The following is a 72,089-nucleotide window of genomic DNA, read 5'->3' on the forward strand; positions in this document are numbered from 1 at the left end:
ATTCAATCTGCCAATTCTCATGGCAATCTCACTGGAAAACATGTTCACATACATATTAAGAATAATGCTTAATGAAGTATATGGGAAACTTCTGGTTCTGTCAGGTTGAAGTATTGATTTCATCATCACAATATTCTTTGAACTGAAAATATTCTATAACATGAGAAGGAATATAAAAGACCACATAAAATAGAGAACTGTGAACATACATGGTGACATTGATCTCATTTCAAAACTGCTTCCAAATATATTTCACATGAAAATATATTTTAAGAAAATCCAGTCTATGTGTGCAGTAACTTCTACAGCATCCTTATTCTAAAATATTTAAGGGATTGCAAAGCCACTGCCTTTACAAGTGACATATTTCATTTCCATAGCTATGAGGGTAGATATTTTTTCTTAAATCAAGCATTTTTTTTTTTAAACAAGGGTTCTGGAGATTGAGCTCAGCTCTTCATGCTTTCAAAGAAAGCACTTTGCTACATGAAACTATTCCCCTACTAAAGAATCTATTTTTATGACTGGGAATGGAACTCAGACCACAATAATAAGAGCGTCAAATTCTAATCACTAGGCTTCCAAAGAAGAAATTCACAGGACAATTTATAAAATTCATTTACAAGGAATCTACTCCAAAGTCCAATAATAAGAAGGTAATCTGGCTGAAGGTAGATGATGGCATTATGTGTTTCAACACTTATAACATATTAATATTATGTCTTTTGGTCTCATTGTTTTATTGAGGAAAATAGATAAATTTGACATAACCTTGAAAGGTGTAATATTTCTTAAATATCATTTAATTCTTCCTTGGTTGAAAATATCTTACTTAAGCCAGGTGTGGTGGCACACGCCTTTAATCCCAGCACTCGGGAGGCAGAGTGTTGCAGTCCGGTTCGCATTGCTGGTAGAAATCACCCAACCAAGAGCAGCTTCTGGGAAAAAGAGGTTTATTTGGCTTACAGGCTCGAGGGGAAGCTCCACGATGGCAGGGGAAAACGATGGCATGAGCAGAGGGTGGACATCACCCCTGGCCAACAGAAGATGGACCACAGCAACAGGAGGGTGTGCCAAACACTGGCATGGGGAAATTGGCTATAAAGACCATAAGCCCGCGCCCAACAATACACTCCCTCCAGGAGGCATTAATTCCCAAATATCCATCAGCTGGGGAGTTAGCATTCAGAACACCTAAGTTTATGGGGGACACCTGAATCAAACCACCACACAGAGGTAGGAGGATCGCCTTGAGTTTGAGGCTACCCTGAGACTACATAGTGAATTCCAGGTCATCCTGAGCCAGAGTGAGACCCTACCTTGAAAAACAAAACAAAACAAAAACAAAACAAAAAAAAAATCTTACTTAAATTATTCCAGACTATATAGTCTGAATAACTTTCTTGACTCAAATAGCTAAAATGTTAGAAAAATACTTTGAAAAATAACATTAGAATCAGTGTAGAATTGTCATTAAAGGCAGTCACATAGTCAAATACAAATTAAAAGCAAGAATCCCATGTGTAAAAAAAAAATCAAAACAAGATTTTGCTCCTGTTTATTTGTCTTGTTTCACTATTACTGAGGAAAATTTGAGGCTTGGTTGTATATTTATGAAGTGAAGGTAATAAAATGAAGTCTATACTGTGTCTAAAATTGGATATCTAACAAGAGAATGAAAACATTATGCTAGGATCACTAAAGTTTATATTCAGTAAAAGGGTAAAGATAAATCTGTCATAAGGAGTAAGATAGAAAAGAAATTGTTTATCTCAAATTTTATATTGTTTAAATGGGAAAAGTTCCCCTCTGAGAGAATTCAAATCCTTAAAGAAACTTTCATGGAAGTAGAAGTCTGAATTCAACTACTGGTATTGTCCTACACCTTCTGGCAAACAATTTACTTTAATAGGGGTATTGTGTTGTCAGGGCCCATAAGTGAGTGAAAAAGCCAAAGATTTTACTTAGAAGAGTATAATTGTAACACAATTATCAAAATAAAAACATATTAAAGGTGCAATAATGAATTCATATAACATTGCAAAGAAAAAACTAATAGTGCTGTCTGTCATATATGAGCAAATATATGTACATATTATGGAAAATATAAAACTTGCAGCAAGTCAAAAGAGCAACTAATGAGCCGGGCGTGGTGGCGCACGCCTTTAATCCCAGCACTCGGGAGGCAGAGGTGGGAGGATTGTGAGTTCGAGGCCACCCTGAGACTCCATAGTGAATTCCAGGTCAGCCTGGGCTACAGTGAGACCCTACCTCGAAAAACAAAAAAACAAACAACAACAAAAAAAAGAGCAACTAGTGTTCTACATATTTTAAAATTATAATTAAAATTTCTATAAATGAAGAATAATATAATTGATCAAACAGCCACTTCAGGTTTGACAAAATGTGAAACAGCACATTTTTTAACATCTTAATAAATAAAGATGAAGATAAAATTAGTAACTGAATAGAAGTCTGAAGAAATTAATCATAATTATACTTTAACAACTCAGAGAGATAAGAATTGAAACCATACCTAGTAGCTTCCTTAACTTGCATATAAAGAAGCAAAACAGCTATAAAACATATGGCAAATTGGTAAATACCTGGAAAATAAATAATATAGGCCAAAACAGAAAACTGAAATTATTACATTTGACCTGGACAATAAAATGTATGCTGTATCAAACAATATAGTGTACAGTTCAAGAAGTATTCTGTATGAAATGAATATTTTTTGAAAGTTTATACTACAGTGGAAGTTTCAACCTTAAGAAACAAGATAAAAGAGAAACACACAAATCTGAAAGCAAGCACAATATACACATGAGAAGAAATAAAGAACATACAAACAGAAATATCATAATATAAAAAGTCAATAAACCTCAAAACTGGTTAAAGATTACTAACATTCATTAAAAATGCTTTGAACTGGACTAGAAAGGAGAAAATACACGAATTACTGTGAAATACTTATCACAGCAATGAAAGAAGTAAGATCAGTAAAAATCCTACAAACATTAGACTAACATTGTGAATGATTCTGCCTTTGAAAACTAACATGCTTTGATAAAATAACAACATTCTTAGAAATGTAAAAAAATTGCCAAACTGAACTACAAGTAATAAATAGCTAGTATACACCTTGAAGAAAAGTAATTTTGTTATTAAAACTTCTTCAATAGAAAGATGAAGGAAAAGGAAATTTATCTGGTGAATTTGGAAAAAGTGAAGAGTATATAATGTGAGTTTTATAAAATGTTTTGCAGAATAGGAAAATTCATTTTATAGAGACAATAATTAAATATAAAGAGTATAGAAAGTCATTACAAGTAAAGAAAATTAAAAGGCAATTATAATGAATAAAATTTGTATATATAAATTTAGACACAGATATGTTCAATAAAATTTCAAAAAACTAAATCTAAGAATATATAAATCAGATAATACATCACAAAAACTAAGATTCATACCAGGAATGAAAGGATAAGTCAGTATTTGTTAATCAATAAATATGTAATGTTAAACTAAAAAAGAGAAAAATATGATATCATATTAATGATGAGTATTTTTTAAAAGAGTCAATAACTATTAATTATAAACCTATAAGGGAAAGTTGGAAGTTAGTTATTCTCATAAAGCAACTAGGAAAGAAAGTTCAACTGGATATGTATTTGCCCAATTACTATTTATATTCTTTGTAAAATTAGAAATAAGTTAAGGATATCTGGTCTCACAATTATTGAACACCATATTGGAAACACTAGCCACTGCAATAAATTAAAACATAAACAAACAAAAAGGAGTATACAAATTAGAAAGAAAATGTTATTCATGAGACAGTGACATTATATTTGTAGAAAATCTCATCAATCAACAAAAAAATCCAAAACTACGAAAAAGATTGATATAGAATATTTAAATGTATTTATATGTGTGAGTACTGGAATATTTAATAGTTAAATTTAAAATTTCTCTGAATTATGAATATTTCAATATGTCTAATACAATATATAATATAATATACCATATGCTAAAAGCAAAGGAAATTTCTAAAGTCCCAATAAGTGGAAATGTATTATACCATGTTGAATAACAGGGATTTAATATTGTTAAATATTAATTACATTCAAATAAACTCTAGAACCCCCAAGGAGGTCTGTATTTAAGAACATATAGTCTGGAGAGATGTTTCAGTAGTTAAGAACACTTTCTGTGCAACATGGTGCTCACCTGTGACCTTAAACCACAGTATTTAGTTCTCCTCCAGGACCCATATAAATAGCTGGATGTGGCTACATATATCTCTAACCCTAGTACTGCAGGGAGCAGATACAGATAATTTCAGGAGCTTACAACACCACCCAAACTCCCAGACTTAGTGAAAAACAAAACAAAACAAAAAAACTTCATCTTAAGGAACAAGTAGATGAGTAATGAACACTCAATGGTATCTGGTCTCCACATTCATGCAGAGTGCTACATACTAACATGCACACACACAACATACAATACCTAAATAACACATCACACTTACTACACATATACATGTAGAAGATAAAAATGTCATGTATTTAAAGATATTAATGTCAAGAGTTATTAAAGCATCCATTATTCAGAAAGTCATGCTGGGGAATTTATTGATTTTCAATTCAAAACCATGTAGGAGGATGGAGAGGAGGACTTAAAATGCTGTCATTTGGATACGGGATAGCCATCACACTCATGAACTGGTAGAAACTTGTTTACAACAGGAAATTGAGTTTTTAAATACTTCACTATCAATGAGGGAAGGACACTTGAGACCCCAGACCTCTCAGTGTAACGAATGGATGCTAAAGGTTGCTGGGAGAAGGGAGATTCATCAGTGTTTTAGCCACTGGTAAGTTGCCCTTTCTATGACTAACTTTCCACCTCAGACCATGCAAGCAATTCTAATTCAACTCATTGGGTAAAAATTGCATGAAAGCAAAATGGGGATTAGTAGGGATGAAGAAACATTTTGATGAAGGGGAAGGGAAATAAAAGAGGATATAATTGGTATGAATAAGATAATAATACATTAAATACATGTATGACAATGTAAAAGTGAGAAAAATAAATTCAAAGCTTTCTGGCATGGGTTTTAGATCCTAAGTAAATTGATCCTTACCTGAGTATTGTCTAGAATTTTATGTTAATTGTATTATATGGATGGTCTCAATTCATTTTTGCATACTGAAACAAACCATTTGTAATGGGTATTTTACTTATTATCATGACAAAATAACTGACAAAAGCAACTTTAGGAATGAAGATTTGCATCTGGTTCCATAGTTCAAGGTCATATAATCCATCATGACAGGAAAGGTATGATGGCAGGAGTTGGAAACTACTGATCATGCTTCCGGTTAAGATGGCGGCGTAGGTACCACGCCAAAGCAGACTAGGGGGGGAAAGACCAAAAAAACTCAGCAAAATACACACTTTTACTAAAAAGTGAGGTGTATAGGAAATTGAAGCAACAGCAGAGAAGTAGAAGAGTTCCAGAGCATCCAGAGCCTGCACAGGCGGGAAAAGCGGCTCCAGCAGCTCAGCCAACAGCCGCGGCTGCGGCGCACCAGAAAGCCGCCAGACACGGCTCGAGCCGCAGGAAAAGCCAGGTGCAGGCGCTTCCCCCACACCGTGCTCCCCACAACTCGGGAAACGTGAGGGGAGAGCGGCAGCAAGCAATGGAGGAGCAGACTGCGAGGTAGAAGAACGTTTGGAGCAGCGAGAGAACCAGAGCAGCTGCAGCTCCTTCCCGTCCCCCACCAACTGAGCCCAGCTCTGGCAAACAGAGCAGCAGCCCGGGACTGGCCACGCCAACTTGGTCTGACAGCGGGACCCAAGCAGGAGCAGAGTTCGGCAGCAACATCAGCAGCATCGGTAACAGCGGCCCCAGCAGCAGCAGACCCAAGAGTGGCAGCAGCAGCAGACTTGGCAGCAGCAGCTTCAGGGGGAGCAGCGGCAGTGGACATAGAAGCAGCAGCTTCAGCAGCAGTGGTGGCTCAAGCATTGGCAGCTACAGCAGCAGCAGAGGCAGCAGCAGTGGTGGGTCCAGCAGCAACACCTTCAGCAGCAGTGACTACAGACCCAGCAGGGGCAGCTTGAGCAGCAGCAGTTCCAGCAACAGGGTTGCTGATCTGCAGGGCCATACTTGCCAGGCTCGGTTTGCCCCGCAGGAAAAGCAAGTGCCCAGCTCCAGAAATCAGAACAGCAAGCTGACGACCCAGGCAGCAACTTGACTGAGACCAAAATCTTTCAAGGTAACTGGGATTACACCAGGGAAGGGTCTCACTTGGTCACAAGCTGACTGGGATCCCTCAACAGACCAGAAATCTTAACCTCTTTGTTGATAGAGGATCTGGTCGTTATAATAACTACTCTTGCATACATACTCGGGGCTGTTTTTGATTGAATGTGTACAGTGTTTAGTTAAAATTTAGAATCTACCTGTATTTTATTCCACTCAGCCTGCTTGAATACTCCTATAGCAGGGAAACTCAACCCCTAAGAACATCTTTGTAGATACTCTTAGAGTCTTAAGAGCCACACCTAACACGTTAAGGTCCTACCCTGAAAATATATTACATCAAATCAATTGATACAGCTAAGAATACACAGCTAGCTAGAAAATCCAAGCATTAACTTAATCCAAGATGAAAAAATATATACATTATAACACAAGAAACACTAAAAAGCAAGACGATATAAATCCACCTAAAAGTATTAATGCATCAGAAATGTCCTCCAGTGAGAAAGAGTTAGAGGAAATGCCTGAGAAAGAGTTCAAAAGAATGATTATAAATATGTTCAAAGAGGTCAAAGAACACATCAAAACAATCAAAGAAGAAATCAAAGAGGAAATCAAAGGAATCAAAGAGGATGCAGGACACCAATTTAATGAAATAAAGAAGACAATAAAAGACATAAATAAGGAAATAGAAATAATAAAGAAAAACCAGTCAGAATTACTAGCAATGAAGAACACAGTTAATGAAATAAAAAACTCTGTAGAAAACCTCACCAGTAGGATATATGACGAAGAGGACAGAATATCTAAGCTAGAAGACCAGGTGGCAGAACTAATGCAGTCCAACAAAGAGAAAGACAAACTTATAGAAAAGTACGAGTGGGAATTTCAAGATATTTGGGACACTATGAAAAGATCCAATATAAGAATTCAGGGCATAGTAGAAGGAGAAGAACTATACTCCAGAGGCATAGTAGGCGTCGTCAACAAAATCATAGAAGAAACTTGCCCCCAAATTGGGAAAGAGGTGCCAATGCAGATACAGGAAGCCTTTAGAACCCCAGCCAGACAAAACCCAGAAAGAACCTCTGCTCGCCATATTATAATCAAACTTCCAAACACACACACCAAAGAAAAAATACTGAAAGCAGTTAGAGAGAAAAATCAAGTTACCTACAAAAGCAAGCCCATCAGGATTACAGTAGATTATTCAACACAAACTTTTAAAGCCAGAAGGGCTTGGAGTGATATATTCCAAGTTCTGAAAGATAACAACTGTCAACCAAGGTTACTTTATCCTGCAAAGTTATCCATTCAAATAGATGGAGAAATAAAGACATTCCATGACAAAAGCAGGTTAAAAGAGTATTTGAAGACAAAACCAGCTCTACAGAAAATACTTGATAGAATCCTCCATGCTGAAGAAAAGGAAAAGCACACATATAAGGAACCTAGAAAAAACAAGCAATACTCAAATACTAGTTAACAAAAGAGAGCGCAGGTAGAACCAGAAACACACACACACACACAAAAATGGCAAACATAAATACAAACCTTTCAATAATATCTCTTAATATCAACGGCCAAAATGCCCCAACGAAAAGACATAGATTTGCAGACTGGACTAAAAAGCAGGATCCTACAATTTGTAGTCTTCAAGAAACGCACCTTTCTACAAAGGATAGACATTATCTTAGGGTGAAAAGTTGGAAGGCGGTGTTTCAAGCAAATGGGCCTAGAAAACAAGCAGGGGTTGCTATCCTAATATCAGACAGGGTAGACTTTAGTCCGATGTGTGTCAAGAAAGACGAGGAAGGTCATTTTATATTGATTAAGGGCACACTCCAACAGGAGGACATTACAATCCTAAACATATATTCACCTAACATGGGGGCTCCCAAATTTTCAAACAAACACTATTATAACTAAGGTTACAGATAACACCAAACACAGTGATGGTGGGTGACTATAACACCCCACTCTCATCAATTGACAGGTCATCCCGGGAAAGAATAAACAGAGAGGCATCTGGACTAAATGAGGTCATAGAAGGAATGGACCTAACAGATATATACAGGACATTTCATCCAAAGGCTGCAGAATATACATTCTTTTCAGCAGCACATGGAACATTCTCTAAAATAGACAATATATTAGGACACAAAGCAAATATTAACAAATTCAGGAAAATTGAAATAATTCCTTGCTTTCTATCTGAACACAATGGAATTAAACTACAAATCAGTAGCAAGAAAGGCTATAGAGCATACACAAAATTATGGAAACTAAACAATACACTACTAAATGATGAATGGGTCAATGAAGAAATCAAAAAGGAAATCAAAAATTTATAGAGTCAAATGATAATGAGAACACAACATACCAAAATCTCTGAGACACAATGAAGGCAGTTCTAAGAGGTAAATTTATAGCCTAAAGTGCCTATATTAAGAAATTAGAAAGGTCGCAAGTAAACGACCTAATGCTTTGCCTTAAAGCCTTGGAAAAAGAAGAACAAGGCAAACCAAAAATCAGTAGACGGGAAGAAATAATAAAGATTAGGGCAGAAATTAATGAAATAGAAACAAAAAGAACAATCCAAAGAATTAATGAAACAAAGAGTTGATACTTTGAAAGGATAAACAAGATTGATAAACCCTTAGCAAATCTGACCAAAAGAAAGAGAGAAGAGACACAAATTAATAAAATCAGGGATGAACAAGGTAACATCACAACAGATTCCAGAGAATTTCAAGAAATCATAGGGACATTCTATAAAAGCATATACTCCACAAAGTATGAAAATCTGAAAGAAATGGATGATTTCCTTGATCTATATGACCTACCTAAATTAAATCAAAATGAGATTAATAACTTAAATAGACCTATAACAAATATGGATATCCGAACAATTATCAATAATCTCCCAACTAAAAAAGCCCAGGCCCAGATGGATTCACTGCTGAATTTTACCAGACACTTAAGGAAGAGCTAACACCCTTGCTTCTTAAGCTTTTCCAGGAAATAGAATAAGAAGGAATTCTATCGAACTCCTTCTATGATGCCAGGATCACCCTGATACCAAAACCAGGCAAAGATAAAACAAAAAAAGAAAATTACAGAACAATTTTCCTCATGAACATAGATGCAAAAATTCTCAACAAAATATTGGCAAACAGAATACAAGAGTATATCAAAAAGATCATTCACCCTGACCAAGTAGGCTTTATCCCGAGATGCAGGGATGGTTCAACATACGCAAATCTATAAATGTAATACATTACATAAATGGGTTGCAGGACAAAAATCACATGATCATCTCATTAGATGCAGAGAAAGCATTTGACAAAATCCAACATCCCTTCATGATAAAAGTCCTACAGAGACTGGGAATAGAAGGAACATATCTCAATATAATAAAGGCTATTTATGACAAGCCTACAGCCAACATATTACTAAATGGGGAAAAACTGGAAGCTTTTCCACTAAAATCAGGAAGAAGACAAGGGTGTCCACTGTCCCCACTTTTATTTAATATAGTTTTGGAAGTCTTAGCCATAGCAATAAGGCAAGAGACACACATAAAAGGGATACAAATTGGAAAGGAAGAGATCAAGTTACCTTTATTTGCAGATGACATGATTCTATACATAAAGGACCATAAAGACTCTACTAGCAAGCTGTTAGAGCAGATCAAAACCTACAGCCATGTAGCAGGATACAACATAAATACACAGAAATCAGTAGTCTTCATATATGCTAACAACAAACACACTGAGGATGAAATCAGAGAATCACTCCCATTCACAATTGCATCAAAAAAAATAAAGTACCTTGGAATAAACCTAACCAAGGAAGTAAAGAATCTATACAATGAGAACTTTAAAACACTCATGTGAGAAATTGCAGAAGACACTAGAAAGTGGAGAAATATCCCTTGTTCCTGGATTGGAAGAATCAATATTGTGAAAATGGCAATCTTACCTAAAGCAATCTATACATTTAATGCAATCACTGTCAAAATTCCAAAGGATTTCTTCATGGGAATAGAAAGAAACCATCCCAAAATTCATTTGGAATCACAAAAAACCTCGAATATCTAAAATAATACTGAGCAACAAAAAAGAGGCTGGTGGTATCACCATACCTGATTTTAACCTGTACTACAGAGCCATAGTAACAAAAACAGCATGGTACTGGCACAAAAACAGACATGTAGATCAGTGGAACAGAATAGAGGACCCAGATGTGAGCCCAAGTAGCTATAGCCACCTGATATTCGATAAAAATGCCAAACATACTCATTCGAGAAGAGACAGCCTCTTCAGCAAATGGTGTTTTGAAAACTGGATATAAAGCTGCAGAAGGATGAAAATAGATTCTTCTCTCTCGCCATGCACACGAATTAAGTCCAAATGGATTAAAGACCTTAACATCAGACTGGAAACTCTGAAACCGCTAGAGGAAAAAGTAGGGGAAACCCTTCAACATATTGGTCTTGGCAAAGACTTTCTGAATACAACCCCAATTGCTCAGGCAATGAAACCACAGATTAACCACTGGGACCTAATGAAATTACAAAGATTTTGTACCACAAAGGACACAGTGAAAAAAGCAAAGAGGCAACCTACAGAATGGAAAAAATCTTTGCCAGCTATATATCTGATAGAGGATTAATATCTAGGATATGCAAAGAACTCAAAAAGTTAAACAATAAGGAATCAAACAAGCCAATCAAAAAATGGGCAATGGAGCTAAATAGAGAGTTCTCAAAGGAAGAAATACAAATGGCATATAAGCATCTAAAAACATGTTCTACGTCACTAGTCATCAGGGAAATGCAGATTAAAACTACATTGATATTCCATCTCACTCCTGTCAGATTGGCCGCCATCATGAAAACAAATGATCATAAATGTTGGCGGGGATGTGGAAAAAAAGGAACCCTTCTGCACTGCTGGTGGGAATGCAATCTGGTCTAGCCATTGTGGAAAACAGTGTGGAGGTTCCTAAAACAGCTAGAGATTGATCTACCATATGACCCAGCTATAGCACTCCTAGGCATATATCCAAAGGACTCATCTCATTTCCTTAGAAGTATGTGCTCAACCATGTTTATTGCTGCTCAATTTATAATAGCTGGGAAATGGAACCAGCCTAGATGTCCCTCAACAGATGAGTGGATAATGAAGATGTGGCACATTTATACAATGGAGTTCTACTCAGCGGTAAAGAAAAATGAAGTTATGAAATTTGCAGAAAAATGGATGGACCTGGAAAGTATTATACTAAGTGAGGTAACCCAGGCCCAGAAAGCCAAGCGCCACATGTTCTCTCTCATATGTGGATCCTAGCTACAGATGACTGGGCTTCTGCGTGAGAATGAAAATACTTAGTAGCAGAGGCCAGTAAGTTGAAAAGGAGACATAAAGTGTGGAGAAAGGAAGGGAGGAAGATACTTAATAGGTTGATATTGTATATATGTAATTACAATGATTGTAATGGGGAGGTAATATGATGGAGAATGGAATTTCAAATGGGAAAGTGTGGGAGTGTGGAGGGAGGGAATTACCATGGGATATATTTTATAATCATGGAAAATGTTAATAAAAATTTAAAAAAAGAAACTACTGATCATATTGCATCCAACCTTAGAAAGCAGAGATTAAAGAACAGTAGCTCTCAGCTTGTTTTACCCCCTCCCTATTTTATTCATTCAGGAATTACAGCACATGGAATGATGCCTCTCATCTTTGGGGTGGGGCTTCTCCCAACAATAAACATAATCTAAAAGAGACCTCACAGACATAATCAGTAGTTTCATCATAAGTAATTATAGAACCAGTCAAGTTGACAATTCTCATTAACCTTCTCAAGTATTTTCTTGTCAGTTTGTCATACATACATATCACATTTAAATCATAACTTATTAAACCTTGTCCCATGCACTTTGCCATTGCCTAATGCAAAAGGCACTCAGTCCAACTTTAAAAGTCCTCATAATACTTAAAAGTTTCACCACTGTTGCCAGTGATAATCCACTTGCCCCTACTGAGAACAAGCTTTGATAACAGATAATGAAAATCTCTATTTGGACTCAAATTCTTGGCCAGAAAACGACCCCATCACCTGTGATTCAAGACCACAAAACCACTCCAATTGGAAGTTGGAGACAAACCAGGAGACCCCAGAGCACTTAAAAGCCTGGTTTTGTAGCAGGGCATGTGAAGATACTGTGAAGATAAGTGAAGTTGAAGACCCGACCCCACATCATCACATTTTGCAAGTACAACCATAGCAAGATCATCCTGGGAAAGTTGAGTAAGGACTACATGAAAATTGGCATTGGCCTGTGTGAACCCTCCCCACACACAATAGTATCATATAAAAACTGTTTCCTGAACCTTTCCTGTTGTTTTCAGTGACTATGGCAGAACCAAACAGTATCCAGAAATGTCCCACCCTAGAGTCTTAAATGAGAAATTGTTGCTCTAGGATTACTCCCTCCCCCCCTAAATGAATCAAATCCACAAATGAAGAAGCCTATGTAAATAAATTCAAATGTAATACATAAGTAATAGTTCCAACACTATTCAAAACTGTAAGCGTAGTCTCTTTTGATACTCAGGTAAGCTCTTAACTGAAATTGTAAACATCAAACTATAATTTACATACTTCTAACATATAACAGCAGAGAATAAACAATCAAATTCCAAAATGTAGAAATAGGGAAATTGCAAAGAAACTTAAGACTAAAGAAAAACAGAAAATCAGCTATGAAAACACCAAATTCTTCAGCTTCATGTCCAGCATTGAGGTATAAAATGGATCACCTGGGCTCCAAAGAGGTCAAGCAGCCACATTTCTACAGCTCTGGTGTTTATGGATAGCCTTTCTTTTGGCAAGGACCAGTCAACATTTGCAACTTTCCTTTGTGCACATCCCATGGTCTTAGAATTTCCAACATTCCAAAATCTCCATAGAAATTTAGTCTTTACATTTCCAGCTTCATATCTTGGACCCTCAGGGCACACTTAAAGGGAATTCTACCTGGTTTCAGATCATTTGACCTCAGCAGTATTCTGAAAATTTGGCAAAATCTTCCATGACCCCTCTCTTCTTCTTGAATCTTTCATGCCAGTAAAACCAATATCATGTGAATTATGCCTCTATGTTCTGCTGACAGTGTGAAATACAACCTTAACTCTTGAACCACAGGCTCACATCAGCTGTTATGTGCCTATGGCCATCAATTTTGAGTTGTTGCACAAAGAACATGATCAAGTACAGCTTGTAGGGGCAAAAGGTTTATTGAGGTTTATATACTCACAGGAAATCTCCATGATAGAAGAAGAAAACCATGGCATGAAGAAAGCATGGACATCACCTGCTGACCAACATCAGGACAACATCAACAGAAGAGTGTGACAAACACTGGTATAAGGAAGCTGACTAAAATACCAATCACCCTGCCTCCAACTAATACACTGACTCCAGGAAACTTTAGTTCCCAAATTTCCACCAGCTGGGGACCTGGTATTCAGACCCCATAAGTTTATGGGGGACACTTGAATCAAATCACCACAATGCTTTAAAACTTGACACTGAGGAAGTGCTTCCCTTGTTTGTTTTTGTAAAAAGGTTTCCTCTGGGCTGGAGAGATGGCTGAGTAGTTAAGTGGTTGCCTGTCCTAAGGACCCTGGTTGTAAGTTTGATTCCCCAGGACCCATGTTAGCCAAATGTACAAGGGGCTGCACATGTCTGGAGTTTGTTTGCAGTGGCTGGAGCCCCTGGCGAGCCCATTCTCTCTCTCTCTCTCTCTCTCTCTCTCTCTGTCGCTCACAAATAAATAAACAAAAAAAAATCTAAGAGGATATAAAAAAAATCATATGGAAACCTACTTAAAAAAAAAAAAAAAGGTTTCCTCCAAGGCTATTCTGAGTTTAGCTTCATTTCTTTCAAATGAATTTAGAAGGAGGACATGGTAGTCCCCACTTGAAATACCAGCACTTGGGAAGCTGAGATAAGATTACTGTGAGTTGGAGGTCACCCTGCCTAGGTTACCAAGTAAATTTCAGAGCAGCCTTGGTTAGACTGAGACCGCGCTTCAAAAACAAAAAAAAAAAAAAAAAAAACAAAAAAAAAAAGAAAGAAAAAGAAAGAAAAGGATAAAATGAATTTGAATTTGTATTTTCAAAAGTTTGTTCCTTTAATTGGTATGGCCTTGCCCTTAAAGGATCCTTCCTTTTGCTCCAGGACTGAGGTTGCTCTTTATTTTTTTTTTTTTAATTTAATTTATTAGTTTTCTTTTCAGTAAATACAGGCAGTTTGGTACCATTATTTAGGCTCATCTGTGATCTACCCCCTCCCATTAGACCCTGCTTGTTATTGAAAATGGGTCGTGCATTGTGGAGTTAGCCCCCAGTTATTAGTATGATAAATGTCTCTGAAAACCATGACCCAACATGTAACTCTGACATTCTTTCCGCCCCCTCTTCCGCAAGATTTCCCTGAGCCATGTTGGGTTCATTTTTGGTCTGCTTCAGTGCTGAGGTGTTGGGGGCCTCTGAGGCTCTGGCTCTCTGATTTGGTAGGAGTTGATTTTTCTCTGCATTGATCTCCTTCCCCTTTGTGCTGGTATCCAGTTCACAGGAAAACATCACCCTTGCTTATTTCGCCAGTTGTCCTTAGTTTCAGTTGGGCCCCTTCTGAGGTATGTTGGGGCAGCTCTCTTCTTAGGATCTGCATCTATCTGGAAAAGAGAAGCAGATTCTCCAACGGAGAGTAAGTTAGCACCCAGAAAATTGAGATAACACTTACTTTTTTGATAGACAGTTTGATAGGTGTAGGCCCTCTTATACCCCGTGATTGATGGTAGCTTGATATTGTAGAGTGGGCTTGTGTTTGGGTATGGTTCTGACTTGTTTCCCAGCTCTAGCTAAGGGTCTAGTACCACTGAGTGGATCAGTTAGCCAAATCAAGAGCAATTGATTCCTCACCATGGCTGTGTACCACTATTGCACTTGTGTGGGTATCACATCCGGTTAATTGTTGCTACTTAGGTTAAACAATGTGTTGCTTGGACAGATCTTGGTCACTTCCCCCAGTCGCCTATGTAGCGCCTTCTGGCACTAGACACGCTGACTGTCTGGGGACTGACTCTCTCCTGGCTTCCAGCCATGTCATTCCATTTTGCGTGTCAGCTGCGTATGGAGTCTTCAGCAATAGGGTCTTACCACTGGCCTTTGGTGGGTCATCAATTACTCTGACAGAAGTCTGTCATTGTTTTGGGAAACCTTGTAGGTTTCTCTGATCAAAAGCTCATTGTGGATTGTAGGCCCAAGCTGGAAGTGGGGGTTACAGGTCAGAGGTTGCTCTTTAATAGTGCTATCTCCTTAAGAAATATTGGCTGCTTTTACAGTGACAATTTGGTCTGCAATTTTAAAATCCCACCTTTCCAAATCAAATGGTATGTTTTTCATATTTTTTGCCCTGCCCTTTCTCACTATAGACAAGGAAAGAACAGTGAGCAGTACTAAGAAATAGACTGAATAATACCCTGTATTCATAAAATAATATTCTGTCTATCAAACATAATAGTACATTGTTTTTAAATTTAGCCTCAGGCAAATTAATTCTAAGGACATGAGCTAAATGCATTCAGATTCTTTGCAAGAATATTGCATGCATCAGATCTAGCCCAGCACCTGATAAAGTCCTTATTGCACTCAAACCTCAGGAGCCATGTCTCCATTGTCTGCACATCTCTTAGTATTATGTTCATCCAAACTCTAACCAAGATGGCCCAGGAAGCTATGCTAAAAGTGTTCTAGCCATTTTCTAGTCCAAAGTTCCAAACTCATCCACATTCCTCCCACAACATGGTTCCAAATGCATATGAACCACATGGTTTCTCACTGCAATGACCCTACTTCTTGGCACCAATTTTTTCCTGTATTAGTTGTTACTTTCATTGTTGTGACAACATACATCACAAAAACAACAAAGAAATCAGACTGAAGACATGGCTTAGCTGTTAAGGGACTTGTCTGCAAAGCCAAAGGAGTCTTGTCCAATTCTCCAGGACCCATATAAGCCAGATGCACAAGGTGGTACCTGTGTCTGGAGTTCATTTGCAGAGGCTAAAGGCCCTGGCCCACCATTCTCTCTAATTCTATCTCTTTCTCTCTCTCCCTCTTTCTCATTCTCTCTCAAATAAATTAATTAACTAAGTTTTTAAAAAGCATGATTTATTTTGGCTCACATTCTGAGGTTCAATCCTTCATGGAAGGAAATTCATGGGAGCAGGAGGGAAAGGCAGCTGATCACACTGAGTCCAGATTCAGAAAGCATAGAGAGATGTATGTTTTTGTTCAGCTAGCTTTGTCCTCAGTCTAGGGCCCCATCCTAGGAAACTGAGCTACATACATGTATATGAAGGAGGTTTTAGAATGATTTAATTGGGGTGGTAATATCTACCTACCCTAATATTAAGGGACACAATGCTTTAAATATTTAAGTTATATACAGAATTCTTGATATGGATATACATAGTAAAATATGTATGTGAAAATTTGACTTTATAGCCCAGTACCCCCAACAAAGATTCCCAACTACTTGCTACAGTTTTACCTCATTCCTATATCCATTGTGCTTTTTAAAATTTTATAACAATGTACAACTTCATTGGTCTCTGATTGTTTCATATGTCTCATTCAACCATGCTTCTTTGCATTTTGTTTGTCATAATAGCTCAGAGCTACTATGGGCTAATATATAAATCAAGTGACCATTTGTGATAACTGAAATTGGTTCAAATTTTATATTACATAGAATTTATTTAACAATACCCATTTTGATGCATTTCAAAAATAAAATAAAATAAATACAAAATGCAGTTAAATACAGGCTCCAATGTAATTAATATTTTTCATCTTTGACAGAACCCTTTCAGGCAAATGGACATCATTGAATTGCTTCAAATAATTGTTTAATTTAATACACTGAACATATTACTTTCTAGAGGTAGAAACATTGAATGAAGGCCAGGTGTGGTGGTGCACACCTTCAATCCCAGCACTCAGCAGGCAGAGGTAGATGGATGCCAGATCAGTCTGGGCTAGAGTGAGAGAGACCCTAACTTGAACAAAACAAAACAATAACAAAAAGAAATATTGAATGAGTGGATTCTGTCTTACTGAATATATAGTAATGGCTGATGTTAAAAATAAATAAACAACTTTTTACCTTATGTGTGTATCCAAATGTGCTTGTAAACTTTTCCTAAAATTCTCACTCTCCTCAAACTGCAATACTATTCAGAAGTGTGCATAAACAGATTTAGTATGATAATATAACGTTTGCAAAGAGGCATTGCTGTACTTGCTCTTTTCTGATAGCTGCAAAATCACTGAATTGCAGCAAAATTATTTCATAGACAAAATAAAACATATCTTTTGTCTTTCCCATAACTCGGCAGCCAGTCCAATTGTAAACTTTTGTAATGAGCTTTCACACAGTAGAGTCTATTCTCTTGAAGTCTTTCTGAAACCTGCGGAGCTCAATCTCTTTGAATGTGAACATAAAAATTCTGGTTTGCTAGGCAATAGAACAATTCTATTGTTGTCCCCAGGCTTGCTTTCTCTAGGAGATCTCTTCATAGATGTAAAGAAAACTGATCAAATATTTGGCTTATAAATAATATTTGGAGACACCACATGCCACAGTATCAGTTGATTTGTATTTGTGATAAAAAGAAATGAAAGAGAATTTCAGACAAACTTCCCTTCATCAGGGTTCCAACTATTCTTTCTGGGTCTGCAGCTTATCCAACTGTTTTATCTTCATTTCATAAACATTCATGTCACACTGAAGGACTCACATTACTGATAGTATGTGTTAATCAAAAAATGGAGCTTGAAAGTTAAGTTTACAAACAAAGCAGAGGATTCACATTTGGATTCCTAATATAAAACTGCTAGTTTTGATCTGTTGCACAATGACAGAATATCTAGACAACAAATATTCAAAATACTCATCAACAAAACTAGGTGGGCTTGGTGTTAGAAACGGTTTTGGTGGATATAGTTGGCTTGGCTTTGATATCAAAATAATTTAAAATTTAAAATTACTACTCCTATCTATTGTTACATAGGATAAACATTGTTGGACACATTATAACATTTTCTGTTTAATAATTATTTTCCATATTGTATTTAAACACAAATAATGCTCATGATTCTGAAAATGCACCTTTATTGTATTTATTTTGTTACAAATTATGGCATTGGGAATAACATCTTTGGATTACAATAAGCTGGTTCTTATTGCATTTAAGAATACAAACGGGATTTATATTACTGATAATAATGAGAAAATAAAGCAGGTTTTAGGTGATCACAGCATAATTAAACACTAAATAAATTATTGGGCTCTTTAGATTTCCGTGTGATGATGATGATGATGATGATGATGATGATGATGATTATCAGTTTTACTAGGTAGGGTCTCACTGTAGCCCAGGCTGGCCTGGAATTCACTAGGTAGTCTCAGGGTGGCCTTGATCCCATAGCAATCCTCCTATATCTGCCTCCCAAGTGCTATGATTAAAGGTGTGTGCCACCATGCCCAGCTCCATGTGTATATTATTATGATATGGAATTTTCAAGGAGGATGTTTGCTATACGATAAAAAATTTTCAGGGCTTTCACACATATAACATTGCCAAGAGATAAGTAAATATTTGATAATCAGAAAATTGAGTCAGCTGAAGTAGTTCAAGTACAATGATGAAATTCATATTTTGGCTTATCAGCCTCAGCACAACTGTCAGTGAATTCAGATTTTAGGTAATTATATTGTATATTGTATATTACTCTCACATTATACTTTTTTATATTTCCTTAAACTCTTGAATAATAGCTCTTTCCCACATTATAGCAATAAGACATCAACAAAAATGCAATTAGGGAATGTTTTCTATAACAATATGACATTTAAAATGCTCCTGACAATGTTTAGAATAAGATGAAAACCTGTTGTGCTTGGCACGTTATTCTCTCATATCCTAACTTTCTTAGTGTACATGTGTATATGTGTGTGGGTTTAGACTGAGAGAGTGTAATGCAAGTGAACAGTGGAAAGGGAGACAGGAGAAGGTGAAACCTAGACATGAAATGAGGGTAATGGTGTGACTTCACTGCTGGTTTTAGCAAAATATTTTCATAGTAAAATATGCCCTCTCAGAAAGCATTGACAGATGGAGTAAAATAAAACAATCCACCATACCTGAGAACCATGCACAGTGCCAGCTGGTCCCATTTAGAGACTGTGAAGAAATGTCAGTCATTATTAAGGAAAGTCCTCAGAGACCAAGAAGCAGAAGATTGGTTTGCAAATGCCTCCCCTAAAGGGGCTCTGGTAATGTACTGCCAGCAGAACCTGTGACCATCACTCATTAACTCCCATGATAATGGGTCATTTTGAGTAATACAGCTCCAACTAATACTGATGATCCATTGCTTATATTTTGTCAACTACACGATTGGAAATGCAAGGGTGGATGTTTGCTTGAGGCATTATATAATATTTTTCTCCTGAGGATTAATCTGTTAGTATGTTGAAATGTGCACTGAAGATGAAATTTACTGTATAAATAATAGCCATTATCCTATAGTACATCCAGTAGCAGCTCCATTAGGGAAGCAGAAAAAAAAAGAACAGTAATATATGCCCATGATAAGGAGACAGACGAAGACTGGTACATTAACCATGCCCAAAACCACCAGCCACTGAAGGGAGTCACTTACTTTAAAATAAGTTGAAGTATACTAAATCATATGAAGGGAGCTCCCCACCCATGTGTGCATGTTGGTAAACAGTTGGGTACTCCAGCCCAAGCCTGGCCCACAGCCCAAAAATTGGAATAGCAAAATTTGCTCAGCTATTGCTGCTACCTCAGTACTATGAATGAAGGCCCTCACCAAAGTCACTAAGTCCCCATGTTTTTGGAATGATCTCTGATGCCATGAATGGTGAAATTAAACACAAATTTAAATTCTGGTTCACCCGGGATAAAAGTGCAAATTTACTTGGAAGCACATATGACAATATGTGTATCCAAAATGGCTCACTGACCTGTCTCTTGTACCATGAGTGAACCACCAGAAGGCTCTCAAGAAACCACTTAGGGCCTAAGCCTCAAATCTCAGAGAAGCTCTAGACTAAAATATATTTCCAAAGTTTTGTACTTAGATTTTCAAATTTCATACCACCTCAAAATGTTGACATATGTTGATCACATATTGAGGTAACCATTACAAAAAATACAATACAGCTAAAATCTGAGAAATAGGGCTGGATAAGTGGCTCATTATTTAAAGGTGTTTGCATGCAAACTCTAATGGCTTAGTCTCAATTCCCCACTACCCATGTAAAGCCTGATTAACAAAGTGGCACATGCATGTGGAGGTCATTTGCAGTGGTAAGAGGCCCTGGTATGCTCAATCTCTCTTTCTGAAATTAATTAATTAATTAAATAATGAATAAAATATTTCTTAAGCTTGAGAAATAGGAAAGACATGTAATGAATAAATGGACTGTTATAAGAAAAGGCACATGTCCAACATAGACCCACATATATATGCTTTATTTATATTGGATAATTTCCTAACTTAACAGATCCACCAGATTTTTAATATGCAAAAAGAAAAAAAGAGATAATATCAAGTGATATGATTAATAAAGGGATTAATTTTAAAGTTCTTAAACAGAACTTCATAATCTGTATTCAAGGCATCACAGTATAGTCTCTTTCTCTATCTTGTATGAGACCCTTATTAATTTTCAAAACTTATTGTTATCAAACCCTAGTGATGACATACTTTATCACTGAATACCTACATTTACATTTACATTTAAAAATACTTTCTATATGGTATGAAGTCAATCCCAATGAAGTAGTGAATATATATATATATATATATATATATATATATATATATATACACACACACACACACACACACACACACACACACACATATATACATATATATATATGTATTAAACAACACAATAGAAAAAGAAAAGAAGAAACGAGAGAGCATGGTGGCACATGTCTTTAATCCATGCACTTTGAAGGCAGAAGTAGGAGGATCGCCATATGTTCAAGGCCAACCTGACACTACTTAGTGAATTCCAGGACAGCCTGAGCTACTGTAGTAAGACCGTACCTCAAAAGAACAAACAAAAAAAAAAAAGGAGAAGAAGAAGAAGAAAAAGGAAAGTGAAAGAAACAGAATAAGAACCTCTGAATAGGAAGCCATTTAATATGCAGACTGTGATATAAATACATGCAATAAATTTCAGTAAGAAGCCTATTATCCAGAAGCCATAGATTGTTACTAGAAAATTTTCAGTCCTAGAGATGGGATACCTTCCAGTGAGTTGTAGGCCAGGGAGGACCCTGTTGTCTCCAAAACATTATAGGCTATTGCCAAGTCCTTGTATTCCCTTGAGAAAGAGATAGTAAAAGCCTATTGCTAAAGACTTCACATTTCTGGGCAGCGAAGTCACTGAGAAATCAAGCTGGTACTGAGCAGAAAACCTTCTCCCTGTAGACCAGCCACCTGAAAGCTGGAAAAAGCTGCACTGTATGGAGCCTTATGGGAGACACAATTCATCCGTGGTGAAAAGAGTGGACACTGGAAGCCTCAAGTTTGGCCAGACAGTCCAAATGATTTAAAGAGTTCAATCATGGCATGTCTGCTCTGGGGAAAACCAACTGCTCTCTAATTGGACTGAAGGCCCGCTTTATGAGAGGGAATGCATTACTGGTACTGAAAACCCAATCAAAATCTATGGCAGGAGAGGTCATCAGCCTTAGGGGTAAAAAGCCTGCTCTTGTCTGGATAAATGCATATATTACATTCACCAAATTTCCCTGAATATACTACACTTAATATTAATATTCATATATTAATGCTAATCTCACTTCTGGTTACAGAAGTTTCTCATTTTAGATGGCAATGACCAAGAGATGACCCAAAAGGCAATGTAGTGCTAGGAAGAAGGGAAGGAGGATTATCCAGCACAGAAACATCTCACGCCCTCCAAGGTTCAGGGTCCATTGCAGAAGAGGTGGCGGAAAGTGTGTAAGAGTGAAAGGAAGGGTAGCACTCTTTACATGCAACTGTCCGGACAGAAATTGCCCTTGATTTCCAAGACCTTGCAGTCCCTAGCACCACCTACACAAGACCCTCATAATAGGGGAAAAAGATGATGACATCAAATTAAAAGAGAGTAATGGAGACAGGAAGGGGATATGACGGAGAGCAGAGTTATAAAGGGGAAAGTGGGGGAGGCAAATACCATAGTTTGTTGTTTGTAAGTATAGAAGGTCTCTCTCTCATATATATATATACATATACATATATATATATATATATATATATATACACACACACACATACATACACACACATATATATACATATATATACACATATATATACATATATGTATATATATGTATGTATATTTAAAAAGTCCTGTTGTTAGAAAGATATATACTTAATAGTTGTCATATTTACATTGTACAGTATACTAGGTTTCATACAGCTATTTTCAAACTAATGTATGCTATATTATAATACTCTTTCATACCCCTCTCTCCTCTCTTTTTTCAGACAGTTATTTTATGCCATATATATATAACATGAAAGTGAACATGTAGGCTTGATTTTACTTATCAATATAAAATTTGAAATCCACAAAAAATACTTTCTCAAGTAGCATATTACAATAGAAAGTTCTATTTGAGTAATGGATTACTTTATAATAATTAAAGGCCTCAGAAGGAGAATGCAATTCTTTGGACTAAAAATGTTGATTAAATGATTATCAAGATATAAAATTTTCTCTATCATCATATCACAATTTGTTTATATATTACTTGGGATGAAGACATAGACAGCAATAATATGTTACTGGTCACTCACAGATTGAACACTTATAGAATTCAAATTTGTTTCCTCTTTTTTTTTTTTTTTAAATTTTTATTAACATTTTCCATGAATATAAAATATATCCCATGGTAATTCCCTCCCTCCCCACCCCCACACTTTCCCGTTTGAAATTCCATTCTCAATCATATTACCTCCCCATTACAATCATTGTAATTACATATATACAATATCAACCTATTAAGTATCCTCCTCCCTTCCTTTCTCCACCCTTTATGTCTCCTTTTCAACTTACTGGCCTCTGCTACTAAGTATTTTCATTCTCACACAGAAGCCCAGTCATCTGTAGCTAGGATCCACATATGAGGGAGAACATGTGGCGCTTGGCTTTCTGGGCCTGGGTTACCTGACTTAGTATAATACTTTCCAGGTCCATCCATTTTTCTGCAAATTTCATAACTTCATTTTTCTTTACCGCTGAGTAGAACTCCATTGTATAAATGTACCACATCTTCATTATCCACTCATCTGTTGAGGGACATCTAGGCTGGTTCCATTTCCCAGCTATTATAAATTGAGCAGCAATAAACATGGTTGAGCATGTACTTCTAAGGAAATGAGATGAGTCCTTTGGATATATGCCTAGGAGTGCTATAGCTGGGTCATATGGTAGATCAATCTCTAGCTGCTTTAGGAACCTCCACACTGTTTTCCACAATGGCTGGACCAAATTGCATTCCCACCAGCAGTGCAGAAGGGTTCCTTTTTTTCCACATCCCCGCCAACATTTATGATCATTTGTTTTCCTGATGGTGGCCAATCTGACAGGAGTGAAATGGAATCTCAATGTAGTTTTAATCTGCATTTCCCTGATGACTAGTGACGTAGAACATTTTTTTAGGTGCTTATATGCCATTCGTATTTCTTCCTTTGAGAACTCTCTATTTAGCTCCTTAGCCCATTTTTTGATTGGCCTGTTTGATTCCTTATTAGTTAACTTTTTGAGTTCTTTGTATATCCTAGATATTAATCCTTTATCAGATATATAGCTGGCGAAGATTTTTTCCCATTCTGTAGGTTGCCTCTTTGCTTTTTTCACTGTGTCCTTTGCAGTGCAAAATCTTTGTAATTTCATTAGGTCCCAGTGGTTAATCTGTGGTTTTATTGCCTGAGCAATTGGGGTTGTATTTAGAAAGTCTTTGCCAAGACCAATATGGTGGAGGGTTTCCCCTACTTTTTCCTCTAGCAGTTTCAAAGTTCCGGTCTGATGTTAAGGTCTTTAATCCATTTGGACTTAATTCTTGTGCATGGCGAGAGAGAAGAATCTATTTTCATCCTTCTGCAGATATTTATACAGTTTTCAAAACACCATTTGCTGAAGAGGCTGTCTCTTCTCGAATGAGTATTTTTGGCATTTTTATCGAATATCAGGTGGCTATAGCTACTTGGGCTTACATCTGGGTCCTCTATTCTGTTCCACTGATCTACATGTCTGTTTTTGTGCCAGTACCATGCTGTTTTTGTTACTATGGCTCTGTAGTATAGGTTAAAATCAGGTATGGTGATACCACCAGCCTCTTTTTTGTTGCTCAGTATTATTTTAGATATTCGAGGTTTTTTATGATTCCAAATGAATTTTTGGATTGTTTTTTCTATTTCCATGAAGAAAGCCTTTGGAATTTTGATAGGGATTGCATTAAATGTGTAGATTGCTTTAGGTAAGATTGCCATTTTCACGATATTGATTCTTCCAAGCCAGGAACAAGGGATGTTTCTCCACTTTCTAGTGTCTTCTGCAATTTCTCGCTTGAGTGTCTTAAAGTTCTCATTGTATAGATTCTTTACTTCCTTAGTTAGGTTTATTCCAAGGTATTTTATTTTTTTTGATGCAATTGTGAATGGGAGTGATTCTCTGATTTCATCCTCTATGTGTTTGTTGTTAGCATATATGAAGGCTACTGATTTCTGTGTATTTATTTTGTATCCTGCTACATTGCTGTAGGTTTTGATTAGCTCTAACAGCTTGCTAGTAGAGTCTTTAGGGTCCTTTATGTATAGAATCATGTCATCTGCAAATAGTGATAACTTGATTTCTTCCTTTCCAATTTGTATCCCTTTTATGTGTGTCTCTTGCCTTATTGCTATGGCTAAGACTTCCAAAACTATATTAAATAGAAGTGGAGACAGTGGACACCCTTGTCTTGTTCCTGATTTTAGTGGAAAAGCTTCCAGTTTTTCCCCATTTAGTAATATGTTGGCTGTAGGCTTATCATAAATAGCCTTTATTATATTGAGATATGTTCCTTCTATTCCCAGTCTCTGTAGGACTTTTATCATGAAGGGATGTTGGATTTTGTCAAATGCTTTCTCTGCATCTAATGAGATGATCATGTGGTTTTTGTCCTTCAACCTATTTATGTAATGTATTACATTTATAGATTTGTGTATGTTGAACCATCCCTGCATCTCTGGGATAAAGCCTACTTGGTCAGGGTGAATGATCTTTTTGATATACTCTTGTATTCTGATTGCCAATATTTTGTTGAGAATTTTTGCATCTATGTTCATGAGGGAGATTGGTCTGTAATTTTCTTTTTTTGTTCTATCTTTGCCTGGTTTTGGTATCAGGGTGATGCTGGCCTCATAGAAGGAGTTTGGTATAGTTCCTTCTTTTTCTATTTCCTGGAAAAGCTTAAGAAGCAATGGTGTTAGCTCTTCCTTAAAAGTCTGGTAAAATTCAGCAGTGAATCCATCCGGGCCTGGGCTTTTTTTAGTTGGGAGATTATTGATGACTGCTCGGATCTCCATGTTTGTTATAGGTCTATTTAAGTGATTAATCTCATTTTGATTTAATTTAGGTAGGTCATATAGATCAAGGAAATCATCCATTTCTTTCAGATTTTCATACTTTGTGGAATATATGCTTTTATAGTATGTCCCTATAATTTTTTGAATTTCTCTGGAATCTGTTGTGATGTTACCTTGTTCAGCTCTGATTTTATTAATTTGTGTCTCTTCTCTCTTTCTTTTGGTCAGATTTGCTAAGGGTTTATCAATCTTGTTTATCCTTTCAAAGAACCAACTCTTTGTTTCATTAATTCTTTGGATTGTTCTTTTTGTTTCTATTTCATTAATTTCTGCCCTAATCTTTATTATTTCTTCCCGTCTACTACTTTTTGGTTTGCCTTGTTCTTCTTTTTCCAAGGCTTTAAGGCGAAGCATTAGGTCGTTTACTTGCGACCTTTCTAATTTCTTAATATAGGCACTTAAGGCTATAAATTTACCTCTTAGAACTGCCTTCATTGTGTCCCAGAGATTTTGGTATGTTGTGTTCTCATTATCATTTGACTCTATAAATTTTTTGATTTCCTTTTTGATTTCTTCATTGACCCACTCATCATTTAGTAGTGTATTGTTTAGCTTCCATGATTTTGTGTATGCTCTGTAGCCTTTCTTGCTACTGATTTGTAGTTTAATTCCATTGTGGTCAGATAGAATGCAAGGAATTATTTCAATTTTCCTGAATTTGTTAAGATTTGCTTTGTGTCCTAATATATGGTCTATTTTAGAGAATGTTCCATGTGCTGCTGAAAAGAATGTATATTCTGCAGCCTTTGGATGAAATGTCCTGTATATATCTGTTAGGTCCATATCTTCTATGACCTCATTTAGTCCAGATGCCTCTCTGTTTATTCTTTCCCTGGATGACCTGTCAATTGATGAGAGTGGGGTGTTAAAGTCACCCACCACCACCGTGTTTGGAGTTATCTGTGACCTTAGTTCTAATAGTGTTTGTTTGACGAATTTGGGAGACCCCATGTTAGGTGCATATATGTTTAGGATTGTAATGTCCTCCTGTTGGAGTGTGCGCTTAATCAATATAAAGTGACCTTCCTTATCTTTTTTGACTAACTTCGGACTAAAGTCCACCCTGTCTGATATTAGGATAGCAACCCCTGCTTGTTTTCTAGGCCCATTTGCTTGAAACACCGTCTTCCAACCTTTCACCCTAAGATAATGTCTATCCTTTGTAGAAAGGTGAGTTTCTTGAAGACAACAAATTGTAGGATCCTGCTTTTTAACCCAGTCTGCAAATCTATGTCTTTTCGTTGGGGCATTGAGACCGTTGATATTAAGAGATATTATTGAAAGGTGTGTATTTATGTTTGCCATTTGTGTGTGTGTGTGTGTGTGTGTGTTACTTGTTCTACCTGTGCTCTCTTCTGTTAACTGGTATTTGAGTATGGCTGGTTTTTTCTAGGTTCCTTATATGTGTGCTTTTCCTTTTGTTCAGCATGGAGGATTCTATCAAGTATTTTCTGTAGAGCTGGTTTTGTCTTCAGATATTCCTTTAACCTGCTTTTGTCATGGAATGTCTTTATTTCTCCATCTATTTGGATGGATAACTTTGCAGGATAAAGTAACCTTGGTTGACAGTTGTTATCTTTCAGAACTTGGAATATATCACTCCAGGCCCTTCTGGCTTTAAAAGTTTGTGTTGAATAATCTGCTGTAATCCTGATGGGCTTGCTTTTGTAGGTAACTTGATTTTTCTCTCTAACTGCTTTCAATATTTTTTCTTTGGCTTGTGTGTTTGGAAGTTTGAGTATAATGTGGCGAGGAGAGTTTCTTTCTGGGTTTTGTCTGGCTGGGGTTCTAAAGGCTTCCTGTATCTGTATTGGCACCTCTTTTCCAATTTGGGGAAAATTTTCCTCTATGATTTTGTTGAAGATGCCTACTATGCCTCTGGAGTGGAGTTCTTCTCCTTCTACTATGCCCTGAATTCTTATATTGGATCTTTTCATAGTGTCCCGAATATCTTGAAATTCCCACTCATACTTTTCTATAAGTTTGTCTTTCTCTTTGTTGGACTGCATTAGGTCTGCCACCTGATCTTCTAGCTTAGATATTCTGTCCTCTCCCTCATCCATCCTACTGGTGAGGTTTTCTACAGAGTTTTTTATTTCATTAACTGTGTTCTTCATTGCTAGTAATTCTGACTGGTTTTTCTTTATTATTTCTATTTCTCTATTTATGTCTTGTATTGCCTTCTTTATTTCATTAAATTGGTGTCCTGCCTCTTCTTTGATTCCTTTGATTTCCTCTTTGATTTCCTCTTTGATTTCTTCTTTGATTGTTTTCATGTGTTCTTTGACCTCTTTGAACATATTTATAATTATTCTTTTGAACTCTTTCTCAGGCATTTCCTCTAACTCTTTCTCACTGGAGGACATTTCTGATGCATTAATACTTTTAGGTGGATTTATATCGTCTTGCTTTTTAGTGTTTCTTGTGTTATAATGTATATATTTTTGCATCTTGGATTAAGTTAATGCTTGGATTTTCTAGCTAGCTGTGTATTCTTAGCTGTATCAATTGATTTGGTGTAATATATTTTCAGGGTAGGACCTTAAGGTATTAGGAGTGGCTCTTAAGACTTTCAGAGTATCTACAAAGATGTTCTTAGGGGTTGAGTTTCCCTGCTATAGGAGTATTCAAGCAGGCTGAGTGGAATAATATACTGGTAGATTCTAAAATTTAGCTAAACACTGTACCCATTCCATCAAAAACAGCCCCGAGTATGTATGCAAGAGTAGTTATTATAATGACCAGATCCTCTATCAACAAAGAGGTTTAGATTTCTGGTCTGTTGAGGTATCCAAGTCAGCTTGTGACCAGGTGAGACCCTTCCCTGGTGCAATCCCAGTTACCTTGGGTGATTGTGGTCTCAGTCAAGTTGCTGCCTGGGTCGTCGGGCTGCTGTTCTGATTTCTGGAGCTGGGCACTTGCTTTTCCTACGGGGCAAACTGAGCCGCTGCCGCCGCGTCTGCAGCTGTTGCAGGTGCCACCCCCGGAGCCCCCACCGCTGCTGAAGCTGCCGTTGCCGTGTCCACCGCTGCTGCTCACCCCGAAGCCGCTGCTGCGGGATCTGTCACCGCTGCCGCTCCTGGGTCCGCTGCTGCTGGGGCCACTGGTACCGGTGCTGGAGCCGCTGAAGTTGCTGCCAAATTCTGCTCCTGCTTGGGTCCCGCCGTCAGCCCAAGTTGGAGTGGCCGGGTCCCGGGCCGCTGCTGTGTTCGCTGGAGCTGGGTTCAGGCGGCAGGGGAGGGGAGGGAGCCGCGCTGTTCTGGTTGTATCGTTTTCCACGTGTGCTTTTACTTCGCGGTCTGCTCCTCCCTCCGTTGCTCGCTGCCGCTCTCCCCTCACGTTTCCCGAGTTGCGGAGAGCGCGGTGTGAGGGGAAAATCCCGCACCTGGCTTGTCCTGCGGCTCGAGCCGAGAGTCCGGCGGTTTTCTGCCGCTCCGCGGTTGCGGCGGGTAGCCGAGCGGCCCGGAGCCGCTGTTCCCGCCTGTGCAGGCTCTGGATGCTCTATAACTCTTCCACTTCTCCGCTGCCGCCTCAACTTCCTATACACCTCACTTTTTAGTAAAAGTGTGTATTTTGCTGAGTTTTTTTTGGTCTTCCCCCCCCAGGCTGTTTTGGCGTGGTACCTACGCTGCCATCTTAACCGGAAGCCCCTGTTTCCTCTTTTTTCTTCATCTCTAAAACTTCAATCCATTAACAAGTTCTGTATAATCCATATACAAAATTAAATTTTAAATTTACCTACTCTCAATTTACAGAACAACCTGCTTATCCCAAGCCAATGTCTGCTGAATTTCCATCCAAATTGAGCTTTTTGCTTCTATTCTTGCCGTTTAAATCCATTCTCCATGCAGTAAACACAGCTAACTGTAATGAGTAGTATAAACTTTAATGTTTGCCCATGGCATTTATAATCTAATTCAAAACTTCCCTTACCCGGAATTATCTAGGCTTGGCCTTTCTCTCAGATTACAGAACATTATTCCCCATGTTCACATTGCTCCCAGAACATTGACCTTCATTATGCTCCTTATTGTAATTCTGTTTTTCTCTCAAGGAATTTAATTTGCTGTTCTTTTTCCCTGGAGCACTACTTGCCCATGTGTTGATGTGTCTTGTTTCATTATCTCATGAAATTCTTAGATTAAACAATGCTTCTTTAAACATGTTTTCTATCACTCACTTCTACTCTGCTCCTCTGACCAATATTTTTTATATAGCATGTGCCACTATTGGAAATGATTTTAGTTATTACTTTGTTTTTGTTTATTGTCCTGCCATTATATCTCAGAGGATGATTATATGAACTGTTTTGGTTGGCCTTATTACATACTACATTTTAATACTTAGAACAACTTACAATAATCCAATAAATATGTAGTGAAAGAATGACTCTTGTAATGGTCATTAAAAAATATATATGTATATATATTCATATGTAACCACATGACAACACTATGAAATAAATATGCTTTGGTCCTCATTTTACAGGTGAAGATGCTGATCTTGGAAATTTAATTAGTAAAAGCAATGGCAATAATAAATATAAATATTGGCACTTAGAAATGGGACTTCCTTCAAGAGTCCAGTCCTCTAATATCATGATGTACTTATCCTTATTTAAATTAATAAGGAAATCCAGATCAAAAACATGTACATGAAAGAAAATACCTTAGAAAGCTAGATTATAGTCCCAATAAATTGAAATGATGTCTCAAAACTAATCAAGTTATATATAACAAGTATAAATTTTAAACACTATTCCTAAATAATCAACTAAGAAATAATATGTGAAGGCAGCTTAAGACTTTAAAGTAGTGCTTATGAGAAAAAAAGAATTGGAGGTTTTACTTGACTTTAAGTAAAAGTGAGCCAACAGGATGATATGCCTACTATAAGTAAAATGTGTTAGATGCTATCAGTAGGTTTCACTGACAAGAATTTTGATTCCATGTTTACCCATACTAAACTTTTCATTGGTCATAGTATAACAATCAATCATGAACATAAGATCTCCAGATGAAAATATACAACTATACCTTGACTAATGTAATAACCAGGAAGATATGGGGTCTAAAATGATCACTCCTCATAAATAACAGTTGGTGGATCTAGGACTATATAACCTAAATCATGAAAGGATGAGGTTTATAAGAATTAAGTGATTCTCATTTCATTTAAGTATTGATCATCCATCATTTTTTTGGGTAACGTTGAGGTGCGGCCAGTGCACAGAAGCTAAAAGAAGCTATGTTATTGATCAATATATGAAATAACATTGTAATTTTTCTTTACCAGTTGACTCACAGGTGAGATTCTGTCACTAAAGTTTTTCAAACAGAGGCATGAAGGTACTTGACAGAAATACTATAGCTGCATTTCTTTATGGGGAGTGGACTGGGACTAAATCAGCAATTCCAATGTCAGTGAAAATACTATACCAGGTTGTTGAAAACAATACATATGCTTACATGTACCCAGAAAGTCTGTCTAAGAGACACAGTAGTATGCATTTTTCCAGAAAGATCCATAGGATTCCATGGAACCCTGGGTTGATACTAAAAAAGTCTTTAAGTCCTCATCACCTTTATCTATTATATTATAAAAATACCATTCACTTAAACTGTTTGATTGTGAATTCCTTTCCAATAAAAATATCATTATTTTCTGTTTGTTGTATAATGTATATTAGATGTTAAGTAAATGTTTGTTATATCGGTTAATTATTTACACAGAGATGAATCAAATTTCTCAGGTATATTTATATAGAACAAAGGAAGTTTCCAAATGATTTGTCAGGAAGCAAATGGGGTATATGCAAAAGATCATACTTGAAAAATAAGAAATGGTACTAAAAGTTTGCCATTCCCTACTACAGAGAGTTTCTGCAAAATAGAAGGCAATGCTGCCTGACGTTTTTTTGGTTTGTTTGCTTTGTAACAATAAAGAAATTGAAGTAATGGGAGGTCTACTAGGTTCCTGGGGTTTCCACAAGTTTGCCACAAATTCTGTGGCTCCAAACAATGAAAATTTATTCCTTCACACTTCTGGAGACCAAATATCCAGAATCAGGGTGTCAGCAGGTCTCCAATCTTTAGGCTGGTCGGTCCGAGAATGGAAATCTTGGCCTATTTCAGCTTCTACTGGCTCCTAGCTCCCTTGACTTATGGTAGCACAACTCTAATTTCTGTGCCCATTTTCATGTGTCCTTCCTCCACATGTTTTGCATACATTTTATCTTTTTTTTTTTTTTTTTAAGCAACAGGTTTCTTTTATTTTATTTTTTTTTTTTGGCTTTTTTTTTTAAAATTTTTATTGACATTTTCCATGATTACAAAATATATCCCATGGTAATTCCCTCCCTCCCCACCCCCACACTTTCCTGTTTGAAATTCCATTCTCCATCATATTACCTCCCCATTACAATCATTGTAATTACATATATACAATATCAACCTATTAAGTATCTTCCTCCCTTCCTTTCTCCACCCTTTATGTCTCCTTTTCAACTTACTGGCCTCTGCTACTAAGTATTTTCATTCTCACGCAGAAGCCCAGTCATCTGTAGCTAGGATCCACATATGAGAGAGAACATGTGGCGCTTGGCTTTCTGGGCCCGGGTTACCTGACTTAGTATAATACTTTCCAGGTCCATCCATTTTTCTGCAAATTTCATAATTTCAATTTTCTTTACCGCTGAGTAGAACTCCATTGTATAAATGTACCACATCTTCATTATCCACTCATCTGTTGAGGGACATCTAGGCTGGTTCCATTTCCCAGCTATTATAAATTGAGCAGCAATAAACATGGTTGAGCATGTACTTCTAAGGAAATGAGATGAGTCCTTTGGAAATATGCCTAGGAGCGCTATAGCTGGGTCATATGGTAGATCAATCTCTAGCTGTTTTAGGAACCTCCACACTGTTTTCCACAATGGCTGGACCAGATTGCATTCCCACCAGCAGTGCAGAAGGGTTCCTTTTTTTCCACATCCCCGCCAACATTTATGATCATTTATTTTCATGATGGCGGCCAATCTGACAGGAGTGAGATGGAATATCAATGTAGTTTTAATCTGCATTTCCCTGATGACTAGTGACGTAGAACATGTTTTTAGATGCTTATATGCCATTTGTATTTCTTCCTTTGAGAACTCTCTATTTAGCTCCATTGCCCATTTTTTGATTGGCTTGTTTGATTCCTTATTGTTTAACTTTTTGAGTTCTTGGCATATCCTAGATATTAATCCTCTATCAGATATATAGCTGGCAAAGATTCTTTCCCATTCTGTAGGTTGCCTCTTTGCTTTTTTCACTGTGTCCTTTGCGGTGCAAAATCTTTGTAATTTCATTAGGTCCCAGTGGTTAATCTGTGGTTTTATTGCCTGAGCAATTGGGGTTGTATTCAGAAAGTCTTTTGCCAAGACCAATATGTTGAAAGGTTTCCCCTACTTTTGCCTCTAGCAGTTTAAAGTTTCCAGTCTGATGTTAAGGTCTTTAATCCATTTGGACTTAATTCTTGTGCATGGCGAGAGAGAAGAATCTATTTTCATCCTTCTGCAGCTTTATATCCAGTTTTCAAAACACCATTTGCTGAAGAGGCTGTCTCTTCTCCAATGAGTATGTTTGGCATTTTTATCGAATATCAGGTAGCTATAGCTACTTGGGCTCACATCTGGGTCCTCTATTCTGTTCCACTGATCTACATGTCTGTTTTTGTGCCAGTACCATGCTGTTTTTGTTACTATGGCTCTGTAGTACAGGTTAAAATCAGGTATGGTGATACCACCAGCCTCTTTTTTGTTGCTCAGTATTATTTTAGATATTCGAGGTTTTTTGTGATTCCAAATGAATTTTTGGATTGTTTCTTTCTATTCCCATGAAGAAAGCCTTTGGAATTTTGACAGTGATTGCATTAAATGTGTAGATTGCTTTAGGTAAGATTGCCATTTTCACAATATTGATTCTTCCAAGCCAGGAACAAGGGATGTTTCTCCACTTTCTAGTGTCTTCTGCAATTTCTCGCTTGAGTGTCTTAAAGTTCTCATTGTATAGATTCTTTACTTCCTTAGTTAGGTTTATTCCAAGGTACTTTATTTTTTTTTGATGCAATTGAATGGGAGTGATTCTCTGATTTCATCCTCTGTGTGTTTGTTGTTAGCATATATGAAGGCTACTGATTTCTGTGTATTTGTTTTGTATCCTGCTACATGGCTGTAGGTTTTGATCAGCTCTAACAGCTTGCTAGTAGAGTCTTTATGGTCCTTTATGTATAGAATCATGTCATCTGCAAATAAAGGTAACTTGATCTCTTCCTTTCCAATTTGTATCCCTTTTATGTGTGTCTCTTGCCTTATTGCTATGGCTAAGACTTCCAAAACTATATTAAATAAAAGTGGGGACAGTGGACACCCTTGTCTTGTTCCTGATTTTAGTGGAAAAGCTTCCAGTTTTTCCCCATTTAGTAATATGTTGGCTGTAGGCTTGTCATAAATAGCCTTTATTATATTGAGATATGTTCCTTCTATTCCCAGTCTCTGTAGGACTTTTATCATGAAGGGATGTTGGATTTTGTCAAATGCTTTCTCTGCATCTAATGAGATGATCATGTGATTTTTGTCCTTCAACCCGTTTATGTAATGTATTACATTTATAGATTTCTATTTCTATTTCTCTATTTATGTCTTGTATTGCCTTCTTTATTTCATTAAATTGGTGTCCTGCCTCTTCTTTGATTCCTTTGATTTCCTCTTTGATTTCCTCTTTGATTTCTTCTTTGATTGTTTTCATGTGTTCTTTGACCTCTTTGAACATATTTATAATTATTCTTTTGAACTCTTTCTCAGGCATTTCCTCTAACTCTTTCTCACTGGAGGACATTTCTGATGCATTAATACTTTTAGGTGGATTTATATCGTCTTGCTTTTTAGTGTTTCTTGTGTTATAATGTATATATTTTTGCATCTTGGATTAAGTTAATGCTTGGATTTTCTAGCTAGCTGTGTATTCTTAGCTGTATCAATTGATTTGATGTAATATATTTTCAGGGTAGGACCTTAAGGTATTAGGTGTGGCTCTTAAGACTCTCAGAGTATCTACAAAGATGGTCTTAGGGGTTGAGTTTCCCTGCTATAGGAGTATTCAAGCAGGCTGAGTGGAACAAAATACAGGTAGATTCTAAAATTTAACTAAACACTGTACACATTCAATCAAAAACAGCCCCGAGTATGTATGCAAGAGTAGTTATTATAATGACCAGATCCTCTATCAACAAAGAGGTTTAGATTTTTGGTTTGTTGAGGGATCCAAGTCAGCTTGTGACCAAGTGAGACCCTTCCCTGGTGCAATCCCAGTTACCTTGGGTGATTTTGGTCTCAGTCAAGTTGCTGCTTGGGTCGTCGGGCTGCTGTTCTGATTTCTGGAGCTGGGCACTTGCTTTTCCTACGGGGCAAACTGAGCCGCTGCTGCTGCCTCTGCTGCTGCCGTAGCTGCCACCGCTGGAGCCACCACCGCTGCTGAAGCTGCCGCTGCCGTGTCCACCGCCGCTGCTCCCCCCAAAGCTGCTGCTGTGGGATCTGCCGCCGCTGCCGCTCCTGGTTCTGCTGCTGCTGGGGCCGCTGGTACCGGTGCCGGAGCCGCTGATGTTGCTGCCGAACTCTGCTCCTGCTTGGGTCCCGCTGTCAGCCCAAGTTGGCGTGGCCGGGTGCTGGGCCGCTGCTCTGTTCGCTGGAGCTGGGTTGAGGAAGTGGGGGAGGGGAGGGAGCCATGGCTGCTCTGGTTGTCTCGCTGTTGCACGTGTTCTTCTACCTCGCGGTCTGCTCCTCCGCTGCTCGCTGCCGCTCTCCCCTCACGTTTCCCGAGTTGCGGAGAGCGCAGTGTGAGGGGAAAATCCCGCACCTGGGTTTTCCTGCGGCTCAAGCCAAGAGTCTGGTGGCTTTCTGCTGCGCCGCAGCTGCGGCGGTTGGCCGAGCTGCCGGAGCCGCTTTTCCCGCCTGTGCAGGCTCTAGATGCTCTATAACTCTTCTACTTCTCCGCTGCTGCCTCAATTTCCTATACACCTCACTTTTTAGTAAAAGTGTGTATTTTGCTGTGTTTTTTTGGTCTTTTTCCCCCTAGGCTGCTTTGGCGTGGTACCTACACCGCCATCTTAACCGGAAGTCCCTTTATCTTTCTCTTATAAGCACTATAGCAATTAACTAATCCTAAATTCAAAATGATTCTTAACTAATTATATCTGCAAGAAGTTGTGTGAAGCTGTGTGACAGAAGTTGGTTAGGATTTGCACTTACATTTCTGTAGCTACAGTTCAATCTACTAAATGAAAAAACATTCAAATAATTTCTAATAATAATAGCAACAAGACATTCTTTGCAGCACTGTGAATGCATCAGTATATTTAATCTCATAGTGACTAGATGGAATTGTTATTGATGTATCCATGAATACTTTACCAATGCCACATAATGATAAGTTTTAGACTTAGAATTCAAACTATTTTGCTCCAGTCTTCATACTCTTAACTGCTTTTCCATGCTAATCCCATTTGCTTATTTTACATTAAGAAATTGTCTCCCTGTACAAGCTTTCTATGTAGCACAGTCTGGTCTCAAACTGACAGCCTTTCTGTCTCTACTCACTGAGTGCTAAGATTGTATGTGTGTACTTCGATCTCTGGCAATTTGCTAATTCTTAGTTATTGTCTATACCATATTAGCCATAATTATAGCTGTCTTTGTAGGGAACTGTGGACCAGATACTGATCTCAATGGTTCCCAATGCTTATATTACCCAATCCTCACAACTACCCTGTAAGGCAGTTACACTTAAGATTTCTCTCACATCGTCAAGAAAACTGAAGCTCTGAGAGATTGGGTGAAATTTTCAAGATTATGTGGCCAAAAAGTAGGAATTGTAGTGTTGATATACTTACCAGCTTTGTGACTGACAGATTCACTTGTGTGCCACTCATCTCTTTCATTGGGCATATCACCACTTCAATATAACTTTAGTGAAAAAATAAAAGAATAAACTAAGTTAATGATATTGCAATATTCACATTTTTCCCAGAATCTCAGTCTGTTTCTCCATTCTTTCTTCGTACTGTGTTGGTTTCTGTCTGACACTATCTCCTCCTTCAGGCCCACATGTCAGTATTGACAAGCATTCCATCCTTAAAGGACTTCTGTAATGCAGCCAGATGGATCTATGGAAAGAAAGTTCGCTAAGAATCATGTCTACAGGGAGATAGGCTTCAAACAACTGTTGTCTTCAAACCAGTCCAATTCAAATCCTTGGCTTATCAAACTATTTCTGTGAACAAACTGGAAGCTGCTCCAAATGTGCTGAAAATATTCCACCAGGATCAACCATATGCCAAATCAACTATATGTCAACATCTTCCCTACTAGGCTCATATTTTCTGTAAGTCAGTATTAAAAAAATATTTCCAATTAATATCTAAGAAGAGAAAATACCATGTTATCCACCAGACTTACTTCACCTTATCTCTTTGAAACTCATAATTAGTGTAAAGGTTAATTCTAAATGCAGATATAATTTTCAAAATACTGATAAGAAATTAGAGGTCAGATGTAAATTTATATTGTATTGTTGGTCCCATATGGAGGCTCTGTAAATAGCAGCAGTCTAGGCATATTGCACAACTACAGGGGGTCAATATTCCTATTCCAGTCTATGTGAATGGCATCTCCTGAAGTTATAAAGTACACAACCTCTAGGGCAGTATCTGGAGACTCTGGTCAGCAGAACTGATTTAGGGTAACAAAGAACCAATTTAAAAATGCAATTGATTACAAAGAGTGCTGATCCACACCACTGATATTTCAAGTTTTACCAAAGTCAAAGAAACTGCTCTACTGACAGCCTGTTAAACTTGAGAACTAGTGTGCCCTGGCTTTGATGAATGAAGGGAATTGTAGTAAAGGGCAAAGCTCAAAATTTGGAGTTTTATCTGAAACTTTTCTCAACTCTTCAAATATCCAGGTGCTAGATACCTCATGGGACCTAGCTTTCTTTCGAGATTTTGTCATAATTTCCATTAAAGGTTGTTAAAAAGGAAAAAAAAATCATAAGAGACCAACGAAGGCACTATAGTACTTCTAATAACAGCAGGAAACCTGGCAATGCATAAAGACCTGGGACATCAAAGCCAGCCCTGCAAACAAGAAGGTGCCCATGCTGCTCATGGGCTTTTAGTGCTTGGCACTTCTTGCCTGTTTCGGCTTGCATTTCAGGACAACTGCTGTATGATCTCACCTACTAGTTATCCTACCTATCAGCTACTCTAACATTTCCCATTATATTTGGCTAGTGGTTGTGCCTGGAACTCATTTCCAGTGTCTAATACTAATTTCACAATTCAATTTATCTTTAGTTTGTTTTATGTGGGATATCTAGTGAGTGAGAAATTGCAAAATTGAGAATACTTTATGACATACTAAGATGTATCAAGTGCTTTTGTGAGCCAGGGAGCGACATAATAATTTTGTCCATTGCCTCAGTGCTAGAAATAAAATTCAGGATGTTTTCTTTTACATTAGTCTCCATGCTATTAAAGCTGTATTTATTGTAGTGCCTTTAATCAATTAAGGTTAAAATATCCAAGTCAGCCTGGGCTAGAGTGTAGAGTGAGATACAACCTTGAAAAACCAAAAAAAAAAAAAAAAGTGTGTGTGTGTATATATATAAAATGTATGTATTTAATTTGAGAGAGAGAGAATGAGAATAGGGGCACCAAGTCCTCCAGCCACTGCAAGCGGACTCTAGGTGCATGCATCACCTTGTGTATCTGGCGTACATATATATCTGGGACATATATATCTCAGGCTGGAGAGATGATTTAATGGGTAAAGCATTTGCCTGCAAAACCTAATAACCCAGATTCTATTCTCCAGGACCCATGTAAGCCAGATGTACAAGGTAGTGCATGCATCTGGAATTCATTTTCAGTGGCTAGAGGACTTGGTGCGCCCATTCTCTCCCTCTCCCTCCCTCCCTCTCTCTCTCTCTCTCTCTCTATCTCTCCCCCCCTCTCTCTCTCTCCCATAAAACTAATTAATTAATTTTAAAAATATTAAGTTCACCAATATACCCTTGGAAGCCTCAAAATATGTACTCTGATTTTGCTTTCTTTTCCTATCTTATTTACTTGTTTCTCATTAGGTATAAAGGACACAGAACCATAGAAAGAGCTCAGAAGTTTTATCTAGGTATATATTTCCATGAAATAATGAAGCTGAAAATAGAAACTAGAAATATTCAGTTGCTCTACCACTACTGAACACTTTCACTTAATTCCTACATACAAATTGTGTATTGGAGAGTATATTTTCCCTAATCTATTTCAGCCTAGCCATTGAAGAATCTATCCTTATCTGAATCCGTAATTATTTTTCCTTGATGCCAGCAATATGACTGAGATCCAGTAGTATTGGTTCTCTTGGTCGAGAACCAGCAGGTCTTGGAAATTCCAAACCAATAGCTAAAGATCAGGTAAACTAACATTTTATGAGTTTTAGATAATAATAATAGATATGATTTGAGGCATCATGTTAGCTATGCATAAGTATTTTTATAAACATATCTCTTTCTCACACCAATAAAATATTAATAAGTATAAGCTTCATTTAGCAGACAGAAAAACTGATTTCAGAGATATCATAAAATGTAGGGATTGGATTAAGGTCCCTTGTATTTTGGTAAGAGTCTAATCTGCATCATCTTCACATGTCTAAATTAAATTTTATCTTCCTCCTTTAAGAAATAGTCTTTATGCACTATCCTTACAGGGTAGAGAATGCAATGTGCATGACTCTAAAGTTAATTTTTCTCTTTTAATCTGTATTTTGTTTCTCAAAATAATGCCAAAGTGAAGTACAAAATATTAAATAAATGAATTTAAATTTCCTTCACTGTATAAATTCTCCAGTGTGGATTGTTGTGTTAAATTCTATACTAGGGCAAAAGTTCAAGTTTGGTGATATTCTTGCCACTTTAAACATATATATATGTTTTTTCCTTGGTACTTTTTCAGTCAGTCTTTACTTTAAAGAAGAACTATATAAAGAACAGATGAATGTAATGTCATGGGGGCATAAAAATTCATCTTGTTCTTTCTCCAAACCCCTCTTTCTCATTATTCATATTCAAACAATATACTAGGTTAATGGACACCCTACTCTTGTATATCACATAGGAACTCTTTCCTCATTATGAGGGGCTTCCCAGCTTTAAACCTGAAAATACGTTTAAATATACTTAACTGATTTGTGAAAATTCTTTTCTATTTGCACTGCAGCTTATCTATTTAAAATGTTCTTGTATAATTTTTTGTAGACAGGGCTACCTAGTTTCCCACTTCTCACCACTCATCTCCTCTCCTCTCCTTTACCCCATCAAATAAATTGCAAAGGCTTTTAATTACAAAAAGCAGTAGGAGATTGTGCTATTTTATAGCATCTGAATTTTAACTGAATTTTTGCTGGCACCACTGTACCACTAGGCCTTGTTGACATTCACCCATGTTTTGCCCTTAGGATGAAAACAATCATTCCTGAATTTTAAGGATCATTCCCACTCTTGATCCCCCCAGCCAGGGAAAACATCTTGTTATGGATAGCTGTTCACTGTAACCATTTTTCTTTTGCCTGAAGGTATAATATAGCCAAGGACCCATGATATGCTCTGTCAAATATTAGAATGCAACAATATAATAATTTTATAAGATAATGAAATATTCTAATATTGGGAGGCACTTGGGGGAGAAATAACTTATTTTTCAAGTCAAGTCATTTATTCCTTTTAAAAATTATGGTCACCCTATGAATGCAAAAAAATAAAGTTTTCTAAAAATTTTATGTATGGTAACACATGGAGTCATATTAGAAACTTAGGTATGAGGTATTAGATTCTTTTGGGCCACAACTAGGTCTTCAAAAGAAGTTGGTTTTCCTTTTTAGCAAAACTTGATAGCTCATTAGTTACATATATTTTGCTACTCACCAGAGTCTTCCTTCTGATGTTTACAGAGGAGGCATTGCTTTACAAACACAGGAAGAACAAGGAGTGTTTCTCATTTATTAGAAAAACTAATAGCCAAAAATATGAGAAAGGGAACTGCAGGGAAGAGATGTGGCAAAATAATGATGGTGTTTCAAGGATTTGCAGTAAATTGAGAGATATTCCTGTAAATACTCTGATCAATATAGGGGTGGCTACTGAGCTCTGGCTTCAATATTCTAAATTCATAAAATTACTTCTAAGCCTCCAGCATGTAATTTCTCACAGCTTGTCAGTTCTTTCTTCCTTTAATTGGACATTTCTGATAAAGCTGGCCACATGCCAGTTTAATGAAGTTGATTTAATAAAAGAGGGAAAGAAAAGAGCAGATGGAAAAGAGTCAAGTGTTGGGAGTCTCTTGCTGGGATAGTCCCAAGTTATCCTTTTGAGATGATGGCTAGAGCTCTAATATTACACATTATCTTAGGTTTGCAAACTTTCAAACTAGGTACAACTGGCGGCTGTGCTCTCAGTACAGACCTAAAAAAGGATGATCAGTCACTATTTACAGATGCAGAGCTGTCACTTTATAACATTTCACTGCACTATTACAAGCAGTAGCAAACTTTGCAGATTTCCCTCATATAGTGCTGGACTGGAAGCTTTGCAGTGATGATATGTGGGTGGGGGGCTTCTGTTTGCCCAGTGATAATGAATGAAGGTGGAATTAGGTCAAGAGTGAGTTTGCTGCTCAGAATTGATTCATTGAAAGGGTTGGAGAACAGGTTTTTGATGTGAGTCCTCAAGATACATTTATTTTAAAGGGAAACATTTATGAATTGGCTAAGCTGTGTAGAATGCAAGTGTTTAATCAGTACAGCACATGCCATAAAATGAATGGAGCACAAAGTGGAAGGATTTTAAAAAAATGAGCTCATTGGCTGCAAAATGTACATGCTCTCACAACTCTACCTGGAACAAAACTCTGTCATCTGTCCAAACAGTAGTTGTTCCTGTGAAGCACTTTTGGATACTTTACAAAAGTAAACACATTTTCTTACTGTCTACATTTGCTCTAGCCAGACATCTGAATTAAAAACCTTTTATTCATTTAACTCTTCAGGATCTATAGGAAATATAATTGAAATAAAAGTATGTCAATTTACTAGCTTACCTCTTTATTAGCAATTTTGAAAACAGTGCTGTCTATACAATATAATTTATGCAGTTTCAAAATATTATAATGGGAATCTTATTTACTCAAATACCAGCTCAGTCATAAAAAGTTGCACAATGCTAATTTCCTTAAGATAAAGGGCAGGAGCCTAGAGAGATGGCTTAGTGGTTATGGCATTTGCCTTCAAAACCAAAGGATCCCCGTTCGACTCTCCAGGACCCACGTAAGCCACATGTGCATGGTGGTACCTGCATCTGGAACTCATTTACAGTGGTAGAGGCTGTGTCATGCCCATTCTCTCTCTCCCTCAATCTCTTTCATAAATAACTTAATTAATAAAATAAAAAAAATAAGTACAGGGTTTGATCTGCTGTCTGAGTAGAGACTACATAGGAACAGAGTGAATGAGTAAATACATACTGTAATGTTCAATTTATAGTTTGTAGTTAATACATACTTTTAAATTTGTCATTATAAATATGCCTCTCAAAGAGAAGAACATCTGCAAAATTAACCAAGAAGTGATTGCCTAATGTGGCCATCTGACATAAGCTAGTCCAAGTTTGAATGTAAGCTATATGAAAAGGGCTTAATTTACATTTCCAAATGTGAAAATACAGAATATACACACTGTCAGATTTTAGAGTTTCTAAATTGTAATGGTGAATCAGTCTTTGCTGAAGTGTTCTGGAATAGTATTTCTTCATAATAACTTTGCAAAAATGCAAGATGTTTCTGCCAATTTCACTTATGTCTGTTGTGATTTCTCCTTTTTCATTTTGAATTTTGTAAACTTGGAGTCTTTCCTTTTTTTGCTTGATCAAATTGGCCACAGGTTTGTCAATCTTGTTTATTTTTTCAAAGAACCAGCTCTTTGTTTTGTCAGTTGCCTTAATTGTTTCCTTGGTTTCCAATTCATTAATTTCTGCTCTGATTTTAATTATTTCTTTCCTTCTGGAGCTCTTTGGGTTAGATTTTTCTTGTTTTTCCAATGCCTTTAGGTGCATGGTTAGGCTATTGATTTGGGATCTTTCTGTCTTTTTTATGAAGGCATTGAGTGCTATGAATTTTCCCCTAAGGACTGCCTTCTTTGTGTCCCATAAGTTTTGGTACGATGTGTTCTCATTGTCATTCAATTCCAGGAATTTTGCAATTTCATTATTTTTCATCCCCTATTCACTATTCATTTATTGTTTAAGAGTGTGCTGTTCAGTTTCCAGGTGCCATTAAGATTCTTGGTGGGTCTTTTGTTGTTCATTTTAGCAATATAGAATTGTGATCTGATATCATGCAGGGAATTATGTTGATTTTCCTAAATATGTGGAGGCAGTCTTTGTGACCCAGTATATGATCAATTTTAGAGAATGTTCCATGGGCTGCTGAGAAGAATGTGTAGTCTGTGGATTTGGGATGGAAAGTTCTGTAGATGTCCGTTAGGTCTAAGTGTTCTATGGTTTGGTTGAGCTCTCTTACTTCCCTATTGAGTTTCTGTTTGTATGATCTGTCTATTGCTGATAATGGTGTGTTGAAGTCCCCAGCTATGATGGTGTTGGTGGTTATTTCTGTTTTATTGTTAAGTAGGTTTTGTTTTATGAACTGTGGTGCCCCTGTGTTTGGTGCATACAGATTTATGATTGTAATATCCTCTTGATGGATTGTTCCCTTTATAAGTAGGAAGTAGCCCTCTTTGTCTTTTTTGATTGTTTTTGGTTTGAAGTCAATTTTATCTGATAGTAATATAGCTACACCTGCTTGTTTCTTATTCCCATTTTCTTGGAATATTGTTTTCCACCCTTTCATCCTGAGGAGGTTTCTGTCTTTAGTGGTAAGATGGGTTTCTTGAAGGCAGCAGATTGAGGGGTCTAATTTTTTGATCCACCTGTTAGCTTGTGTCTCTTGGTGGGTGAATTAAGGCCATTAATATTTAGGGTGATGACTGTGAGATTTAATTTGATCCCTGCCATATTGTGGTGGTAGAGGTGTGTTGGCATTTCCATGGAATTTTAATTTTTTTCTGTCTACTCTGGGTTTGGTTGCTGTGATCTGCTTCTTGTAGGCATTTGTGTTTGGTGATTTGTTTCTTCTCTGTGGAGAATTTCCTGGAGTACTTTCTGTAGGTTTGGTTTTGTGTTCATATAATTGTAAAGCTGAGTTTTGTCATGGAAAGTTTTCCTTTCACCATCTACTATAAGGGAGACTTTTGCCCGGTAGAGTAGTTTGGGTTGGAAGTCATAGTTTCTTAGATTTTTTCAGAGTTTCATTCCAGGCCCTTCTAGCTTTCAGGGTTTCCATTGAAAAGTCTGAAGTAATTCTGATGGGGTTTCCTTTGAAAGTGGTGCACTGTTTTTCCCTAGCTGCTTTTAGGATTTTCTCTTTGGTATCAATGTTTATAATCTTAATGATAATATGTCTTGGGGAGTTTTCTCCTTTGGTCCAGTCTGTTTGGAGTTCTGTTCGCCTATTGTATCTTGATGGGCCTCATGGATTAGACACTAGGATGGATGGGGAGGGAAGGGAGGGCATCGAAGGGGTGGGAAACACTAATCTGGAACCAAACAGCAATAGTACCATAAAATTCTACTTCCTAAAAGGCAGTTCAAATGGCTGAACCTTCATTAGACCCTTACAGGAAACACATGAGCCACAAGACACTGGAGAGTGTAGGATAAGTCTAACCTAAATCTTCTACATCTTCCCTCCCTCCCTCTCCCCCTCTCCCCTCTATCTCTCTCCTCTCTAATTCTTATATATTAGTTATGGTTTTCCTCAATTTCTTAGTGGGCACTGACCTGTAACCCTCACTTCCAGCTTGGGGCTACCATCCACAATGAGCTTTTGATCAGAGAAACCTATAAGGTTTCCCAAAACAATGACAGACCTCTGTCAGAGTACTTGATGACCCACCAAAGGCCAGTGGTAAGACTCTATTGCTGAAGACTCCATACGCAGCTGACACGTAAAATGGAATGTCATGGCTGGAAGCCAGGAGAGAGTCAGTCCCCAGACATTCAGCGTGTCTAGTGCCAGAAGGTGCTACATGGGCAACTGGGGGAAATGACCAATATATGTCCAAGAAACTCATTGTTTAACCTAATTAGCAACAAATAATCTGATGTGATGCCCACACAAGTGCAATAGTGGCACACAGACATGGTGGGGAACCAACTGCTCTTGATTTGGCTAACTGATCCCCTCAGTGGTATGAGACCCATAGCTGGAGATGAGAAACAAGTCAGAACCATACCCAAACATAAACCCACTCTCCAATATCAAGCTACCATCAATCATGGGGTACAAGAGGGCCTACACCTATCAAACTCTCTATCAAAAAAGTAATTGTTATCTCAATTTTCTGGGTGCTAACTTACTCTCCATTGGAGAATCTTCTTCTCTTTTTCAGATAGATGCTGATCCTAAGGAGAGAGCTGCCCCAACATACCTCAAAAGGGGCCCCACTGAAACTAAGGACAATTGGCAAAACAAGCAAGGGTGGTGTTTTCCTGATGAACCGGATACCAGCTCAAAGGGGAAGGAAACCAACACAGAGAAAAATCAACTCCTACCAAATTAGAGAGCCAGAGCCTCAGAGGTCCCCAAAACCTCATCACTGAAGCAGACCAAAAATGAACCCAACATGGCTCAGCGAAATTTTGCGGAAGAGGGGGCAGAAAGAATGTCAGAGTCACATGTTGGGTCATGATATGCAGAGATATTTATCGTACCAATAACTGTGGGATAACTCCACAATGCACGACCCATTTTCATCAACAAGGAGGGTCCAATGGGAGGGGGTAGATCATGGATGAGCCTAAACAATGTTACCAAATTGCCTGTATTTGCTGAAAATAAAACTAATAAATTAAATTTTTTAAAAATGCAAGATGTTTGGATATCCTTATGTTTTCTAAAAAAAATAGTTTTGTCATTTTTATTCTACCTTTTTTGGGCTAGATTTACATTTAACTAAAGATATTACACTAAAAGCCATAGTGCTTCAAGGAGTGGCTTCCAAAGAGATATAAAGAACTAGTAATGTATTTATAACTGTTTACAAGGGTGCAATGAATGTGAAACTACTGTACAAATAAATCACAATGTATTTAAATCAAAGTGGGTAAAGCACATCAATGCCCTTTGAGTTTGCATGCTTTGCATTTTTAATATTTTTATTGAGTATTTTAACACAGACACTATACTTTGATTAGATTCCTATACTATTACCCTCCTATCCTGTATCCATACATTTCATTGGAAATCAATTTAATATGTTCATGTGAACTATTTAGAATGAAATGGAGGCTCCATAAGTAGCAATTGATGTGATACAGACTTTAACCAGACAAAGATGTAATTAACAACTTAAGATAAAATTCCCCATGTTGACTTCTGGTCAAGATGGCTTCCACCTACCAGTGCTACACCTCCCAGAGAAGTAAAGGCAAGACATTGAGCATTCATTTGGGTCTTCTATGGGGGAGGAGACTCTAGTAGACCTCCAGTAGGAGGGAACAGAGGAACAAAGAAGGGATTCAGCTGATTCCCATGCTCTTGAGTAGCCCACTAGTCCCTCCATAAGCCTAGCTATAGTCACAAGCACAGGTAGTTCCTGCACTAACCACCCACAAGAAAATCCAGGCAGGCCAGCTTAGCTCTACCCACACCTCCAGGATCCTTGCTAATGCCTTCCTACTCTCCCATTCGCCACTACCCCTCACCCCTGTGCACTGACAAAAGCAGACCAGCATAGCTCCACACATGCCTCCAAGTCCAATGCCATTCCTCCCTCCACCCCTTTATGCAGACCCAAGCCAGCAAGTCAGCTTACTGTGCCTCCAGGCTCATGAAGGCCATCCCACTTACCACTTCCCCCCACCCCTGTGCATAGACCTAGGCAGGTTAGCATAGCTCCAGCCATACCTCCAAACTTGAGAATGCAGTTGTCCCACACTTGCCACAGCCATCCCCCATTCACTTGTGCAGACCCAACTGTGTCCCACTTGCTGCTGTCCCCAACCCCAGTGAGCAGACCCATGTCAGCAGGTTAGCAGTCCCCCTAGGGACCTCAAATGCCCTCCCACTCACTGCCAACCCCCAGCCCCTGTGTGCATACACAGACCAGCAGGCTAGCATCACCCCCAGGCATTCTTGCCACCACAGAGCTCCACAGGAAAACACTGCTGTCCACCCACCCCCATGTAGGACCCAGGCCAACAGGCTAGCCTTCCTCCAGGGGACCTCCACCCAGAAACAACATCCCACTAGCCTCTGCCCCCCCACCACCACAGTGCACCAACCCAGGCCAGAAGGCTAGCATTCCCCCACAGGACCTCCACACACTAATGTCTTCCCACTTACTGCCATCCTCACCTCCCTACTTGGACCCAGGCTAGCAGGCTAGTGCACCCCTACTATCACCAGGGACCACAATATGCCTCTGTACCTTAGTGAGCAGACTCAAGCCAGGAGGATGTGGTTCCCCCCAGCCTCTCCCACCACTGGGGAACTCCCAACCCCCTGAAGTGTCACCTGATGTACAGCAGTCCCATATCCCCTCCCTACCCTGTTACAGGACTTGGCAGTCCCATCCACCCCCTGATACAAGGTATCAAGGGAACCACCATCCCATCACTTCACCCTTCAGCATTGTGGAACCCATCTTCCCCTCCTCTAAACTCAGCCACAGTGAAAATCTGCTTTGTCCCATTTCCTCCTAACCCCAGTCCCATCAGGCCACTTGAACATGTTGTCTCATACCCTAAACAATGGAACAGCAAACCTTCATCAAGTCCCCAGGCCCACACCAAAGCATCATGGACTCCTTCCTTCTGAGCAGACAGGGACAGGCCCCATTGCTATCAGAAACCTAATGGAAACAAACATAAAAGGAATGTTCTAGTCACTAGCCATCAGGGAAATGCAGATTAAAACTACATTGAGATTCCATCTCACTCCTGTCAGATTGGCCACCATCATGAAAACAAATGATCATAAATGTTGGCAGGGATGTGGAAAAAGAGGACCCCTTCTACACTGCTGGTTGGAATGCAATCTGGTCCAGCCATTGTGGAAATCAGTGTGGAGGTTCGTAAAACAGCTAAAGATTGATCTACCAGCTATAGCACTCCTAGGCATGTACCTGAAGGAATCATCTCATTTCCTTAGAAGTATGTGCTCAACCATGTTTATTGTTCCTCAATTTATAATAGCTGGGAAATGGAACCAGCCTAGATATCCTTCAACTGATGAGTGGATAATGAAGATGTGGCACATTTATACATTGGAGTTCTACTCAGTGGTAAAGAAAAATGAAGTTATGAAATTTGCAGAAAAATGGATGGACCTGGAAAGGATTATAATCAGTGAGGTAAACCAGGCCCAGAAAGCCAAGCGCCACATACTCTCTCTCATATGTGGATCCTAGCTACAGATGATTGGGCTTCTGTGTGAGAAGGAAAATACTTAGTAACAGAGACCAGTAAGTTAAAAAAGAGATATAAAGGGAAGAGAAAGGAAGGGAGGAGGTTACTTAATAGGTTGGTATTGTATATATGTAAGTACAATGATTGACATGGGGAGGTAATGTGATGGAAAATGGAATTTCAAAGGGGAAAGTATGTGGGGGGAGGGAGGGAATTACCATGGGATATTTTTATTATAATCATGGAAAATGCTAATAAAAATTTTAAAAAAATTAAAAAATAAAAATAAAAAAGGGAATAATCACCAAAAACACTTCGAGTGTAGACTATAGCTTCCTCCTAAATTAAATAAGACTCCTTCAGTGTAATGGGCAGACCACAGTGCAAAAGGAATAACATCAAAAATCAAATGCAAGTAAATCCAATAAGATTGCCCAGTACCAGGATGGATGTCCCTAATCAAAACATAGAAGAGGCACTAGAATCAGAACCCCAAAATGAAGATACAAGCTATACAACCCTGACTAAGCAAATAGCAGAACTTGCATAAAAGCAACAAAGGGCAGATAATCATTATGCATGCTGTCCTCTCTTGATTAGACCTAATAGATAAGAACCAGGAAGGGATCCAAAAACTCTTAAATGATCTGAGGGAGAGAGAAAGAAAAGGGGACCTCAATAACCAACTGGCTAAGCTCAATGAAGACATAATGAAATGGAAGGATGAATTTCAAGAAGCATTAAGAAAATCAGAAAATAGGGCTGGAGAGATGGCTTAGCGGTTAAGCACTTGCCTGTGAAGCCTAAGGACCCCGGTTCGAGGCTCGGTTCCCCAGGTCCCACGTTAGCCAGATGCACAAGGGGGCGCACGCGTCTGGAGTTCGTTTTCAGAGGCTGGAAGCCCTGGCGCACCCATTCTCTCTCTCTCCCTCTATCTGTCTTTCTCTCTGTGTCTGTCGCTCTCAAATAAACAAATTTAAAAAAAAAAAAAAGAAAATCAGAAAATGAAGTGAAAAGGGAACTCAACAGAAGGATGGAAGCTATACATAAAAAAGTAGTAGAAAATACAAAGCAAATTAATCAAGCCAAAAACTCTATACAAGCTCTCAAGAATAGAGTCAGCCATGTGGAGGATAGAAACTCAGAACTGGAAGACAAAAGAGAAGAAATAGTTTGTGAGTCCAAAAGTTTCAATAAGTTCAATTTTTTTTTTTTTTTTTTTTTTTTTTTTTTGTGAACAGAACATGAGGGAACTGTGGTATACCATTAAACATCCCAATTCAGATGTAAGGCATGGAGAATTTATAAAACAAATTATCAAAGAAAACTTTTACAATCTCTCAAAATAAAATCCCAACAAAGTACAAGATGCTAAAAGAACTCCAAATGGGAACAAAGGAAAAATTATCCAAGACTTATTATCATTAAGACTCTAAACAGGGATACCAAACAGAAAGTCCTAAAAGCAGCTAGGGATAAACAACACATTACATATAAAGGAAACCCCATCAGAATTACTTAATGCTTCTCAATGGAATCCCTGGAAGCCAGAAGGGCCTGGAAGGTTAACACTGCAAAGTCTAAGAACCTATGGCTTCCAACCCAAACTACTCTACCAAGCAAAATTATCCCTCATAATAGATGGTGAAAGAAAGATTTTCCCCAATAAAACTCAGCTTTGCAACTATATGAACACAAAGCCAAAACTGCAGAGAGTACTTAAGGAAACTCTCCATACAGAATAATCAAAAATCAACCTCAAGTACCTACAAGAAGCAGATCATAATAACCAAACTCAGAGAAGGCACACAAAAATTACAAAGTCCAAGAAAACGCCAAACCACATAAACCACCATGATATGGCAGGGATTAACTCAAACTTCACAGTCATTACCCTAAATAATAATGGCCATAATTCACCCATCAAGAGACATAAACTATAAGGGTGGATAAGAACATTCGACTCTTCAATCTATTGCCTTCAAGAAACCCACATCACCACTAAAGACAGACACCTCCTCAGAGTGAAAGGATGGAAAATGATATTCCAAGCAAATGGAAATAAGAAATAAGCAGGTGTGGCTATACTAATATTGGATAAAATAAACTACAAACCAAAAGTAATCAAAAAAGTCAAAGAAGGTCACTTCCTACTTATCAAGGGAAAATCCAACAAGAAGATATCACAATAATAAATCAATATGTACCAAATACAGTGGCACCACAATTCATAAAACAAACCTACTAGACAACAAAACAGAAATAATCAACAACACAAACAATAGTCAGGGACTCAATACTCCACTATCAGCAATACAGAAATCATCCGAACAGAAAATCAACATGGAAGTGAGAGAGCTCAACAAAATCACAGAACAATTAGAGCTAACCGACATCTACAAAACATTCTACCCCAAATCCACAGACTACACATTCTTCTCATTAGCCCATGAAACCTTCTCTAAAATAGATCATATAGTGGGCCATAAGGTCTGCCTCCATATATTTAAAAAAAATTGACATAATTTCCTCCACAATATCACATCATAATGCTATATTGCTAGAGATTAACAAGAAAAGATGCAAAAGGAAACACATCAGCTCCTAGAAACTGAACAAAACCCTTGTAAGCAATAAACAGGTAATGGATGAAATAAAATATGAAATTGAAAAATTTCTACAAATGTGTGACAATGTGAACACATTGCACCAGAATTTATGGGACACAATGAAGGCAGTCCTCAGGGGAAAATTCATATCATTAAATGCCTTCATAACAAAGACAGAGATCCCAAAACATTAACCTAACCATCCATGCAAGAGCATTGGAAAAGCAAAAAGAATCCAATCCAAAAAGCCCCAGATGGAAAGAAATAGATAAGATCACAGCAGAAATTAATGAATTGGAAACTAAGAAAACAATTAATAAAAATTTTGAAACAAAGAGCTGGTTCTTTGAAAAAATATTCAAGATTGATAAACCACTGGCCAGTTAGATCAAGCAAAAAAAAAAAAAAAAAAAAAAAGAGATGCTTCAAATTAATAAAATTAGAAATGAAAAAGGAGACATCACAACAGACATATGTGAAATTGGGAGAATCATCAAGACTTATTTTCAAAATCTCTACTGTACAAAACTGGATGGTATGGAAGAAATGGGTGAATTTTTGGACACATACTTCTTACCAAAGCTAAACTCAGACCAGATTAATCTCCTAAACAAATCTATCACACCCATAGAGATTGAATAGGTAATCAAAAATCTCCCAAAAAAGAAGAGCCCAGGACCAGATGGCTTCTCAGCTGAATTCTATTAAACCTTCATGGAAGAACTGAAACAAATTTTTTCTCAAACTGTGCTACAAAATCAGAGAACAGGGAAAGCTCCCAAACTGCTTCTATGAAGCTAGTGTCACCCTCATCCTAATACCAAAACAAGGCAGAGATTTTTCTGATGAACTTAGATACAAATATCCTGAGCACTGGATTCAACAACATATCAAAAGCATTATCCACATTTGATAAAGTAGGCTTCATCCCAGGTATGCAGTGGTGATAAATATACAAAAATTTGTCATTGCAATGTACCTTATAAACATGGTTAAACATAAAAACCACATGATAATTTTGATAGATACAGAAAAGTTCTTTGACACAATACAACATCATTTCATGATCAAAACATTGGAGAGAATTGGCATGAAAAAATTGGACAAGAAGAAGTTAAGTTAGCTCTATTACCAGATGACATGATTCTATGCATAAGAGACCTGAGAACCTCCATCTCAAAACTCTTAAAGGAGATTAACTCCTTCAACAACATAGTAGAATAAAAAATAAATGTACAAAATCAATATCCTTTCTATATACAAAAGACAAAGATACAGAGAAAGAAATAAGTGACATTGCCATATTATCAATAGCAATGAGCACAAGTGCTGCTTTCTTGGTGAACCTGGTATCAGCACAAGGAGATAGACAGATAGCACTCAATTTTTGCCAAACCAGATATCCAGGGACAAAGAGGCTTCCAAGACCACATCACTGAAGCAGGCCTAGAAGGAACCCAACATGGCTCAGGAAAATTTGCCAAAGAGGATGCAGAAAGATTTTTAGAGCCAGACATTTGGTTGTTATGCACAGAGACAGTGCCTCTTCCCCATAACTGATGGCTAACCCCACAATGCACTACCCACATTCCCCAACCAGGAGGGTCCCTGCAGAGGATGGAGGGCAGGGAGGAGGCTAAAGATTGTAGCAACATGTTTGTATAGACATTGTGCACATAACTAATAAAAAATTCCCATGTTCTAATATGTACAAATAAAAGTTCTCTGAAAAAAATTTTCAAGCACAAGCCCTTAAATTAGGAAAAGGAACAGTTTGAAGGGAAGTATATTTGTTTGAACAACAATAAATGTAAGAAAGAGTTCACAAAATATTTTTCTGGAGATCCTCTTCTGCTGCCACCATACTTGACTTCTTCAGCATCTTCTTCAAGGTTGGGTTTGTGCACTGGTGTTTCCAGGCCCTGAGTTACTCCTGCACCAGGACCATTAACCTGTGAATTTGTTCTGTACTGCTGCAGGAACTGGCAGGAAACAACTCCATCACCCATGAGACCCTCACATTGAAGAATAAACTGGACAACCAGTTTGAGTTGGTGTTCGTAGTTGGTTTTCAGAAGATCCTAACACTAATGCACATAGACAAATTAATAGATTACTTGCACTGGCTGTTTCGGGACAAGTACTGCACAGAGATCCAACAGCAAAGTGCTTTAAGTCTATTGAATGGTACTTTTGATTTCTAAAATTATTTCCTGCAGCTCCTTCCTGAAACAGAAGATAGGAGTAAGATCTGTGCCCCCCTACCATGACAAAATTTGAAGATTCTGAAAAGGCCAAGAAACCTGAGATCCATGATTGAAACATAAGGGGGAAAGCCCAAAGAAGAAGCAAATAAAATAAAAACAATGGGGCCATGGAAGAAGGACCTAATGGCCTTTTGGCTACTAGCAAAACAGCCCCTGTAGAAAAGTCAGGTCTCCCACTGGGGACTGAAAATGGAGGACTTTCTAAAGAGGAGTTAATATGCAGGAAGAGAGAAGTATTCATTCAGAAGCATGGGAAGGATCTGGATAAATCCACCAAGCCTGCAGAGTCAGATGTTCCAAAGGAGAAGGGAAAGAAAGAACCCCAATTGTGGGCACTTGGAGGCTGTGCTAGCAATGAAGTCTTGGATTATAGTACTCCCACAACCAATGCAACCCCAGAGGCTACCCTGTCTGTGGATATCAACTTGATTTGAGGAACAAGGTCTGGAGGGCAGCTTTGAGATCTGGATTGTAGCCACTCAGAATTCCATAAAACTAAGTGCTACCAAGGGAACTCTAGGTGGAATGTTGGGGATGCTGAATGCCCTTGTGGTTTCTAAGAGCCTGAGTTGTGAAGACATGGAATCTGTGCTGGATAAGATGCATGATCATCTTATAGCTAAAAATGTGGCTGCTGGCTTTGCTCTCTGGCTGTGTGAATCTGTTGCCAACAAGTTGGAAGGGAAAGTGATGGGGACATTCAGCACAGTGACTTCTACAGTCAAGCAAGTTCTACAGGAGTCCCTGGTACATATTCTGTAGCAACAGCATCATATAGACATACTTAGGTATATCATGAATGCCCAGCAGCCAGCTCCCATATGTTGTCACATTCTATGGTGTCAACTAAGTGGGAAAGTCTAATAATCTTGATAAGATTTCCTTCTGGATTTAAATATATTTTATTTATTTATTTGAGAGAAAGAGAGAGAGTAAAGGAATGGGCATGCCAGGGCTTCCAGCTATTGTATATGAACTCCAGATGCATGTGCCCCCTTGTGCGTCTAGCTTACATGGGTCCTGGAGCATTGAACCATGATGATCCTTTGGCATTCTAGGAAAGTGCTTAAACTGGTAACCCCCTTCTGGCCTTTAGAGATTGGCTTCAGTGTCCACATTGCCTCCTGTGATACCTATTATGCTGGGTCTATAGAGCAGCTGCACACACACACACACACTCAGTGTCTGACTGCCCTTTGAAAAATGCTATGGCAAGGATGCTGCGTGCATTGCCATGAAAGCTATTACCTTTGCTCGTAATCAAGGCTTTGATGTGGTATTGGTGGATACAGCTGGCTGCATGCACAAGAATGCTCCCCTGATGACTGCCCTGGCCAAAACTATTACTGTCAATACACCTGACTTGGTGTTGTTTTCAGGGGAAGCTTTAGTAGGCAGTGAAGCTGTGGTCCAAATAGTGAAGTTCAACAGGGCATTGGCTGACCATGCTATGGCTCAAACACCTTGGCTCATTGATGGCATTACCTTGCTTCATTGATGGCATTATCTTTACCAAATCTGACACTATTGATGACAAAGTGGGAGCTGCTATTTCTATAATATACATCACAAGCCAAACAATTGTCCTTGTGGGCATGGGCCAGACTTACTGTGACATACTCAGCCTCAATGCCAAGGCCATAGTGTCTACCTTCATGAAGGCTTAACGTGGCTCTCACCTAATACCAAACTGTGGCATGTTCCAAGTCCCTATTCCTGTAACAAGAATGTACTTTAGACTATGTGAGCAACTTGCCTTCAAGTGTAGTCTAAAGGCAGAGTGAGGAGGGAAATCTGAGGACTTGAAGGTCACTCTAATCCCATTCCCTGTTTAGCCCAGCCTCTATCTGTAATGATGGCCTAATCATGTAACAATCACTACCCAATGACCCTTCTCCCCATGAGCCTTCCTATTCCTACTCAGGCATCCCCTTCACTCTGCTAACAGACTCAGTCTCATTACAGCTTTGACCAATGGTTGGAAAACCCAACACCCAGAGTTTTGCTAATTATTGTGGTCAGAAAGCCATTTGTGCTACGGAAGAGTTTGAAGCCCAGCTCCATTGGGATCAGAGGTGTCCAAAGCCAACTCTAGGTCTTGAATGGTACCCCCTCCCTCAAATACACAGCTTTCAAGTCCCTGGTACCAGGATGATAGCCACCTCACTGTCCAGTCTTAATTGCTGCTAATTCTATATCTGATAAACTCCTTCACTATTTTTCCCCAAACCTGACTTCCCTTCAAACAAAGGGAGCTTAGCTGTAATGTTGCATAGGCTTCTCAACCTTCCAACACTACCCCATTCCCAGAACCCAGAATAAGCTTTGCATGTCCAGCTTCTTGGGAGAAAACCAACTGTCAGAAAGGGTACCTGTTGCCCCCTCCTCCACCCAACCTTTGGCCTTCTGAGCAGGTTCTGTATTTCCTCATCCCTCTCTTCTACAGTATCTGGTAGACAAGTGCTATGGTGAATACAAACCTCTTGCTAAGACTCGTACTGTAGCTTGGTATTACAGATGTGCTACTAGTGTGACAAGATGAAGGCTGTCTGCCCAGAAAAATACATAATTTATATAAGAGAATTCGTAAATAAACTGCCATTATTTTCATCCTTGATGACTGAAATCATTTGCCATGCACTTGTCTAATCCTTAGGAAAATTGATTTTTTTCTACTTGTAAGCCTAAATAAAAACCGGTCAAAATGTTGTATGATTCTTAAAGATATTTTCTTCAAGTCTAGATGTTCTATATTTATCTTTTTTCTCCTTCTCTCCTTCTCCTTCTCCTCCTTCTTTTTCTTTGTCCACAGGGCATGCTTGTGCTCCAGGTTCCATCATTGCTTTGGAAAAATCTTATCTGGGTCATGAGTGGTCATCTTGATGCTTGTATTTTTGTACAGTGAGAATCTCAAAGTGATGAGGACATGTATAGTTTACAATTTTTCCATACATAAATGCAAAAGATCACTGTATGTTTTATGTTTTTTTGTGCTAAATTGCAGGCTAATTTTCAACATGTTTATTATGTAGGGCCCCCATTAGCCTTTTCCCAAGTAATGTTTTATCTATGAGCATTTTCAATTGATATTTATGAGCCTTAAACATATTTTCATATTAAAATTGTCCAAGCATATTTTTTATTGTACCTCCATTTTAATTTAAGGACTTTTAAAGGTGAATTCTAATTGTCTTACAGTTTTGTTTTCTGTCTTAACATGTACTCTGAGCACTGAATTTGTTTAATAAAATACATGTCCTTAAATAAAGAGTACTTTCATTGAAAGTTCCATTCTACAGTCCTCATTCATGATCTGTACACTAATATTCAAGATGTTGGAAGAAAGCATTTCCAAGAAATATAGAAAGCAATAGATTTGCCTCATTAACTTGCAGACCTGCTTTTGAGATTGGACCTGCAGTCAGTAACTCATTATGAAAGAGACTGCTCTTCCTCACAGGGTAGGGACTAAACCAAGGTGGAAGAACTGGCACCATGAACTAACCAGAGAGGGGAGAAATAAAGGAAGGATAATCTAAAATTTTCCCTGCACTCACTGAGCCCATGGAAGAGTTGTTATCTTTGTCCTTTGAAACAAAACAACAAATGCAAAACTGATTCTATTCTTGGTCAGAATTAAGAAAAAAAAAAGGCTTGGAGGTTTATGTTACACCTGCATGATGTTATAAAAAGAAAGATAAAATGAAGCTTTCTTATTCATGGTTATCTATTCTTGAATGGCATGAATTACATGCTTCTCTACCCCACAAGATTCATTTCACTAAACATACTCAAAGCTCCATGGCCACTCTGTGATTTGTCCTAACTCTTCTATGCATCTCTGATCTTTCCCTTACAAACCTTGATAACAGCATGAGTTATTGTTTTCTGACTCAAAATACTGAAACTAAGGGTTTTGAATTGTAGATCTAAGGTACAATTGGAAAGCATAAGTGAATCTTAACTTTCTCACTTGAATGAACACACGCACAATTTATAAGAGTGAATTGCACAAATGATGCTATATGATAGGAAATAGTCCAATTAAAAGACCAATCAATTCACTGTAAGGGTAGAATTCAAGAATTTTGAGTTGTCTTATACCTGGATTCTGGAACTTCCCCAAGTGTGGAAATTGCTCCCAATATTTCAACTCCTGTGTCTTTGGAAGGATGAGTTAATTTCAGTTAGATGCTGGCAAAGCTGCAGCTGTTAGAGCAACCTCGCCAAATTCGTAGAGAAGCCAGGAGCTCACAAAACTAGAAATCTGCATGCTCTTTTTCCTCCAGCCTGACCATCTGTGTATGGACACAGAGCATCAAAGTTGTGCAGCTGTGATGATAATACCCTATTATGAAAGGGAATCATTTATCATCAGATGTAATTCATTTCTCTGCTGTCAATGGCCATAGGACAATGCTGAGACAGAGGTAGGGGGTTTGGGGTTGGGATACTGTGGAGGAGATTCATCATGTACTTTTACATGAAAACTCTGAACTCATGTTAAAACAAAAATGGTTTCAGCTTGGAGGGAATCTGCTATGAAATCCACCTGCATTGATTCAATTATCAGTTTGCAGGTGGTAAGCATGTGTTCTTTTGCAAATGTTTTGTTTCTGCAATGTATAACAGCATTCTTAAAATGTCATGGGAGCACTGCCTGCTTTACCAAAATTAATTCTGTTCCAAAAGACATCATCTACTTTGAGTCAAAATTTTCTATAAGAAACAAAGACACACACACACACACACACACACGCACACACACATATATATGTATATATGTATTAGAGTGTAGCATATACTCACATGTATACAAATCTTAGGATAAAGGGAGATATTTCATTAAAATAGTAATCACTGTGATGTGACTGAAAGCAAGTTTCTATCCATGTCTTGAGAAGGTTAAACTATTAACAATGTTAAACTGGAGATGTAGCTTTCCATTTCTAGCTGGAGAACATTTCATACAACAACCATGTTCTCTGTCTTTGAAATCCCTAGGAGATTTCCATTAGACAGAATTTTGATTATGTGTCTATTTTCTTAAACTCTGAGCAGGAAGATGGAAAATTGCTTCAGACCTAACTAATGATCCAGGCATAAAGGTGTTTCATTTCGAAAAAAAATCAAAACAATAAGCATGTATGAACTTATGAGCTTCCTTATTCCTGACTCTCATTGCACAAAAACTAAGTCTGATAAAACAAGGTCAAACAATGGTACCAAACTGACTGTATTTGCTGAATACAAAATTAATCTAAGGAAAACAGAAAATGTATTAGTCATGTGGGGAGAGGAAATTTCTTTAAGATAATTCATGAATTAGTTTTGTCTATTAGAACATCTATGATATGATTAACTGCTCTACTTCCAGGACTATAGCTTCATGCTACATAACTGTTCCTGTCATTTTGTGCATAGCTTCGATTTGATGATATGGTACACTAAATTCTATAGATAAAACTTAACCATACAGTAGGTGTTAAAATAATTGAATATTTTACAATAGATTCTTATGTTTCTGTGTCAGGTTAATGTGTGATATCGTCCTACAGTTGGTATTTCTCCCTCATGGTTTAGCAAAAGAGCAGGCATTTTTTCTTGTACTCTTTACTTTATGTTTCTCTGTGAGATAACACCAATATGAAAAATTTAATTTGATGGTTTTTATCTGACAAGTCTCCTGAGTCCTGTGCTCAATACATTTTGAATTAATATTATTCTGGTTGAAAGAAAAAAAAATCCTTTGTAATTTCTTCATATGTTTGATGTTTTTATTGTAGTGTCCATTTGCAATGCACTCTGAAAAATGAAAGGTAGGATTGATGCAAGTTCAAAACAAGTAAAATTTCACTAATTTTTGTACTGATTAAAAAAAAGTAACATGAGATCTGGCTGGTATACAGATGGTGTCTAGATAGTATACAGAACATTTATAGAACATATTTTCACTTTGAATACCTAAAACTTTGGACCATATATCAGTGACACTTCATTTATCCCCACATTTAAACCATAGGGACCACCATATTATTTTCTTTTCCCACATGCTTAAGTGATGTGATAAATAACAGATGGAATCGCATAGTATTTGCTCTCCATTCAGTGCCCTATATCACTTTGAATAATGTAAGTTTCAAAAATGTATTAGCCTAGTACATTATTTTCTTATTTTTATGTATGAATAATGATTCTTGTATGCTTATATGTTTATTTTATCATATTAATATCATAGTGGACTTTGAGTTATTTCTGTTTTAGCTATGGTGTGTCAGTGTACACAGTAGGGCAAATATCCCTTTGGGACACTAACCCTAGGTTCTTGTAGATAAGCACCAAAAAGTGAGCTGGCCAAATCATACTGTAGCTCTATTTTTAACTTTTTAAGTCAAACTACATATAACTTGTTGTGGTGGCTAAACTGTTTTGCATGGCACCCGTACCGAACATGTTTACAGTTTCTTTACATCATGAAATCTTGTATTTTCTGGATTTTGTTTTACAATAATCATTATCTTGATATGAGACAATGTTTCTTTGCGGTTTTATTTTCCTTATAAGAGATAATTTGTGGTGTTGACTATATTTTTCTGTAACTTTTTGGTTAACATATATTTTTAATTAACTAGTTTTGAACTCAGTGAATACAGTCAAGTTTGTACCATTGTTAGCCTCCTTCATGTCCTACCGCTTCTCCTGGCCCCTCCTAGTTTATGAGTCATGCATTGTGGAGTTATCCCACAGTTAAGGGTATGAGGAAATGTCTCTGCATATCATGACCCAATGTATGGCTCTGACATTCTTTCCACCCCCTCTTCTGCACAATTTCCCTGAGCCATGTTGGGTTCATTTTGGGTCTGCTTCAGTGATGAGGTGTTGGGAGCCTCTGTGTCTCTGGATATCTGATTTAGTAAGAGTTGATTGTACTCTGTGTCAATCTCCTTCACCCTTGTGCTGGTTCCAGTTTCACCAAAAAAATGGCACCCTTGTTTGTTTTGCCAATTATTATTAGTTTCAGCTGGGGCCCTTTTGAGTTATGATGGGGTGGTTCTCTCCTTGGGATCTGTGTCTATCTGAAAAAAGAGAAGCAGATTCTCCAACAGAGAGTAAAGTTAGCACCAGATAAGTTGGATAACTCTTATTTTTTTTTAATAGAGCATTTAGTAGGTATAGGCCCTCTTATAGGCCAGGATTGGTGGTAGCTCGATAATAGAGAATGGGTTCATGTTTGGATATGGTTCTGACATGTTTCCCAGCTTCAGCTATGGGTCCTTTTCCACTGAGTGGATCAGTTAGCCAAATCAAGAGCAGTTGGTTTCCCACCATGGCTGTGTGCCTCTATTGTAATTGTATGAGCATCACAAGAGATTATTTGCTGTTAAGTAGGTTAGACCATGAGTTTCTAGGAAAGATATTGGTCATTTTCCCCCAGTCACTCATGTAGCAACTTCTAGCACTAGACTCGCTGACTGTCTGGGGATTTGTATAAATCCTGTAGATAAATGGCTACTCAAATCTCAAATACTTTTTAAAAATTTGTTGTGTTTCTGCCATTAACTAAGTAGTCTTTAAATATTTTTGATATACCTTATGTGGTTTGTAAATATTTTTCAACTGTATATGGTGCCTTTTATTCTAATTGCTTATTTTCCCTGAAGAAAAATTTAGTTAGCTTTTTATAGTCTTATTAATATTGTTCATCATGACAGAGAAATTATCTAGTCCAATGTCATGAAAAATTCCCATATGATTTATTGTAATTACATACTTTAAATCTTACTTTTAAATTTTGAGTATACTTCGTATGTTGTTTGAATTTACCATGATATATAAATTTATTTCAATTAATTATTTTGCATATAAGTGTTGAGTTTTTCCCAACCTATTTGTTGTACTTGGTATACTATATTTTCAAGATGTTGTAATCTTATCATGATATAAGACCATTTGTATATTATGGGTGCATTTATTTGGGGGTATTTTATTTTGTTTCATAGCCTATGAATTTGCTTTTAGGATACTACTATGTTTCTGTAATATTATATAGCACAGTGGTATTCTTTGAAATCAAGAAGTATGAATTATTTTTACCTTTGTTTTGTTCTTTCTCCAAATTATGTTTGCTGCTCCATCTTCTCTATGATTCATATTGATTTTAGGACTCTTTTCTCTAGTCTTGTTAAAAATACCTCTGAATCCAGGTGTGGTGGCACAGGCCTTTAATCCCAGCACTCATGAGGCTGAGGTAGTAGGATTGCTGTGAGTTCAATGCCAGCCTGAGACTGCATAGTGAATTCCAGGTCAGCCTGGACTAGGGTCCGTTGGGGTGTTGAGAGATTTATTGAGTATGTATATAGTTATAGTAGTATAAATATTTTTAAATAATGTTTTTCAATCCATGAATATGGGAGGTCTTTCCAATTTTATACATTCTTTATTATAGATCACTATTTTACAGTATTCTCTGAAATTGTTGCTCTTGATTAAGTTCTTCCTAAGTATTTTCATTGATATTGATAGTGTGTTCAATTAAAACTGATATTTCCTAACCAAAAAGTTTGCTAAAATTTCTTATTAGTTCATATTTTTTGCCTATAGAAATTATGGAATTTTCTACATACAAGATCATTTCTGTGTTTTCTTTAAATATTTCATTCATTTATTTGAAACAGAGATAGGCAGATGGAGGGACAATGGATACTCCAGGGCCTCTAGCTACTACAAATGAACCTCAAATGCATGTGCCACCTTACATAGCTGGCTTATGTGGATACTGGGGAATTGAACCCAGGTCCTTTATCTTAGCAGATAAGTGCCTTCCTTAATCACTAAGCCATTTCTCCAGTCCAAAGAATTTCTTTTTTTTTTTTTAATTCAAGCTTTATATTTTAGAATACTGATAAAGAACATAGCTATTAACATCAAACACTTCAATTAATTGCTTTCAGAGCAACTAAAATTTCTCTTTTTAGTGTATTATTATCATTATTATTATTAACAGGATGTTTCGTATGAATACATCGTGTGTTGGTACCCTCTTTTCCCTTGTTCATGCCCTCATTCCATTGGGGATGCTCCACATTGGGGTTGTATGTATTCCCCATGGGATTGTGGTTTATGCATTGTAGGAGCAGCGTTCTATTATTTTTGGTAGGAGAGATGCCTCTGGGCATGATATCTCAAACTGTGGCTCTTATAATCTTCCTACCCTCTCTTCCACAAAACTTCATGAGATGTGGTGGGTGAGTTTTAAGTGTACTTCAGTGATAAGCTGTTAGGCACCTCTGGACCTCTGATTTGGTAGGTGTTGAGTATATTCAGTCTGTATCACCTATACCCTGGTGCTGATTATCAGGAACAGCATAGAAATAGCACTTTTGCTCTTCTGCCCAATTATTAGGTGGATTCAGCTGTGGCTCAGTTGAAGTGCAAGAAGTAGTTTATCTCCTCTAGTCTTGCTACCTTCTGAAAAAAGAACAGATTCCCCAACAGAGTGAAGTCATCATAGTTTAAATGGGATAAGCATTATTAATTTAGGGAGAATTTGATATATGTAACCCCCTCTTTTAGCCAAATACTGGTGAGAGCGTGATCTTGGAGAACACAACATTTGTCTCCATAGGATTCTGATTTGGTTCCAAATTCCTGGTATGGGTTCCTTTACATTGAGTGGATCTCTTAGCCATTCAGAAAGCTATTGGATGCCCACTGAGTCTGTGTGCCATTATTGCACTGGCATTTACTTCCTTTCAGGGTGTTTCCTTCTGGGTAGCTTATACCTCTGGTTGCTGAAACTGTTGTTGGCCATTTTCCCCCAGTAGGTTATGTAGTGCTTTCCAGCACTAGACAGGCTAACTGGGGACTAGTGTTTTTTTTTTTTTTTTTTTTTCCTTTGGTTTGTTTTTCTGAATTCCCTCCAGGTCTCTCCATGCTCTGTGTCAGCAGCATATGGTGTCTTCAGCAATAGGGTCTTAGTCTTTGCCTCAGGGAAGTAATCAATTCATCCAGTGATGGGCATCTGGGTTGCTGCTTCCAGTTTTTAGCTATAATGAATTGAGCAGCTATAGACATGGTTGAGTAAATGTCTCTGTATTGATGCATAGAGCATTTAGGATAAATGCCCAGTAAGGGAATAACTGGGTCTGTTGGTAGCTTTATGTTCAACCTTTGCAGGAATCCCCAAATTGATTTCTATAGTGGAAGTACAAGCTTACATTCCCACCAACAGTGGATGAGGGTTCTCTTTTCTCACATCCTTGTCAAAATTTGTTATTTTTACATTTTTTATGATTGCCATCCTTACTGGAATAAGGTCAAATCTTACGGTTGTTTTAATTTGATTTATCTTAATGGTTAGGGCTATTGAACATTTTCTGCTCTGCTCTTGATTATTTCTTTCCATCTGGTGATTTTAGGGTTGGATTCTTCCTGATTTTGCAGTGGCTTGATGTAGATAGCTAGGTTATTAATTTGGGAACTTTCTTTTTTTGTTATGAAAGCATTTAATGGTATGAATTTTCCCCTTATGTCTGCCCTCATTGTGTCACATAAGTTTTTGTAGGTTGCATTTACATTATCATTCAATTCTAGAAATTTTACAATGTCCTTTTTTATTTCTTTCATGACCTGTTTATTATTTAAAAGTGTGTTCTTTAGCCTCCATGAGCTGGTGGAGTTCTTGATGAGTGTCTTGTTGCTGATGTCTAGCTTTGAAGCATTGTGATCTGACATGATGCAGGAATGTACTTCAATTTTCCTGAAATTATGGAGGCATCTTTTATGGCCTAATATATGATCTGTTTTGGAGAAGGTTCTGTGGGCTGCTGAGAAGAATGTGTATTCTGTAGAGTTGGGGTGGAAAGTTCTGGAGATGTCTGTTAAATCTAGTTGATCTATAGTGCTGCTCAGCTCTATTATTTTTGTGTTGATTTTGTGGTTTGATGATATGTCTATTGAAGATTGTGGAGTATTGAAGTCACAGACTATGTTGGTGTTGGCCTTTATGTCTGTTTTTCTGTCAAGTAGGTCTTATTTTATAAACTTTGGTGCACCTATGTTTGGAGCATATGTATTTATGTTTGTTGTGTTCTCATGTCAGACCATACCCTTGATGAGTAAGAAGTGGCTTTCTTTGTCTTTTTTGATTACTTTTTGTTAAGTCTACTTTATCTCATATTAATGTAGCAATTCCTGCTTATTTTTTACTTCCATTTGATTGGAATATCATTGCCCATCTTTTCAACCTGAGGAGGTTGCTATCTTTAGTGGTGAGTTGGGTTTCTTGAAGACAGTAGATAGAAGGGTCCATTTTGATCCATAATGATAATTTGTTTCTTTTGATGGGTGAGTTAAGACCATTAATATGTAAGGTTGTTACTGTGAGGTATGAATTAATCCTTGCCATCATGATGTGCTTTATGAGATTTGGCACTTCCTTGTGTTTGTACTTTTTTGAGCCTGGTCTATTTTTAATTTATTTATTTATTTATTTATTTATTTATTTATTTATTTGAGAGCGACAGACACAGAGAGAAAGACAGATAGAGGGAGAGAGAGAATGGGCACGCCAGGGCTTCCAGCCTCTGCAAACGAACTCCAGACCCGTGTGCCCCCTTGTGCATCTGGCTAACGTGGGACCTGGGGAACCGAGCCTCGAACCGGGGTCCTTAGGTTTCACAGGCAAGCGCTTAATTGCTAAGCCATCTATCCAGCCCTATTTTTTGTTATTTTGACATTCTTGTTGGCTCTTGAGATTGGTTGTTTCAGTCTTCTGTGTGGAGTATTCCCTGAAGTATTCTCTGTAAGTTTTGCTTTGAGTTCATATAATCAGAGTTTACTTTTGTCATGGAAATTTTTCCTTTCACCATCTATTATGAGTGTTACTTTCTCTGGGTAGAGTAGTTTGGGTTGTAAGCCATAGATTTTTAGACTTTGAAGTGTTCCGTTCCAGGCCCTCATGCTTTTAAGGGGTTCCATTGAGAAATCTGAGGTAATTATAATGGAAATGCCTTTGTATGCTGTGAGTTGTTTCTGTCTTGCTGCTTTTCATACTCTCTTGGTTTTCATTGTTAAGAATTTTATCTATGATATTCCTTAGACTGTTTCTTTTTTGGTTTTGTCTGTTTGGTATTCTTGTATCTCAATGGACCTCTCTTTTGAGAGTTGGAGAAATTTTTCTTCAATGATTGTGGTGAACATATTCTCTATGACTCTTGCCTTGATTTCCTCTCCTTCTGGCATACCCATGTTATAGATGTTTGGTTGTTTTAGGGTATCCACCAGATCCCTCATATTCTATTCACTTGATTTTTTGAACTTTAGTTAATTTTTTGCTTCTCAATCAGTTTGTTCTATCTTGTCTTCCAGGTCAGAGGTTTTCTCTTCCACCTGAGTAACTGTTTTAGTGAGGGATTTTACAGTTTTTTATAAGCTCTATTTGATTTTTGTTTTCTGAGATGTTACTTTGTATCATGTCCATTTGTTTGTTTATTTATTTATTTGTTTGTTTATTTATTTATTTTGAGGTACAATTCCAGTTCAAGTTCTAGTTTTCTTGATGCTTTTTTGAATTCCTTCTTACTTTTGGTCAAGTCTTCATTAAGCTTATTCAATCGGTTATTGAGATATTTTATTTCTTAACTCACCTTTAATCCATTCACATCTCTTTTGAGGGTTCTAACATTTTCTCAATCAAGTTAAGCCTACTATCAAAAGCTGAATCCTCTAAGAGAGGATTTTGTTCAATTTCATTTATATGATTATTGATTTTTTTGACCGTTTGCTTCTAATTCAGCAACTCTTTTAATCAGGGTCTTATTGGCTGTTTCTTTTATGGGGGGGATTGAATTTCAGTTGATTTCTCTATGATTTCATTGTAAGCTTTCATTGTATGACTTGGCATCCTTTGTGGATATCTCTCAGCTTTCTGAATTTTGTTGGCTTTTTTGGGTTGCAGTCTACCAATGTTGGGGACATGCTTTATTATATTGAGGAAAAAATAAGGTTTTAAGCTTGTAGGGTCTTCAGATGATGTTGTTTTAAATCTGAACCAGATTTGTCTACTGTTGTATGATGGGGCTATAACTACAGATGCACAGATTGTGGAGATTACAGGTACATCAAAGGTGACTGCAGAATTCGGAGCTCTGGACTACTCACTTTACTTGCACACTACTCTTCATCACATGGGAATCATGTATTGCAGACCCAGGCTACAGGAAACTGGAGAACCAGAGTGAAAAGGCCTGCTCCTGCACTGGCCAGTGCACCCTCTGACTCAGAAGAAAAGGGATGTCAGTACCCAGGGGCCAGTCAGGATACCAGAACAAAAGACCTGATTTCACAGCCCCAACACAGGGACCAGGCTTCCCCAAGCCAAGCACAGGGGAAACTACCAGGATCAGGGAACTTGGAGGAGCCAAGGAAGAGCGATCTGGTCTACTCACTCTGCCATGTGCATCCTCCTGCTCTGGGTATCTGGGAATTAGGCACACAGGGGCACCTCAAGCAGGAGGGATGAGAAGGGGCCTGGTTCTGCAGCAAGCTTGCAGGATCCAAGTGGCCTCAAGCTAGCCACAGGGGGGACCTACTGGGAGGGATCAGGGAACTAGGTGGAGCCAGGTAACATGGATCTGGCCTACATACTCTGTGTAACTTCTGGCATGCACCCACCAGTACAGGGTATCTGGGAATTCCTCCAAATCATTTCTTTTATGTACAGAAATATTTTAATTTTTGCTTTCTTCTTTTTTATATGTTTCATTATTGTTTTCCTTTTCCAATCATTTTTGTTAGGACTTCCTTTTCTCTTAAATAGAAAATGCTGAATGGCCATATTTTCATTATTATGTTAGAAAATATATCAAACTTTTATATTTGGATGGTAAAATGAGGACTTTCCATATATTAATTTTATTATATAGAGAAAAATTATCTTATTCATTTAAAGCTTTCTTTAAATTATAAAAGGTGTTGAATTTTATCAAATATATTTCCTACAACTACTGAATTGATGATGCGGTAATTATATTTCATTATCTCTTTGTGGTACATCATATGTTTGATTTTAACATGTTGAATCATTTTCCATCCCAGGACACATTTCACTTACTAATAGTGTATTGTCCAATTGAAATAGAAAGGATTTTGTTGAAGAATTTGCACCTATCTTAATCAGGGATATTGGACTATAGTCCTATTTTATCAATGTTTTATTTATTTATTTTTGTGTGTACTCATATATGTGTGGGTGCACATGTATGTGGAGGCAATAGGAGAATCTTGAATGTCATCCTCATGCAGTCTGTCTCCTTTGACTGGTCTCTCGTTGACCTTGAATTCACCAAATAGGCTAAACTAGTTACCCATTTAGGTGCAGAGATCCTCCTGTCTCTATCATCACAGTGTGTCACCATGCTTGCCATATTTGTGTGTTTTTGAAGTCCAATCTCAGGCTTTCATACTTGGATGGAAAACCAATGTAAACTGAAATCATTTATATACAGGTATTGTTGAATGTGTTACTGAAGATTATGCAATAGTACATTGAGTCCTCCCAGGATTATTTTGGCTGTTGAATAATTGTCAGTATTTGTTATATGGGAGTGGAGTAAGAAGGTAGTTATCTACTCTTCTCGAATGCTAATCAGGTGTCATGCATAATTTTTTAACTTATTCAGAATTTCTGTGGTAATCATTTTGATGTTTGTGATTAAATTAAATGCCTGGGGCTGGAGAGATGGCTTAGCGGTTATGCGCTTGCCTGTGAAGCCTAAGGACCCCGGTTTGAGGCTCGGTTCCCCAGGTCCCACGTTAGCCAGATGCACAAGGGGGCGCACGCATCTGGAGTTCGTTTGCAGAGGCTGGAAGCCCTGGCGCGCCCATTCTCTCTCTCTCCCTCTATCTGTCTTTCTCTCTGTGTCTGTCACTCTCAAATAAATTAAAAAAAAAAAATTAAATGCCTGTATATTGTTCTGCTTTATTGGGCCATGTTTCTCTGTTTCTCCTTGTATCTCAAGAGTTTATGTTGAGATTTGCACACTTTGAAAGAAAATATATGATCATTTTTCCTAGTTATTATCAATAATTGCTGTAAACATTATGTGAAGTTTGAGAGGTCTTCTATATATTTTAGGGGACAAAGGTATGATATCTAGAATATTGTTCACACAATTTCTCAGTTAGAGACTTGGTTTCTTTGTCAGAGATTCATAACCTCCTTCACATTAGCTCCTGTCCTTCTGTCCTTCTTTGTATTGCTGGTTCTTCATTCCCTCCTCATCCTTCTTATGACCATATATGAAAATTATAGGATAAAGCAATACTCAAAATATTTGTATATGTCAGGTTTAGTGGTGCACACCTTTAATTCTGATACTCAGGAAGCAGAGGTAGGAGAATTACCATGAGGTCAAGGCTAGCCTGAGACTACACAGTGAAGTCTATGCCAGTCTAGGCTGTTCAGAGACACTACCTCAAAAAAACAAACAAAAGAAAATCATATAATTATGGCTATGTAAGTACATTTCAAACTGAACCAAATAACAAAAAAATGTTATATTTTCTGTATTATAAAACACTCTGTTCACATTTATAATCTGGATTAAAAATTAACCCTTTTCTGCTTAATTTTCCATTTAACTACTTTCAAATATATAAATAATACAAAATTTTATTTATTATCAAGTTCAAATCTTAACATTTAGTCATATTGATTTATTCCTTACAATCACCTTTTTGGGAAAGCAAAAATAAACACAAGCAAATTCATTATTTTCAATTTAGCATTTAGGTTTCAAAGCTTTTAAATATGTGTGTGTGTGTGTGTGTGTGTGTGTGTGTGTGTGTGTGTGTGTATGGGGCCATACGTGTACCAGTGCTTATTGCCAGTAAAACTGAACAACAGACTTTTTTTTTCACTTTTTGTCTCTAGCTTACATGAGTGGCTTGGGAACTGAACCCTGCTGGGCCCACTTCAAAATAAATTTTCTGTATCTGCTTATCCACTTTCCTAGCCACATGAATGAATTTTTAACTTTTAAGGAACCTTGTGCTTTTCCATAATATTTTTAGACTTCCTTTTTGGTTTTGGTGTTTTTGTTCTAAGATTCATTCATACTGATAAATATAGTTATGATACCATCACTTGGCTAATAAATTATACTTTATTCTTTGAATAAACCACAATTTTATTATCCAGGCTCTTGTTGATTATCTTTTTATGGTTTTAAATCATAAGCATCTGCTACAAAAAGCCATGTGGATGCTGTCTAGTGAATATATATAAACATTTCTCTTAATTATAAACACTGAATATGCTACTTCATATGGAAAACTAATATTCAATTTCTATAATATATCAATACTATGTTTTCAATAATATGATTTCAAATAACATCCTATAATCAAGAGCTCATAGTAACCACATGGCAAAGATCTATATAGAAAGACCTTTGGATAAAACTGAAGATTATGGGCTGGAGAGATGGTTTATCAGTTAAGTGCTTGCCTGTGAAGCCTAAGGACCCCAGTTTGAGGCTCAATTCCCCAGTACCCATGTTAGCCAGATGCACAAGAGGGTGCACGCATCTGGAGTTCGTCTGCAGTGGCTGACGCACCCATTCTCTCTCTCTAGTGTCTGTCGCTCTCAAATAAACAAAAGTAAAAATAAAAATAAACTGAAGATTATAAACCTCATGAATTAAACTTAGTGAAAGAAAGCAGTCAAGATAACATAATAATCTATTTTTCTGATAGAAATAAGATGTATAAATTAATATATTAAATGAGTTACTATCTAAGCAGGGAAACAGGCAGTAGCTGCTGAAAAATGGCATGAATCAGTGCCTCTGCTGATCCAAGCTGTGCTACAAAGTGAGCGGAAACTGCTGGGGAAGCGTTTCTTCTCACATAGTCTGCTCTGAAGGAAAAGAAATTGAAGAAGAGCACAGAGACAAGTTGAGATCTTTGATAACCACCTGGAAGTGACTTATAACTTACCCACTAGCCACATGCTGGCACCATGGAACACTGAGAGTATGGTAGTTTGAATGGATGTCCCCCAATGGATTCATGAGTTTAATTATTAAAGCTTGTAAATTTGATCTCTAGGCTTGGCTAGAGGGGATGTCACTGTAGGCAGGTCCTAGGGTTAACTCCTAGGGTGTGTTTGGGAATTTATCTATAATTCCAACCTAAAGGTATGTAGAGTGCTTGAACTCTGCCTGGGTTTCCTGGAATGTGCTTAATTATTTTGCAGTTGGTGGTATTTCTCTCTGTGTAGACCTGTGAAGGGGGCCAGCTGCTCCTGCCATTACTGAACTTCCCCTGGATCTATAAGATTCAATAAATCCCTTCCTCTGATAAATTATGCCTGGTTTGGAAGTTCGTCCCAGCAACATGAAGCTGATTATGACAGAGAGCATTGCTGAAGTAATGGGCTCCCAGTTGCTCCTCCTCAACATAGCATACAATGAGATGAACTAAGCCAAACAAGCTAAGAGAACCCTAATGAGGGAAATTACTGCTCTCAACTCAGTGAAGGTGTACCAGAATTTTTTTTTAACAGCTAAGTGGTCAAAACTCTACTGGGGCAATACCTCATATCTATTTTTATTGCTCTGATTGGAATTAGAAATTGTATCTCTGCCATCAGTGTAGCTTGGTACATGAAACATCGCAAGGAGGGAAAGAATTCAAAACCCATTCCACAAAGGAAGAAATAGTGTCTGGGGTGATTTTTTGTTTGTTTTTTGTTTTTTTGAGGTAGGGTCTCACTCTAGTTCAGGCTGACCTGGAACTCACTATGTAGTCTCAGGGTGACCTTGAACGCATGGTGATCCTCCTACCTCTGCCTCCTGAGTGCTGGGATGTGCCACCACAACCGGCTGGGGTGATTTTTAAAACAATGAATGAAATTTTATTTTCTTGTGCTTTTTTGATTATTTGCATGGTACAATTGAATTTGGTCATTTTTAGTCATTTAGTCATTTTTAGATTAGATTAATTTTGGTCATTTTTATTAGTGATTATTAAAAGTATTTTGTTTTTATTTATTTAAGAGAAGGCAGAGAGAGAGAGAGAGAGAGAGAGAGAGAGAGACAGACCCAAAGAAAGAGGAGAGAATGGGCACACCAGAACTGTAGCCATTTCAAATAAGTCCAGACACATGCGCCACAATGTGCATCTGGCTTCTGAGTTCTGGGGAATTAAATCTGGGTCCTTAGGCTTCCCAGTCAAATGCCTTCACCACTAAGCAATTTTTCCAGTCTTATTTGTTATTTTTCTTAAATTTTTTGTTTGTTTGTTTATTTTTATTTATTTGAGAGCGACAGAGAGAAAGAGGCAGAGACCAAGAGAGAGAGAATGAGTACGCCAGGGCTTCCAGCCTCTGCAAACAAACTCCAGATGCATGTGCCCCTTGTGCATCTGGCTAACGTGGGTCCTGGGGAATGGAGCCTCGAATCCGGGTCCTTAGGCTTCACAGGCAAGCG

The 72,089-nt window shown here is 37.7% G+C and overlaps 1 pseudogene; it reads left to right on the forward strand.

Annotated features, from left to right (window-relative positions):
* The first annotated feature begins 19,570 nt into the window (after positions 1 to 19,570).
* Positions 19,571 to 55,262, forward strand: LOC101612414 (annotated as a pseudogene).
* Positions 55,263 to 72,089: the final 16,827 nt, after the last annotated feature.

This window comes from Jaculus jaculus, chromosome X, assembly GCF_020740685.1.
Source record: "Jaculus jaculus isolate mJacJac1 chromosome X, mJacJac1.mat.Y.cur, whole genome shotgun sequence".
Taxonomy (NCBI): domain Eukaryota; kingdom Metazoa; phylum Chordata; class Mammalia; order Rodentia; family Dipodidae; genus Jaculus; species Jaculus jaculus.